The sequence below is a fragment of the Ipomoea nil genome, unplaced genomic scaffold (assembly GCF_001879475.1).
Source record: "Ipomoea nil cultivar Tokyo-kokei standard unplaced genomic scaffold, Asagao_1.1 scaffold1262, whole genome shotgun sequence".
Classification (NCBI taxonomy): Eukaryota; Viridiplantae; Streptophyta; class Magnoliopsida; order Solanales; family Convolvulaceae; genus Ipomoea; species Ipomoea nil.
In genome coordinates, this window is record NW_017617690.1 from 1,931,519 (window position 1) to 2,003,607 (window position 72,089).

Here is a 72,089-nt window from a genome sequence, read left to right on the forward strand (position 1 = left end):
CATATTATGGATGATTTTGATGTATTTTGAACATAGGCAACAATTTTTAACAAATTTTGACAGGAAATACAAAACTGGTTCGGTGTAAAAAAAATAGTTATCAGATCACATATTGTGACTGCATATCCCCTGATCTCCTGATGATGACATCAAAATCTTACACCAAAACAACATATGTAATTGTTCGATAGACTTAACTGAACATAAGAGAACTTCAATTGAAAGAAAGCAGTTTTACAATTCAATAGAGTTAACGATTCAATAAGATGTAAAGTTCACAAAAGACTTGAAACAAAGTGAAACGAAGATATTACATCTAGGCGAAAGAGTTGTATAAGAGCTGACAATGGCATAGAATTTTTACAAAAAATGACAAATACTTTATCGAGGATCGAGAATACTACTTATTGTAATCTCATTTTTAGAATTAGGATGAGAAGTACAAACAATGAAATTGGATTGGCTAGAAACAAATGCAGGTTCTTTGAGTTGTGAAATTGGTGTTGAATGGTCATTGCTCAACATTTGAACTACATCAGACATTATCGGTCTATCCGTTGGAATTGCTTGGACGCATAGAAGTCCAACCTCGATACACCTTATGACCTTGAGAGAGTCACATGATTCCTTTATCGCTAGATCAACAAATTCAAGTGGTTGTTTCTCTTTCCAGTTTTTCCATGCCTAATAAAATAAAAAATAAAATAAATCATAACATCTATTTCTTTGGATAAACATATAATTTATAAATCCAAAGTCATGAAGTTATTAAAAATGCCTACCCATCCTAGGAGAGTGAGAGAAAGTTGAGTCCGAAAAAAATTAGAATTCTTCTGGCCACTAACAATTTCCAATAACAGCACTCCAAAACTGAATACATCTGATTTCTCAGAAAATTGACCATGCAATACATATTCCGGCGGAATGTAACCACTAAGTAAAAAATGAAGATATATTAGCTCTAGAAATATTTGCATAACTAAACATGACATATATTATGTACCTGTAAAGTTATCAATTGACTAATTTGCTAATTTAGAGTGGATTCTAACTAAACTTACTATGTTCCAACCACATGATTTGTTTTCGCCTGAGTTTGGTCAATCTCAAAAATTCTTGCCATTCCGAAATCTGATATTTTAGGTTTCATTGCTTCATCAAGTAAAATATTACTTGCTTTTAAGTCCCGGTGAATGACTTTCAGTCTAGAGTACTTGTGAAGATAAAGAATTCCTTGCGCAACTCCTTCTATTATTTGAATACGTGTATTCCAATCTAAATTATCTTTCTCAATTGCATCTGAGAGAAACATAGAAACTTTGTTAATGAAATTTCAAGGATCCATGAAAATGAAACCTTGAAATTTAATCCATAGAAAAGATAACAAATGTACCAAATAAGAACTTGTCTAGACTTCTCTTGGGCAGGTACTCGTAGATTAATATTTTTTCTTCACCCTCAATGCAGCAACCCAATAGGCGCACAAGATTTGTATGCTGTAGTTTTGCAATTAGTTTCAGTTCATTCATGAACTCCTTCAAACCTTGAGATGATTGCTTGGATAGTCTCTTGATGGCTACCATCCCAAATTCTGATAAAAATCCCTGACGAAAAATAACAAGACTATAAACTCTGATCTTACTCCGATATAATGAAAAATCATTGTGTACATACAAGAATGTGAAACAATTATCATTAAATGGTGACCTTATATACAGGGCCAAAACCACCCTCTCCAAGTTTATTTGCTTCGTCGAAGTTGTTTGTAGCATCAATTATTCTCAGCAAACTAAGCTGTAGCAACTCTATATGATCTTCTCCTAGAAGGGGTGCAGTTGACACAGGAGCCCTTTTAGAAACCCAACCTGGAAATGAACATAATTAAGTTGTGAACCAAAATAACCATTTGATACTTGATAGCTAGGAGTTAGTTAACTGTATACATACCTTTCCTTCCACAGTATTTCCAGGTGAGGATATACACCAAAACAGTAAGAAGAAAGAATGAAGAGACTGAGGTAACTATTATTGCAACAAGACGACGATTGTTTCTGTGAGGTGAATCATAATTTCCACTGCTTCCATCTGCATTATATTAATTAACATTATATCATAAAAGTAATGAAATTAACACCATACCCCACCCCTGCATTTCATAGCAGTCCTCTGAAACGTAACTCAGAAGTAGAATGAAATGACAATAAGCACCGGCCCTATATTACTTACTTAGCTCAGACGCATAAACACGAACATAAAGATCTTGGCCGAAACCTCCAGATGTATTGTGATGTGCCAAATCAACTAAATCGCCAAACCAGGTTATACAATTTACTGCAGAGTAAGAAGTGATATTTGCATACCCAAAAGCGGTGCAGGAGCAGTTCCTAGAACACACCATTTCACAATCCTTAAATGTCATATATCCCAGTGAAGATGAATGGTCAGGCCATTTCATCATCGGCAGCCTCATGAATGTATCATCTTCTCCACATCCCAACGCTATGTTCCTCTCACACCCTCCATCATAGTTGCCCTTATCCCAATCTTTCAGTGATTTTGGTTTAAACCCTTTCAAGCAACTGCAAACTGAGAGCGAATCGTATCTGTCACAGCTTCCAAATGAACCACAGCTTGCATACAATTCACACTCATTGGCTGGCGCCTGAACCGCTATCGACCATTTCTCACTTGGATTTTGCCTTAATAGTAACTGAATATGCCCGTCTGGAGTCAAGATGACCCTTGCTTGAATTGAGGTGTCATCATATCCATAGCTGAAATATTCTTCATCATTTTCTTTACCATAAGAAAAATATCCATATCCTTCTGGGGGAGTGTAAGCACTACTGTAAGTAAACCCTTGTTGTAATAAGGGGATTCTATAATAAGGAAAATCTCCTTTCCAAATGAACATCTGCGGAGATCCTTTAGGATCCACTCCCCACGAGAATTTCCCTGGCCGGGGATCATCACTGCTACTCCAACATCTTATGACGTTCCGTTTTCCGGTTTTCTTGTTTACTTTTAGCCTCATCCCCGCCATTAACGTGTCGCTGTCGCCATCGAAGCTTTCCCAAACGGTGCTCTCACCCTGCTTCACAACAAGATCTCCCGTATCTTGCAGTTGGGCGGCCGTGGATCCGCTGCTGCCGCCTGAGATATTGGTTGACCATATAATAGTTCCTCCGCCGCCGTACAAAAGCTGCAAATTCCCATCATACCCGAGTGTGAAAACGGCTTCAGAATCTTGAGGCAGAGGAGATTCTCTGTTAGCGACCCAGATCACAGTGTTGTTGGTGGTGGTGTACCATATCCCGAGAAAGGAAGAAGAAGAGTTTCCGGGGCGGAAGAATCCTAACGCGAAGTTCCCGCCGGCGGAGACTAAGGTCCGGTTTCGAGTAACCCATTCGCCGGGTCTGAGACTGTCGGAGCTCAATCCAAGATTGCAGAAAAAACACAGAAAGGCGGCTAACAAAACATACGAAATGCAACAAACCCATCCCATTGAGCTTTCCTACGCAACAGCCGCAGCTAGCTGTAAATAGAAAAAAGAGATGATAGGCAAGATGATCCTAGACGCAAGTCTATTGACTATCTGAATTTTCAATGATTCAGGATTTCAGCAGAAGTTGATGTAGATGGTGTTTACTTTCTAGGTGTGTATATTCTGTGGTTCACTGGTTGCATGAATTGAATCATTGGCGCAAAAGGGGAAACGTAACTTCGTGGCAATTAGTAGAATATATCGAATTAAGTGGTCTACCTAAAATTCTATGGTGGTGTACTGTTTGGCATAACTGATTGGTTTAGCGGGGTAGCTGATAGTTGTTTGTGTCGCTGATTTGATCAATTGTTGTATTAGTTGACTATAAGAAAATTATTTTGTAAATTAATTGTTTACTATTAGCTTATTGCTTGTAAAATAATGACATTTAAAAGTATAAATGTATTGTGTTATTTTAAGTTTTAAGTATAGCAAGATGTATAAACTACTCTTATTGATAAACTAGCTTTTCACCTACATTGCACACTGGTTTAATGTCAAATATTTATATTTAAATAAGTAATTCAAAATTTATCAATATAATATTATATAAAAGAAGTTCATTATAGTTGGCATTAAAATTAATATTTAATTTACACTTTTTAAAAAATAAGTATCTAAATACTTATTGCAATTGATATGGTATTAAGTATTAGATACTACTTTTGGTTGAAATTACTTGAAGTTTTATTATTTCGCTTTTGGATAGGTTTGTCATCGTCTTCGTCTTCATATTTCTTGTCCTTTTTTTTTTTTTAGTGCATTCCGTTAATAAATTATAAGTCTATTACAAGTATAATATGCATATATGTTGAGATATTTGATGATATTAATCATCTATATTAATAGTCATGTGTCTCTTGGGTTTTTCATATGTCTCTTGGGTTTCCCATGTGTCTCTTTGTTTTCCATGTGTCTCTTTGTTTTCTCATTTGTATTTATTTTTCATCATCTTGTTAGCACTATATATACAAGTGATTGTATTGAAGTTGACACAAGACACACTATATTAGTTTTTCCTCTTCTTCTTGTTTATTTGTAATATTCTACATGGTATCAGTCGCCAAGGTTTATACCTGCGCATAAACTCATCAATGGCTGACGACGAGCAGCCGCAGGCATTAACAGGGCTGATTAGTGGTACAGAGATTTTTGATGATCAATTGAATGGTAAATTTGATCCACGGTTGTGGATAATTGACATAGGGGCTTCTCGTCACGTTACTGGTGATTCCACTCGAATGACTGATGCAAAAGATATATTTCATTGCCCTGTTGGTTTACCCAACGGAAAAACAGTGGTTGCAACTCGAGAAGGCTCGATTCGATTAACAAACAAAATTGTTCTTTATCATGTCCTTTATGTTCCGTCTTTAAGTTGCAATCTTATTTCTGTTTCTCAGTTAAATGATGCTATGCATAGCAATGTCCACTTTAACTCTTATATGTGTGCTATACAGGACCAATCAGGGGAACTGATTGGAACGGGTGTTAGATGGGATGTACTTTACTACTTCAAGGGAATCGATTCAGTGCAACATCCTACAGTAAATGGTGTGACAAGTTCAGTCAATCTTTGGCATCATCGAATGGGTCATCCATCTGAAAAAGTGGTAAAACTACTTCCGTCTGTTGGCACTGTTGTGGGAAGTTTTAATAAAGCTTGTGAGGTTTGTTTTCGTGCTAAGCAACCTAGAGATAAGTTTCCTTTGAGTAATAACAGAACATCTCGAATATTTGAGAAAATACATTGTGATTTGTGGGGTCCTTGGAAACATCAATCCTCTTGTGGTGCACGCTATTTCTTGACTATAATAGATGATTATTTGCGAGCAGTTTGGATTTATTTGATGATGGATAAAACTGAGGTTTTTTAAATGTTCTTGTGTTTTGTGGCTATGATTGATAGACAATTCTCTCAATCAATCAAAGTCGTTCAGAGTGACAACGGTACTGAATTCAATTGCTTGCGTGATTTTTTTTCTGATACTGGAATTCTATTTCAAACTTCCTGTGTGGGAACTCCTCAACAAAATGGTAGGGTTGAGCGGAAACATAAACATATTCTCAATGTAGCGAGAGCTTTGAGATTCCAAGCCAATTTGCCAATTTATTTTTGGGGAGAATGTGTTCTTGCGGCCACACATCTTATAAATTGGACACCAACACCGTTGCTTGGTAACAAAACTCCTTATGAAATTCTTTTTGGTAGTCCTCCATCTTACAACACAATTCGTGTTTTTGGGTGTCTTTGCTTTGCCCACAATCAAAAAGCAAAAGGAGATAAATTTGCTAGCAAGAGTCGAAAGTGCATCTTTGTGGGATATCCATTTGGGAAAAAGGGTTGGAAGCTGTTTGATCTTGACACCAAAGAATTTTTTGTTTCCCGCGATGTGAAATTTTTTGAGGATGTTTTTCCATTTCCCCTCACAGATACGACTACCAATCCTCATGAAAAATTTGTTCATGAAGATTTTTCTGTAATTGTTGAAGAAGCCGAGCCCAGCTCCACAAACAAGCCAAACCCTCAACTTGAGCCAAGCTCCACACCCGAGCCAACCTCTCAACCAGAGTCAAACTCCATACCCGAATTCAGCTCACAATCTAAACAACACACTAGTACTCTTGCTCCAAATAACCAGGATCCGAATGTTGAGATGGGTCGGGGTATGAGAAATAAAGTTCCTCCAGTGTGGTTGCGCGGCTATGTTATTAATTCTACTGTTGCTAAAAGTCCATCCTCCGTCACACCGTCTCCATAGTCACCCTCAGGTACTCCCTATCCTTTAGCACATTATATAAATTGTGACAATTGTTCTCTACCATACAGAACTTTTCTCGCAGCAATTCTTTCTGAAAAAGAACCAAAATCTTTTAAGGAGGCAATGACACATACCGGTTTAAAAGAATCTATGACAAATGAAATCCGGGCCCTCGGGAGTCATTGGGTGTATCGAATCAAATATAACTCAAATGGGTCGATTGAAAGACTCAAATCAAGATTAGTGGCTCTTGGTAATCATCAGAAAGAAGGCATCGATTACACAGAAACTTTTGTTCCTGTTGCCAAAATGACTACTGTTCGTGCACTTCTTGCCATTGCAGCATCTAAAAATTGAGAACTACATCAGATGGATGTGCACAATGCTTTTCTGCACGGTAATCTAAATGAAGAGGTGTATATGAAGCTTCCCCCGGGCTTTGAGGCATCCGATCCTAAATTAGTATGTCGATTGCGCAAGTCCTTGTATGGATTAAAGCAGGCACTGAGGTGCTGGTTTGCAAAACTTGTTACGGCCTTGAAAGGGTATGGTTTCTTACAATCCTATTCCGACTACTCCTTATTCACCTTTACTCGGAGTGGAATTCAGATAAATGTACTTGTTTATGTCGATGATTTCATCATTTCTGGGAATGATTCTGCTGCTCTTAAGACATTTAAGGCTTATCTCAGCGATTGTTTTCATATGAAAGATCTCGACACTCTAAAGTACTTTCTGGGTATTGAGGTTGCTCGTAGCGCTTCTGGACTATTTTTGTGTCAAAGGAAATATACTCTTGATATTATTTCTGAAGCAGGATTGTTGGGGGCCAAACTGGTTAGTGTTCCTATTGAGCAAAAGCACAAACTCGTCCTAGCTAGTGGCCCAATTTTCTCTAATCCTGCAGCTTATCGGCGTCTAGTTGCAAGACTTATCTACTTAGCCGTAACTCGACCAGCTCTCGCATACTCTGTTCATGTGTTGTCTCAATTCATGCAAGAACCACATGATGAGCACTGGGAGGCAGCTTTGAGAGTTGTCCGTTATTTGAAAGGTACACTAGGTCAAGGGATTCTCCTACGAGCAGATACTGATCTAACGCTACAGGGATGGTGTGATTCAGATTGGGCCGCATGTCTTATTACTCGGCGATCGCTTACGGGTTGGTTGGTTTTTCTTGGCCATTCTCCAATCTCGTGGAAAACAAAGAAACAAACTACTATTTCTCGTTCTTCTGCATAAGCAGAATACATATCCATGGTAGCCGTTACTTGTGAACTCAAATGGTTAAAGTGCTTGTTGTTAAGTCTGGGGGTTCATCATCCCAAAACCATAAAGTTATTTTGTGACAGTCAGTCAACCCTTCATATTGCAAAGAATCTAGTCTTTCATGAACGGACAAAACACATTGAAGTGGATTGTCATTTTGTTCGCGATGCAATTAAAGATAGTTTGATCTTCCCTTCCTAAATTCCTACCAATTCGCAATTAGCTGACATCTTCACAAAGGCTCTTGGGCAAAGGCAATTTTAATTTCTTCTTCGCAAGTTGGGCATTTCAGATCCGCATGCTCCAACTTGAGGGGGGTATCCGCATGCTCCAACTTGAGGGGGGTGTTGAGATATTTGATGATATTAATCATCTATATTATCTTGGGTTTCCCATGTGTCTCTTTGTTTTCTTATTTGTATTTATTTTTATTTTAAGACAAAATATATTAGTTTTTCCTCTTCTTCTTGTTTATTTGTATTATTCTACAATATATTATGTCTTGTAACTAATAAATTACGTACATGTAATTAATATATCATGAACCAAAGTCCAAATGTAAATCATGATAATTTAACTGAACATGAACCATAGAGGCTAGACCTGCCGCTGGTGAGACTCGATCCCTGATCATTCTTTCAACTTTTCACCTTTATGACCAGTTGAGCTGCCCATGCAGGTATCATTATACTGTCATCATACTATATAATAGTTGGCATTTTCATTTGTGATATAATTGTTGTGAAAATAGGACATCACTATAGCCACCCTAGTAAGAATTCCAAATTTGCTTTGAAAAAAATGAGATTAGAAGAAGACTTGTATGCTACGTGTTCAACAAATGCTCCAATTAAGACTAAATTGCCATGAGAATGAAATTCATTAGTAATTGGTACTTCAATGGCCATGAGAATCACATGGCATATTTGTTACATCTTGCTAATTCTTTGCATAACCCCCCAATCCTAAGACACCCATAGCATCTCCGCAAGGGTTGGCCTAGTCCAAATCCCCTTCTTTATCTATTGCTTGTTACTTCTATTGTTCATTACTTGTAATTGATTGCTCCTATGAACTTCTCAAACAAATTTGTTAGAACTAGCTTTTAAATAGTACAATCGACATGTTTCGTGCTTACTCAATTGCTTGCTCCTATGAACTTCGCAAACAAATTTGTTAATTAGAACTAGCTTTTAGACCGCTCCTTGAGAATAATATTCGGCACCTCTGAAAATTTAGTATATGCTCAATAACATGATTTGTCAACAATTTTGATTGGGATGAGACTCGAACCTTTTACTTTTCGTTTGGAAGGACTAGAGCGATGCTGTGAGACCGAAAAATATTTTTCTTCCAAAACTCCTATTTTATCAAATTTCAAAATAAAATTATTTTTATTCCTACAATATTTTCCAAATGGGTGTTAGAATAAAATAGAGTTATTTCCATTTTTGGTCCTAGACTTATAGGGGCGTGGACAGTTTTCATCCTCCATAATAAAAATTACCAATTAATAGCCACACATATTGGTCGTTGGACACTTTTGGTCCTCCGTCTTGAAATCCGTCAGTTGACTGTCTAATTGAAGGGTAAAGTTGTCTTTTTATGTTGTCTTCTTCCCATCCTAGACGGTCAACTTTTCGGCGGCGGTTGACTTGCCAGAAATTGGAAAAATGGCAGATTCATCTAGGATGCTTGCATGAGGCCAGATTGATACTCGATGCATCAAATTGACGATCTATTGAGTGATCAACTGCCAGACTGTATTCTCTTTCCAGAAATCGCGTTTGAGTTGCGAGAGCGAGCAGGCGCGAATCTCCGATCTGAAAACCGAGGTGCGTTCATTAATCAGAAGCGGTTGATTGAAGGTTTTCCAGTGAAATTGGCCATAATGCGTCTCCAATTGGGGGATGTTCAGAGAAATTTGCTCAGACTGGTTGCGATATTCCTCCGATTTGCGATCGTGAGGAGAGGGTCGAATCTAGAGTGGTAGTCAAGTTTACAGAGGTGGAGTAGAATTTGAACGCTGAAATCGAGAGGAAGTTGGCTGTAGTAGGGCGATTTGGGAGAAATCGACCTGCAGTATAATTCCGCTAACATAGCAGCAGTTCAAAATTCCCATTGGATGAAATGTCAAGAAACAAATTGAGCATATGCACTACAAAACTCCAAGGAAAAACATATCCACAGTGAAGGAAAAATGGTTTTAGCCAAAAGAAAAACACAGATCTATACTGCTAGGCACTACCACCAAAACCAACATAAGCACACTTGCACTCAGCTAAACTTGGCCTTCGAAAAGTCCATTTCTGAGTTCTCAGCCATGAATTTCTTCAAGATATCTTGTTTCTGCACTTCGTCACTTGTAGGGAGACCCATGGATTTCTGCCGCTGATCAAACATCATTTTTTCCACTGTTGACCTTGTCTCAGGGTCTAGATCTGATAGTCTGCTGCTTTCTGGTTCTACCTTCTGGGTATCAATTTCAGGCTCACCCTTCACCAAAAATTTCCACTATTCCATTTGATCACTCTTGGTTAGGAGCACGGAGATGGATTTTTGGTCCTCCAGGCTCCAAAAGCAATCATCAACCTTGACAAGCTTGTAGAGTTCAGCATCAATTAGGGCAGAGTTCCGTGCGAGTCTTTGCATTTTGGGGGAAATACAAATTGGATCCCTAAATGCAAACACAATCCTGATTCGATGCTCTTCCGAAGATGATTGCAAAAGAATTTTGGCGAGAAATCAAGCGATGGTGGCTGGAGCAAACATATGGTTCTCGCGGTGGTCTCCAGATTGGCAGAGCTTGTCGGGTGTCCAGGATTGAGTACAGCTTCGTCTAAGATTAGAAGAAGACAACATAAAAAGACAACTTTTCCCTTCAATTAGACGGTCAATTGACAGATTTCAAGACGGATGACCAAAAGTGTCCAACGACCAATAAGTGTGGCTATTAATTGGTAATTTTTATTATGGAGGATGAAAACTGTCCACGCCCATATAAGTCTAGGACCAAAAATGGAAATAACTCGAATAAAATATTTTAAACTCATTATTCCAAAATAATTTTATACAAAATATTCATATATTTATTTATGATTTTAAAAGCCCTATTTTAGGGATATATTTATGTGTCAAAATTTTGACCCAAAATTCAATCTGAGAGGAACCTGTGAATCTGGTAGGTAAATTTATATTCATTAGGTTATATTTTTATCGGAACTTAACCCAACTTTTGATACAAAATTATAGCCCGAGATTTTAACCCGTGAAATTCCCCTTCTACCCCTCCTAGTCGTTCATTTCAGCATCAAATCCCCTAGTGTTTCGTGCACCCTATAAATACAACACTAACTCAGCTTTGCCTCTTCTCCATCTTTCTCCTGAGCTTTCAAGAGACCAACCCAGCCTATAGATTTCATCTTGGCAGTAAGCTTCCTTCACTCTTTCTTCTTCCTTCTTTATTTTCCTTCTCCTAGCTCCTCTCATTGAGGATATGTGTGTATGTCTGTATTGTTTGGTTTGGAGCCTTAGAAAATGGTGGAAGAGAAGACCTACTTTGATGATAGAGATGGAATAATTCTTGAAGTTGAAAAGTTTGAGGTATAACCATGGTTGCAGTAGGTGTTAGGCGCTAGTCGGGCGCCCGGACAGCGCCTAGCGCTTAGGCGGTCTAGGCGGCGCCTAGGCGGAATCTAGGCGGCGCTAGGCGGGCGCCAAAAAAACAGTGGTAGACTTGCAGTTTGACAAATTTAATAAGGTTGTTTTCAACATTTAATCAAATAACACATCCAAATAAATGAATTAATGATAATTCATAAGTCATAACATCAAAACAATGATTTTCAAAAAAAAAAAAAACATGAAATACTCACACTTGACAATTAAAACATTAAAACAATATTAAAAATTAAAAATACTCAAACCAAATATGAAATACTCAAAAAAAACATTAAAACAATATTAATCACACTTGACGTGTTCGTGCCAAAAATATTAAACGTGATTGTTTGCAAACCATTTTCAAAGAAATAAAGCATGATTCATTTTTATCAAGTGTGATTCAAGTATGATTATTAAAATGTGTTGAGAATGATTACATGAGTGTAAGTTATTATTTGATGAGTCCATTGATGGTATGTTATGGCTTAAAGATGTCTTATGAAAGTCTATGATCATGATTTATAAATATTTCATACATTTCAAGTGTACGAGCATTCATTCAAATGTTTGGTCATTTCTACTTTAGTACTCAAATATTTCTAAATCTTTATTAAAATGTCGAAAAGTATCCATTGTTTTAAAAGCATACCCTTATATAAATTATTTCTCCCCTTTTCAAAAGTTTATAGCTATGGTATTGCATGAATACATGATTTACTATATATATATTCTATCAAATGCAACCTATATTTTCATCACCTATCCCTATCCCTATTTTCGAATACTATATCTATATCTTATTTTAAAAAATAAGCATTATGTATGGAAAGTGTTTTAGAATGACATGCTACCCCTATTTATTCACTTGTGAGGAAAAGTATATTTTTGGAGGTCCTGTTGGACCTCATGTTCCTTCGGAAGAAAAATGATGAATGTGGGTCCGGTCGAAAAATCATGGACAGTTAATGTATAAAAAAGCTTGGTCGAAAAATCTGGGCTACTAGGGCTTAAATACTACTCGCTGGGCTTGGAATCCCAGTAGGGGGTGTGCACACTAAAGGTACTGTCATGATTCCAAAGATATATATTTTGTGGGCGAGATGAGATTAGGTCGGTCGATATTTGCTGAGCCCGGATTAGGTTTATTCACGCATGGTGAAGTTCCTACCTCCCCACCATTATGATGATTCAGATGAGATTGATGATAGTTATGATCCATGAGATCATTGATACAAATGTGATTTATGAGAATGATTATGTTACCTCCAGTATTGTTATATTATTAAAGAAAATGATATTTTCTTGAGTGTGAGAGTATCTATATGAATCGATCGATATCTACTTATATTTTTAAAGGTTATCTTACCTTTATTATTCCTTTGCTTATGATTACCATTGAAATGCAATTATTATCTAACCCCTCAGTTTTACTCATGATGGAGATTTAAAGACAGTATTGCATCTATTTCTACTCTTATTGCTTTTCAAGCACTCTACCCTTATTTCATCCTCTTTAAATTGATCTTTGCATAAGTTGTGTTTTGTGAATATTTATTATTTGTCTAAGCATGAGTGTGAGTTGAGTTATATCTTTGTTATATATACTTAGATATGTAAATATGTGGCATTACCTATATCTATACTTGCGTGATCCTCTTTGATCCTATGTGTGTTGATATGTGCAAACATCAAAACTACTATTTTCCAAACCTATATCTATTTTACAGGGTTGAGTGAGTTATACTTAGCATTTTATGCTAATGAGTTACTTTTCCTTGTTTTCGTGATAACCCTTTTCAGGTTTGGTTTGATGCATGACGAGAGCACGATAGAGGCTTTATCTTGATAGTTTTCTTCTTTAGTCTGACCTTAGTTTAGTAATCTTTTGATGTTGGAAATATGTTATTATGATGTGACCCTTTTTTCTTATGTTTATAGACTTGGATAGATATCAATGAAGTTAACCCTTTTAGATTGCTTTGTGTAGTGAATGATTACGAAACTTTAGGTTAATCTTTTGTTGAGTTGTGGGTTGTTTAATGAATAGAAGTTTGGGCCTACCTAAACGTTATTGTTTAATATTCATTAAGTTGGGATCTTAGTAGTTTAGCCTGGTAGTCATTCAAGAATGGGTGGCTACGTCGGTAGCATTTCCCGTTTAGTATTTATTCCGCTGTGTAAGTTTGTAATCTATCTAGGCTCTAGTGTTAGAAAACGGGGGTGTTACAGATGCCAACAAATCACAATGTGCTTAGCAGCCACATGAAATATTTGACTATAACACCAGACATAAACCTATAACAAACAAGTATAATAGCTGACATGGGCATAAAAATTTGTGACAAATCCTTTATCGAGGATCGATAATACTTACTGTAATCTCATTTTTAGAATTATGATGAGAAGTATAAACGATGAAATTGGAACTGCCAGAAACAAATGCGGGTTCTTTAAGTTGTGGAATTGGAATTGGTGTTCCAGGGTCATTGCTCAACATTCGAACTACATCAGACATTGTTGGTCTATCTCTTGGAATTGCTTGGACGCATAGAAGTCCAACCTCGATACATCTTATCACCTTGAGAGAGTCACAAATTCCTTTATAGATATATCAATAAATTCAAGTGGTTTTCCATCTTTCCAGTTTTTCCATGCCTAATACAAACAAAAATAAAAGAAACCATATCATATATTTCTTGTCTATATCTATATATATATATATATATATATATATATATATATATCCAAATCATGAAGTTATTGAAAATTCATACCCATCCTAGGAGGGTGACAGAAAGTTGAGTCTCAAAAAAATTAGAATTCTTTTGGCCACTAACAATTTCCAATAGCAGCACTCCAAAACTGTATATATCTGACTTTTCAGAAAATTGACCATGCAATACATATTCCGGTGGAATATAACCACTAAGCAAAAAGGAAAATATATTAGTTATAGAAATATAAACAAATGATATGATCAAGTTATGAATTGAGTCAAATATTGAACTAGAGTGGTTCCAACTAAACTTACTATGTTCCAACCACATGATTTGTTTTCGCCTGAGTTTGGTCAATCCCAAAAATTCTTGCCATCCCAAAATCTGATATTTTGGGTTTCATTGCTTCATCAAGTAAAATATTGCTTGCTTTTAAGTCCCGGTGAATGACTTTCAATCTAGAGTACTTGTGAAGATAAAGAATTCCTTGAGCAACTCCCTCTATTATTTGAAAGCGTGTGTTCCAATCTAAATTTTCTTTTTCAAATGCATCTGAGAGAAATACAATGACTTCGTTAATGGAATTTTAAATTTGTGATTCAAGCTAAGGCTCCTAGCAAATAAAATCTCCAAATTTAACTAACATAAAAGATAACAAATGTACCAAATAAGAACTTGTCTAGACTTCTCTTGGGCATGTACTCATAGATCAATATTTTTTCTTCTTCCTCAATGCAGCAACCCAACAGGCGCACAAGATTTGTATGTTGTAGTTTTGCAATTAGCTTTAGCTCATTCATGAACTCCTTCAGACCTTGAGATGATTGCTTGGATAGTCTCTTGATGGCTACCATCCCAAATTCTGATAAAAATCCCTGAAGAATAATATCAACACTATAACCTTCTGTTCCAAACTAAACAAAAAAATCATGAAATGGTCACCTTATAAACAGGGCCAAAACCGCCCTCTCTAAGTTTGTTCACTTCATCGAAGTTGTTTGTAGCATCAATTATTCTTCGCAACCTGAGCTGTAACAACTCTATATCATCTTTTCCAAGAAGGGGTGCACTTGACACTGTAGGCCTTCTACAAACCCAACCTGGAAATGAACATAAGTTGAAGTGAACCAAAATGACCTTAAGCTCAATCACTTGATACTTGAGAGGAGTTAACTGCATACCTTTCCTTCCACAGTATTTCCAGGTGAGGATATATACCAAAACAGTCATAAGAAAGAATGCAGAGACTGAGACACCTATTATTGCAACAAGACGACGTTTGTTCTTGTGTGGTGAATGATCATTTCCCTGGCCTGCATTTCATAGTAGTCCTCTGATCTGAAACCCCGAAGTAGAAAGAAAAGACAAATTAAACACCCTAGCTACCTTATATTACTTACTTATTAACTCAGATTCATGAACACGAACATATAGATCTTGGCCAAACCCACCAGCTGCATAGTTATCTGCCAAATCGACCAAGTCGTCAAACCAGTTTATACAATTCACTGCAGAGTTAGAAGTGATATTTGCATACGCAAAAGCGGTGCACGAGCAGTTGTTAGAACACTCCATTTCACATTCCTGAAATGTCATATTTCCCAGAGAAGATGAATGGTCAGGCCATTTCATCCCGGGAAGCCTCATAAATGTATCAGCTTCTCCACACCCCAACGCTATGCTCCTCTCACACCCTCCATCATACTTCCCCTTATCCCAATCTCTCTGTGATCTTGGTTTAAACCCTTCCAAGCAACGGCAAACCGAGTGGTTACAGCTTCCAAATGAACCACAGTGTGCATAAAATTCACAGCCAGTGGCTGGCGCCTCCCACAGTTTCTGCCATTCATCACTTGCTTTTTGCCTCAACAGAAACTGAACACGACCTTCGGGTGTCAATACGAACCTTGATTGAATTGAGGTGTTAGTATATCCATAGCTGAAATATTCTTCGTCATTTTCTGTAGCAAATGAATAAGTTGCATACGCCGGTGCTGGAAGGTAAGTACTGTAAGTAAACCCTTCCTGATACAATTTGCTCCTATAATATGGTTTATCTTCTTTCCAAATCAAAAGCTGGGGAGATCCTTTAGGATCCATTCCCAAGGAGAATTTCCCTGGCCGGGGATCATCACTGCTACTCCAACATCTTATCACGTTCCGTTTTCCAGTTTTCTTGTTTACCTTTAGCCTCATCCCGGGCATTAACGTATCGCTGTCGCCATCGAAGCTTTCCCAAACGGTACTCTCACCCTGCTTCACAACAAGATCTCCCGTATCTTGCAGTTGGGCGGCCATGGATTCTCCGCCGCCGCCTGAGATATTCGTTGACCATATAATATTTCTTCTGCCGCCATCCAAAAGCTGCAAATTCCCATCATACCCGAGTGTGAAAACGGCTTCAGAATCTTGACGCAGCGGAGATTCTCTGTTAGCGACCCAGATCACAGTTTTGTTGATGGAATTGTACCAAATCCCGAGAAAGGAAGAAGAAGAGTTTCCGGGGCGGAAGAATCCTAACGCGAAGTTCCCGCCGGCGGAGACTAAGGTCCGGTTTCGAGTAAGCTGTTCGCCGGGTATGAGACTGTCGGCGCTCAATCCGAGATTGCAGAAAAAACCCAGAAAGGCTAAGAAAACATACGAAATGCAACAAATCCATCCCATACCAATACAATACCGCTAGCAGTTTAGCTTTTATAAGCAACAGCTAGCTATATATACATTGAATTATGGGGTTGATAGTATGGATAGTTTATGTGCTAATTGAGTTTCAGCAGAGCTTGATCTATATGATGTTTACTTTGAAATTTCTAATTGTTTATTCCAATATGGTTAACAGATTGCTTAAACTGAATCATGGGCGCAAAGGGAAAGGAATCTTCCCTTCCGAATTTCAGTTCGACCTATACCCGCAAGACTCAAGATTCTCTCCAGGAAGATGCCAAATGTCAATTTTTTTATTTGCACCCTACGCGTAGAGGGACGGCAAATTAATGTAATGGAAAATACTACATTCACTTATATTTCTTACTCGCAATTTTTAATCCCTCTCACAAATTGGCTCTGTTTGGCAAACCTAACTGAAAAGCTATAAGCTAAGAGCTGATAGCTGAAAAGGAGCTGAAAGCTGAAAAGCTATAAGTTCGGAGCTGAAAATTGAAGAGCTGTTAAGCTAGCTGTTATGATTGAAAGTGTTTGGTAAAATTAACTTTTTGATAAGCTGATAAATGTAAAAAGACTAAAAAGTACATCTTCATAAAATTTAAATTAGTTTGTTTACATATTAAAATTTAACATTTTGTCTTCCAAAAAAAGTAAACACTTTTTAAAATAAAACTATTAGCATGATCATGATCTAGCATCCCATAATGAAGTAGCAATATTGTTGCGAATCTCCTTCATCTCCATAGAGGTGTGACTTAAATTTTCGTTGATGGAGATATTACTACTTGAATCTTGAAGTTCATCAGGCAGTATGTAATCTGGATGCTGCTCAAGTACATTAAATATCATGTCATCTTGTGAATTCTCAGAATATAATTATGTAGTGCAAATGTGGCCATAATAACATCAATTTGGGTCTCCTCACTAAACTGCGACATTTTAGCAAGTATCTTCCCTCTCTTATTTTGGGAACATTACCAAACAGAGCTTATAGCTTATTAGTAGCTTAAAATAAGCTATAAGCTCCTAGCTTAGCGTTGCCAAACAGAGCCATTCTTGATGTAGACATATTACTTGGACCCACATGATAAAAATAGCGGATCTTTATTTGTCATGTCATGAAGTAAAAGTGAGGGAGTAAAATTTGGGATTACATGTAGTAGAACTCTAATGTTATGTACATTTTAATAATGTATTTTTAGTAGAGTTCTACTACATAGACTCCCAAAATTCTACACCCTTATTTGTACTTCTTGAGGTGGCAAACTAAGATTGATTATTTTCATCATGTGGGACCACAGAAAAATGTCTACGTCAAGAGCATGTGAGAGGGAGTACAAGTTGGGAGTTAAAGGTGAGAGTATACCAAGTATTTTTCTTTTCAGTATATTAAAAATTTACTTTTTATTCATGGTTTATAGAAATGTGTGGACGATGCATGGTCAAAGTAATAATGATTGTTGGTAAATTATTGTGTGGACCATGGTTCACATAGTGCTGTGTGGACTATAACAAAAAAGTACATTATTCGTGTATTCGATGTACATTACACAAAATAATGAACTTTCAGTACTCAAATAATGTATTTTTTCTGAATATAATGTACATTTTAATATACTAAAAGTACATTATTTGCATATTAAATGTATATTATTTGATAATATAGTTCACATAGTTGTGTGGACCATGATCCACACAATAATGATTGATTTAAATTTACTTCATAAAAATATAGTTACACCTCCACAGCCCCCTTAACAATAGATTGATTTAAAATGTTTTTAAAGTAGACTTGTGGATATTGTTAAGTAATACTATGGATTTTTATGAAATGTCATGCACTAGACTTAAGGTTTGTCAAAAAGTAGAGTTGTGATTTTTTCAATTAGACATTTTTGAGTTTTGCAGTAGACTTATGAATAGGTAGCAGTGTTTGATCCATTATGATATGAATAGATTAAGGATTATTTATGCTATCAATGAATGTATGATCAGTGTATATGATTTTTTTTTTTAAAGATGTAGAACCTTTGTATTGTTCTATTATCAAGAAGAAAAAAAATGAGAATTTTTGAGTGGTTAATAATATAATTTAAAGAGCAAATACCAATTTTAGTCCCACGAGTATTAGCAAAATGACGGTTTTAGTCCACATGTTTAATTCCTACCAATTTTAATCAACGACTATTGTTTTTGTACCAATTTTAATCCACGACTATTATTTTAGTACCAAAATTCATCACGTTGGTGACTCATCTATTTAAAACATCCCGAAATCTAAAAATTTTAAGGGCGTTTTTATCTTTTTCAACTTAATATTCCAATTTGAGCATAAATAAATGAATTTAAGCCCAAAGATTGATCCCAATTCGTAGTTCTCCTCCTCATCCTACATTAATTTGAGAAGGAAAACTGCGAATTGGGATAGATATTAGGGCTTAAATCCCTTTATTCATGCTCAAATATGAATCCTAATTTGAAAAGCACGAAACTACCCTTAATAATTTCATTTCCGGCATGTCTTAAACGAAGGGGTGACCGACGTGATGAATTTTGGCTCTAAAACAATAATTGTGGATGAAAATTGGTACTAAAACAATAGTCGTGGATGAAAATTGGTAGGAATTAAACATGTGGACCAAAACTGTCATTTTGCTAATACTCGTGGGACCAAAATTGGTATTTGCTCTAATTTAAATCATTTTAAACATATTTATTGACGTAGGACGGACAAAAAATGATCATCCACAATAATGTTAGGACCAATGAGGTTGTTTTGAAAAATATTACTAAAAGTGGAATGACACACATAAATATAAAATCAAAAAATAAAAATAAATTAACACTTAGAATTAAATAGACCGAAATGTCCTTTTATTTAACGTCATTTTAACGGTTTTGTGGATGGAGGACTAAAAATGATTAAACTATAATAATACTACCAAAAGCGATGTTTTTAAAAATAATAACTAAAAGTAGACTAACACAGTAACACCTATAAATCTATGAAAAAAATGGAATTAACTATTTTATTACTAAGACTATGTAGTCTAATGGTACCCGGGTTGGACTTTCATATTAGTTGTGTTTCAGTAGGTTGAGAAAGTATGTGAACAGATACTACATTGTAATAGAGTCAATAGCATTAAAAAAAAACTATTTTATTTTTTTTTATGGTAATTAACTATTTTATTTATTATTCTAATCTCTACATTTTTTACTCCATTTTTTTTAATGAAAATACTAATCAAGGAAGTATACATAACTATAATATATTAATATTTAATTTTAAGAATATATTTTTTTATATTCTATTTCTTATTTCAAATAGATTGTTGTTTTGGTTGCATCCTAGAAAACTGTTTTGATATGTTTAGTTCATTTTTTAAAAATGAATTGAATTGTATAATTAAGCATTTTAATTATTTTGTTTAGATATAACAACATTTATCATAACAATTTTCAGTATACTGAACAAATAACTAATAAAATAATATAATATCAAAATAACTAATCAAGGTATTGCAACTACAAGTAAGAAAAACCAAAATAACCAAGTGATCATCCCATCCTACGTCTTACAATCCAAAATAAGATATCAAAATAACAAACTAGCAATCTAACATGATGAAGGTCTTACAATCCAAGATAAAGTCATAAAATCCAACATAACCAACTTCAAAGTCATACACAATATTCTAACTCAAAGAAGAAATAAAGCTCTCAATCCATTTCCGATCCTCTTCAAGCTTGTACTCTTCACCTTAAAAATTCTAGCTTGAACTTCATTTGTCATTAGAAATTCAAATGTTTTACACAAGTCATCCTTATGATAGTCAGCACCTATTGTCATCAATAGTTGATACAATTCACTTTCATCAATGTCACTGGTACTCAATGACTTAATGGTTGTTGCAATGTTACGAAGTTGTTGTGTCATTTCATCCATTTCAAGTCAAGTGAATTTTTCTTTTGCCCGAATTTTTTATACGAAGTAGCAGTTGATGCAGATGTTTTTCGCTTAGTTTCTTCATCATTTGGGTCATGCAAGTTTTGAAAAGATATGTAATCCACTCTTTGGTACCTTCTAAATCAATATCTGCAAAAGATTTTGCAAACCTACCATGACACAATCTCTCCCAACAACAATATACATCTCATAATAATACTCAATTTTTCTGTTCAATAAAGTTTCAAACTTGATAGTTGCTGAATTAAAAAAAAATACATTAAAATTATGCAATAGTGAAAAAATAAAATTTAACACTAGTAATAGCATAAATGGAACCGAGATAGAGGTCTCATCGCTGAGAAGCGGGATAGATGTGGCACTCGACCGAGCAAGATCGTACAGGTAGGGCCGCGATAACTCAACAAGACAAAACCTCAAACAGACCGGCCGTGAGTTTTTTTTTTGTTTTTTTTTTTTTTAGATGACTAGCAAGAGGTCTCATTGCTGAGAAGCGGGATAGATGTGACACTCGACTGGGAAAGACCGTGCAGGTAGGGCCAAGATAATTTCAACCGGACAAAACCTCACACGGACATGCCAAGGTTTTTTTTTTTTTTTTTTTTTTTTTTTTTTTTTTTTTTGACCAGCAAGCGGTCTGATCGTTGAGAAGCGGGATAGATATGTTCATCGCTGTGAAGTGGGATAGATGCAATACTGGATTGGACAAGATCGTGCAGGTAGAGCTGGGATAACTCAACCGGACAAAACCTCAAACGGACCGACTGAGAGTTTTTTATTTTTTTAATTTTTTTTTTGTGCCATCAACCGGGCTAAACTGTAACACCCTTTTTTTCTAAACATTAGAGCCTAGATTTAAGCAGTCTAAAAAGACAAAAGCAAAGGAAATAAAGATAACCTAGGATATGTATATAAATCCCAAATCATAATACTAAAGAGAGTGTCACTGCCACAGTTACCCACCCTCGAGTAACTGCACAGGCTAAGTCTACAACCAAAAGAGAGTCTCAGCTCAAAACATCAATAACAAGGGGTATACAAACCCCGGTGTCTACGCACCAACCAAAACATGTAGTCTAGCTACATCAGTATCTACTTCAAATCACCAAAAGATAAGGAGGAATGACTAAGGCTAGCATCTACTAAACCCTAGAGCTACACACTACTACTATCAATGCGCGCTCTCATCAAGCATCAAGTCCACCTGAAAGGGGTTATAAAAACACATAGGAAAATAAACTCGTTAGCATAAAAATGCTAAGTATAATGCCACTCAACCCTGTAACATAACTATAGATATAGATTTTTGGAAAACGGTTCATATTCAAGTACAACGGGTATACACATAGGCAATAAGGCAAACCAACGATAAACCCTAAGTAAGGATACTATATATATAAGCAGGTATACTCATCAACATATGCAGTATCAACATACTTCCAAGATAGATAATACGCAAGAGATTCAAGTATCAAGTAAGAACATGTTATCATACTAGTACTCTCAAAAAATATAACATACTTTACTTCTCATATATGATGAATGTCTAAAACTAATGCTTTTTCCTTGCACATTTTAGTATTTTTACTTGTTAATCATTATATTATTGAGCCAATTTGGTAACTTATGGAATGATTGTTTGTGCTTAGGTGACTTGACAAGAAAATGATGTTTTGAGCCAAACATTGAGTTATTTGAACAAGATTTCAAGTCATCATAGCATGAGGATATTTTTGTGAGGAAAAATGAAGAAAAGAAGATTGAACAACACTCTTTCATGTTTCAAATATTTGTGCCTTAGTGGTCTTGATGATATAGGCAATTCAATGCAAAGGCAAAGCAAAAGATAGTAAGGTGGCATTTCTCTCCCAGATTGGCGCTGTCTCCGTATTTTGACTATATCTCGGTCTAGGAGTGTCCAAATCAAGTGATTTTTATATCATTGGAAAGCTAACTTCAAGGGATACAACTTTGATGAAGACAATAAATGCTAATTCAAAGGTTTTGGGAGTGAAAAATAGCCTAGAAGTCAGAGCAGGTGCACAGATTTCGTCCGTGGCAACCAGGCAGTATACACTGCCTGGTGGCCACGGGTGTGGCCACTGGGCAGTATACACTGCATTTCTGACCACGGGTGAAGCCACACCTGTGGCCAGCCTCTGCAACCCAAACCAGACCCATTTTTGCCCTTTAAAAGAGGATTTTTTCACCCCAAAAACACACTTTTCATTCCCCTTTCATTTCTCTAGTTAGGGTTAGTTTAGAATAGCTTAGATTAGTGTAGATTTGTGTTTCCTTTCCATTTCCAAGCTCAAGAACATTGCAAATCTTGGATTTCAAGACTTCAATAGAGAAGTTTTCTTATTCATCTCTTCTCTTTACTTTTCATCTATGCTTTCAATTTCTCTTTTAATATTGTGTATCTATTGTTATATTATGAGTAGCTAAGTGTTTTGGGACTAGGATTTGGTTTGATTTATTGCTATTGATGCCTATTTGAGTTGTATTACATAAAGGGGATTATTTGGGTGATCTAGGGTTGTTGTGTGAAATGGGTTTGTTGAGAAATTTGTGTATGATTGTTGGATCTCAATTATATGCTTGATTTGAAGTGTGTTTGTTGCTACGAGAGTAGAGCTTGTACACTAGCCACACATTCACACACTTAATACCCAATACGAGAGTATTTTGGGTGTTAAGGGGAATCTTTGCCTTGTGTTCTTGTTTGGGCATCCTTGGGTTGAATTGTCACGAGAGTGGAGTTCAATATGAAGTTGCAAGTCCAAATAGCTACGAGAGTGGTAGACACTTTTGTGCATCTCACTTACCCTATGCCTTGATTTAATTCCCTAATCCTTAGTACAATATTTGGCATCTTAGCTTGAATCAATCAAATCCCGGTCCTTTGTTTTACTTGTTCTATTTGTTATTAGCTTGTTCGTATCAAACCATCTCCTTATCGATAGGTCTAGCTTCTAAAAGAATTGTTCTAGCTTGTGCTTAACTCCACTTTGCATCAATTCCTAACATTACAAGAGTCATCTCCAGTGGAACGATATCTAAACTCTATACTGTGATTTGATACTTGATGGATGCGTGAAAATCGTCCTCATCAATATACTCATCACAAGGCATATACTAAGCAACACTGGAAATCCATTCAATAGATCCAATAGTATATATAACTATATAAATATATATATATATATATATATATATATATATATATATATATATATATACTCATACTCTCATTAATAATAATAATAATACTTTTCTGCGGAGGACCTCTATCATATCTCATGATTCTCTTTTCTCTTCTTTCTTTCAAATCTGGGTCTGTGAGGCACGTACTCCGCCGCAGCGAAGTCCTAGCGAACGGTGCTTCCCACACAACCGCCACATCCGTACCTACGGAACCTCAAACTCGTGGGGAGGTAGAAACTTCACGAATCATGAACAGACCTATCCGGGCTAGCAAACATGGGTCGCCCTAATACTCATCTTGCCCACAGAATCGATACTCGTAGTTCTAAATCTCTGTGGAATCAGGTATCGTACTTTCAGTGTGCACACCCCCTTAATGGGATTCGAAGCCCAGCGGGTAGTATCGAACGTAGCAACTCGGGATTTTTCTACCAAGTTACTTCTAAAAGCGGTCATCTCTGACCGTACCATCCGAAAGGACATAGTCCAACCAGGAGCCTCCAAAATAATGGTTTTCCTCACTTCATATAGATAGCATATATATATCTCATATAACTTCTCTTTTCATGATGACAATCTAGATGATATGCAAGCCTTTCAAAATAATATAAATATAGGTTTTTTGAAATACATATACGGATTTTGCAAATAACCTAAGTCAATAATATAGACCATCTAAAGTATGCAAAAGCTTTTAATGTGAAAACATATGTTTTATGTACCAAAGTTTATGAAATAGCCAATCATGCAAATGAAACCATATATTCATGCTAATCTCAATACTCATGAACTAGATGATGCAACTAGAGCATTTAATCAACTCATCTCATAACTCAAGTCCAAAACATGGTACTGAACTTTCATGCTCAACGACACTTAATAAACACTTAGGAAAAATCATTAATCATGCTTGGTTTAAAAAAGTGTATTTTATTCACAAATCACATAGGCACATTTCATACTAACGTGTCGTTACGAGCCCGAGTCTCCGAGCCTCACGGGCCCACGATTCTCGGTCCGAAACAACAAAGTGGGTCGAGCCTCAAGGGCCTAGCCCTCTCAAGAATGACTTGGCCGGGCTAGTTGGCGGAGCCTGAGGAGCCCCGCCAAGTCACGGCCCTGAGTGGCGGATCCCCTCGTGGTCCGCCACTCGGGTCCGCAGGGTGACGGGGCTTACTGAGGGATCCCTCTGGGGTCCGTTGGTAAGCTCCACACGGCCGAAAAAAATAAAGAGGCAGTGAGCTCGGGAAATTTGCATTAGATGAACAAAATCCCACTTCTAGTTTCCAAAACACCTCCAACACTTCCCCAAACAATTATGAACAACAAGATATCAACACAAGCTTATAATAAACACATAAAACTGCATTCTTCAACATTTCTAAGCATCAAAACACCAACAACACATCTATATCATCAATAACAACACAATATCAAAATAATAGGTTTTGGGAGGCCATGGTTTATACCTTGAGCTTGCTAAACCCTAGTAGGAATCCCTCATCTTCTTCAACCAAGGTTTCCACCTTGACCTCCTATTTTCTCAACAAGAACAGTACACATAGAAAATACATCACACATACATACAGAAACATATACTATATTCTAAAAGGGATGTGCTAAAAGGAAATGGAAGAGGAGAATACTTGAAGAAAAGATGATGGAAAATGAAATGAAGGATAAAAAATAGATATTTGCTTACAAAGTTTCTTCTTCTTCTTCTTCTTAGAAATCTCCTAAAGCTTGGAGAGATAAGAGACAAATAGGAGGGATTGAGTTCAAGGCAATGGAATAGTGAAGGTTATATAGGTAGGGCTCAAAACCCTAGACAAGGGAGCTGAATTTTTCGGCCAATGGGGGGTTGGTTAAAAGGGTCATTTCGCGATTAAAAATCTTGGGCTATAATTTTGATTCAAAAGTTGGGTCAAGTTAGGATAAAAATAGATTTCTAAATTACTAGGAACAAAATGGGTTCATTCACAAGAATATTCTTAGGCCAAAACATTTGAATCAGTCTCACAGGTTCCACTCAGATTGACTTTTTGGGTCAAAACTTGGTACATATATATACTCAATAGATAGGAGTTTTTAAAATATATTAATATTTGGTGTTGAACTATTTGAAATAGAGGATTTAAAAATATTTAATTTATACACTCATTTGAAAGATTATCGTAGGAGTAAAAATAATTTATTTGGGATTCTTATAAAATAAAATTTGAGAAAATATATTTTGGGTTGTCACATAAACCATTACAGGTAGGACAGGGAATGCTCGAGAGGTCAAAGCCTTCACAAGTAGATTTGAGAGTAGTCACTCGTTTAAAATCAATTTCAATGTCGACGGACGAACATGATCAAACTGTCGGCCGCACAAATTTTCTACAAGTAGTCGATCGGCTGACTACTTGTAACACCTCGTATTACGGCCTTCAATCCCGGATTAATTATTTAATTAATTTCGTTAATAATAATTAAAAAGGATTTAATTTGGTTAGGATTCCCTTTAATTAATTAATGTGGTCCATCATGGATTGTGGACCCTTGCCTAAACTAGAGTCTTAAGCCTATTAGGAATAAAGAGAGTAAACCCTTTACTAGTCAGATTCAAATTAGGAATCCTAGGCCTATATAGGCCTTTACTACTCAGATTCTAATTAGGGATCCTAGGGCTATAGACCTATTAGGAATATAATGTAGGTCTTTACTATTCAGACTCTGATTAGGATTCCTAACTCTATAAAGCAATTAGAACCCTTACCACCCATAGTTATATTACACAAAATTATTCCCAGGAGATTCCCCTACCATCAAGCCTAGGGAGATCAAATAGATGGAAATCTTAGAGAAGAACCTTAATAGCCAAGGGAGGATTAATTAAGGCTAAGAAGTAACTCATGTCTCAACAAAATCTATTTTCCTTGCTATAAACTTCTTCTTTGGCTCCTTAGATATGCAATTCTATGCTTGTGTCTTGATAAGGCTTTTGTGATGGTTATGAGATGATCTTGATGTTGATGAGATGATCTTGATGTTTATGTGATCTCTATAATCTTGATGTTTATGAGGTGATCTTGATATTTATGTGTTGATATTGAAAATCTTGATGTTCTTGATTTTAATATAAACTAGAACCCTAGGATTAAATCGTAGACTTCGTATCGTGATATTCCTGGTATATTTGGGCGGGATTTTGCATGTTTGGGTATTGAGTATTGATTATGTTTAGAAGTCGTGTTAGGATGTATTTAATGTGATTCTTGATTTTAATCCATTCCTTGATTACGTGGTGTCGTCGTTGGTGTTTAAATGTGTCTGGACATGGTTTCGGGTTCCAAGAAAGATCCCGGGACCGAATTATTACATAAGAGTCAGTGGGGGCAGGGGTACCCGCCACCTACCCGCTGCCCCAATAGGCCGCCCGGCAGCGGGCAGGCGACTGCCCGCCGGGCACCCGCTGCCTTGTGTTGCGCCGCCGGCAAGCAGCTGGCGGGTGGTGACCCGCTGGAAATTCCAATGTGGAATATGGTGGTTTTCCCCGTTTGATGTTTCCCCGTGTTCCGTGGTGTCCCATTGTACCCCGTTTGTCGTGCCTGAGTCTAGTTTGATGTTTCTGGTACCGTTCGTAGGATAAAAGAGTCTTGTGTATTGCATGCTAGTCGAATTGGTATCCCGTTGGCCTAGGTGAAAGATGTATGAACCCCTTAGGCATATCTCTAGTAATGTGGTGGACCACGCATAAGTTATATATATATGTTTTCCCCCTCCCTATGTGTTAATGTGGGTTGCATGTGCTTGGCTATGTGTTATGTGTGCATGATACCCCAATTGGTTGCGATCAATTGGCTATATAGGCAGTTGGATGGGTTGAGAACCATCGGCTGTTAACCAGGCCGGTTGCGATCGGTCAGGTATATATATATATATATATATATATATATATATATATATATATATAGGGCTGCGGTCCATAATCTGGTTGTGATCAGATATACACATACTATTCAGGCTGCAGTCCACCGTTTGGTTGCGATCAAATGTTACTATATGAGCTGCGGTTCATCGATTGGTTGCGATCAATCCCCTTGTGCTACGGTACAAGGCAGGGTGCTTCGGGGCCGTGTCAGAGCTATATGCGTTGACCCTCATGTATGGGCATGCGATTGGTCCTGCAGCACCACCAAAGTGTGTTTACGTGTTGAGATAATGATTGAATACTGATATAGTCGATGTGAAATAATCTGGTGACCTTAGGGTATATGCTAGTATCTTGATATGCGTGATTATATCTGCTGAATGTGCCTACCCTTACTTGCTGAGTCTATTTTCGGCTTCAAAATGGTTTTCCTTATATATATATATATATATATATATATATATATATATATATATATATATATATATATATATATATATATATATATACCTATATTGTATTTTAATGCGTTAGAGTGGGTTACCAGCATTATTCGCTGAACAGATATATTTCGCTTTCAGGCACAGATGAGTAGCTCCGGAGCGCGCTAGTTGGACCCGAGGCTTAGCTAGTTTAGTTCCTTATCGGCCTGCGTGCCATGATGATGTCCTTGACATTGATTTGAGGATTTATGATGTTTAGATAGTTTAGCCTGTGCATCTGAGTTCTCCAGCTCATATGTGGCATAGCACCCCAACAATTATGTTTAGTTATGCTCTGTTTTGGGATTTAATGATAGTGTTACACTACTCTTCTGGTGTTATTTCCCTCTGCTCCATTGTTCTTCGAGACTTCAATCGTGAGTGGCTTCGGCTGTCCTGGGGGCCAGCCGAGACTTGACACTTTTTCGAATTCATTCAAAAACACTTTCTCGTTGAGTGACGTCAGGTTGTTGGTGGCCTCTACATCCTTCCTGATTCCGTCTTCGTGATCGGTCTACCACTCTTATTTTCTCCAGGTACTCGATCGTTCTGCCGACCTACTCGGTCAATCTGCCGCTTTTATTTCCCCCAAGATGTGATTTTGGGGTTGTGGGGGTTGCTGTTGGACATGATGTGTTGCTAGTTGCTACTGCTCCTCAATTGGGATTTGAGGAGTGGATGCTACAAAGTAGTACCCGGGGGTCCCTAACCATGGTTAATATGTCTGGGCAAATCCTTGCGGTGGAAACTACACATCTTATTGTGGAACCCCTTGTTATATTGCATTGTTGTCCCCACTGACCTGCATGGTGTTGAGGATAACATGGTATATGCCATAGATACTTGGATGTTTGGACTAGGTATGCCTCTCCGAGGTGCCGAGACAGTTAGATGGACTATAGTATGACCAACTGGTTGGTCAGCATGTCTGGTAGGTCGCATCGTTCGCCCTGCGTGGTTGGAGGTGAGCTCGATCATCAGGCCTCTTGATCGGTCTAACTACCGACATATATCATCTTCGGGGAGCGTTTCAGTCACATTGTCGGGGTGATGTCCCTCCTGGCGGGTTGAGCCTTCCCTCTACACGTATTTACCCATCAATTAGAATTATGTTAATAAAATACTACCGAGTTAAGCTCCATAAGCCACTGAATCGCACGTAATCATTTTCAAGTGTTCATCCCAACCAACACCATTCAAATCTCTCAGTTTGCCTATCATCATCCACGTGTTCTTCATTGTTTTCAAATGATTCTCTACATGTTTGGATTCACATGCAACATTGAGTTGTTCAGAAATAGTAGAAGTAATACGGTTGAACGAGGAAGATATAAAATTGTTAGTTGGATTGTTGGGATTTTTAGCCTCTTTAGCTAATATTATCTGTAGAAATACGCTCTCAATTGGTTTTGTCTATCTAAATTGCTTAGGTGTGCCAATTCCCTTGTCTTTAGCCATGTTGCTATAATAAAATACAAATAATATTGCAATTAAAGTATATACCATATTTAATAATAAAACCAATTATCAACCATCAAAGTCAAAGCAATATTTAACAACTAATAACATCCAACAAAGTACAAGAAACTAGATACTAAAGTCATTCCACATTTGTTCTGCAAGCAATCTCATCCCTCTTTGCATTTCACTGCCTAGCCTCTTATCTTTCTTTACTTTGGGTATGAGATAAGGTCAACAAGCTACCATCATCATCATCATCATCAACATCAACTAATGCTTGATTATTTTCATCATTACGATCGGCGCCCATAATATGGTTATGAATTATGCAACAAGCTAAAACTATATCCACGTGTGTCTGAAAATCCCAAAATGGTTTTGCATCTAATACACAGAATTGTTTCTTCAAAATTCAGAACACTCTCTCAATAATTGTTCATAAGGACGAATGATGAAGATTAAAAAGTTTTTCATATTCTCAGGACGATGAACACTAAATGCCTTCAAATGATATCTAACACCAGGGTATGGAGTAAGTATTCCATTTCGGATGTCATATCCAGTATCACCAAGGTAATATTTTCCACAACTTGATTACTTATATAGTAATTACTATACAATATATTGTAACACAATGAAAAAAGTGATAATTGTATTATTTATACCTTTTGGAATTTTAAACCTATTTTTGATGGACAAGGAGGGGGGTATCCCGAAAAAAGAGAGAGCTAACTGCTACTTCTTCTAGGCCAGCTCGCTCGGAGATGGTCATGATCAACAAGATCTTCCAAGATGGGAGGGCACCGCTCAAGTTTGCGCCAGTGCACATTTAGATTTGCACCCATATTGGCAAGGGCATCGACACAAACATTCTGCTCACGATAGATATTCCGGATGGAGGCTTTCCAGTTTTTGTTCATCCAATTTTAAATCTATTTGGGCGTGTGAGTGCATCATTCAAGACTCGAGAATAGTGTGCACTACTTTCACACCCAGCAAGCACATGATAAAATCTCAAATCAAAAGTGACGGCAGCAAACACATTTTGTGTTGTTCTACATTTCCGTCCATGAAATCTTCCGTGCATATCAAGTGGCACAAATGCACACATATGGATTCCATCTATTATTGCTCTTAGACAATCTTTAAAATATGGATAAAATCATGGATTGCTAATGACTTTGTAAGGAGTTAATTCACTATCAGGTAATACTATGACATTCTTATACAAAGTTAAAATGGCTCACAAAAATACTTCTAAAGTAACGATAAGCTATCTCAATTGACCTATAATACCTTGACCTAATAACTCGAAATCATACATTGTGACATATTATATGTAAGAACATTATTACTTGTTCCTTAACACTTACGGCTCAAGTTGTGTGCAATAAGTTATTAGAAGTAAGAAGGTCACACAATTTATAAAATGAAATAAGTCGCATTCTAATAATGCTAATACATTTTTTATCACCCTTACACAAGATACTATTTATGTAACTATCACTACTACAGAAAATAGCTTTAACCTCGGCTAAATGACCCCATTTAACCTCGGCTATCCTACGACGTCGACTAAATCGACGTTGTAAGAAAATAAACGACGTCGTACGTATTTTAAAATTAAAAAATAATGATACGACGTCGGCTAATTGGCTATTAGCCGACGTCGTATCATTATTTTAAATAATATATATATATATATATATATATATATATATATATATATATATATATATATATATATATACGACGTCGGCTAAGCCCAATAGTCGACGTCGTATGTATTTCATTTTTTTTTTAAAATGATACGACGTCGGCTAATTGGCTATTAGCCGACGTCGTATCACTATTTTAAATAATATATATACATACGACGTTGGCTACGCCAAATAGCCGACGTCGTATGTATTTAATTTTTTTTTTTAAATGATACGACGTCGGCTAATAGCCAATTAGCTGACGTTGTATCATTATTTTAAATAATAAATATCTATACGACGTCGGCTATGCCCAATAGCTGACGTCGTATCCATTTTTTTTTATACAAAAAATGTTTTATGCTTTCTAGCCAACCTGCTGTGCAATCAGAACCTGTGCAGCTAGTTACATTCAGCATCAACATCAACTAATTCAAACTATATACTAAACATTAAACTAATTAAGCACAATGCAACAAAACTACATACTAAAACTAAAATTAATATAAATAACACAATGCAACAAAACTACTAATTAACATCAAACCAATAAACACAAAGTAGTTTTAAACATAAACTAGTATCAAATTAACAACGTTTTATTAACCCATTCATCAATAAGAAACTTAGACCATTTGTCTCTAACGTCATCAATCTCTTGTTTGTTGTAGGGCAATCGTCCTTGTCTTTCCAAAATCTACAAAGTTAAAAAAAAATAAAAATAATAAATAAGTAAATATTTTAAACAACATTTGAAAAAGAAATATGTATTATTAGATTACTTGCCTTATCCATTCCTTTGCTTAGGTTGTTGGAAACAATTTCCCACATGAATTTCATCACATAAAAACCACATTCGGTGCTTCCTTTTTGTATAGCACACTACATTTGAATTACAATAAAATTATTTTAAAATAGAAATAAAAAACAATAAGTTTGCATGTTTTACAAAGTGAAAGAAGTACTTACCAAACATGTAGTCCATTTCGGTGAACGAGATTGTTTCTTTCCACTCATCATGCTTGTTGCAGCCATACGCCTATTCATATAAGACATAAAATATATGTAAATATTTGGCATCACTTGTTTAATAATAACTATTAATTCATTATATAAATTTACATACGTTTTCATTATATGTTTAATGTCTTCACGCGGCCCATGACCAAGTGAATCAAACCAAAAAATTTCATTTAATCTAGGACAAATCGCCATTAGCATCCAATGCTCACTACAAATAAGTAATTTATTAGTTATACGTAAATAAGTAAATATAATATAATATAAAAATATATTATATATAAGCACTTTAATTTAAAACGTAATTAAAACTTACTTGAGAACATATGGGGCTAAATACACATTTTTCTTCTCATACTGCATGGTGGCATTTATATATGATTTCATTTCTTCTATATTATTCATTTTTGGTTGAATCCAATATGGATCTAGGAAACCATAAGTGTCTTATGATGCCAAATCAAAACTGATGTAAATACCCCTATTCACAAATACAACCAATTATACATAAATAATCAACTATGTAAATATAAAACTATTATGCATAAATAATCATAAAGAACTTATTATTACCTTATAAAGAACTGAACTAAAGAAACATCGATGGTGTCCATACTTAAGAAACGCATTATCTCCGCACTTTCAAGGTGCAAGTCATACTCAATCTTGCCCATAATACCACGAGCCACATGGATCACAAGATTCTGTTCGAAACGGCGAGCTATTGTAAAAGCCTTTTTGCACTCAGCAGTCAAAGAATCTAGAACAATACTATTGTCCATGGTATTGTCTTTTAACTGTGAATTATAATACAAGTAAGAATTATTATTTTAAAAAGTAAATTATTTAATATTTTAAAATAGAAATATTATTAGTATACATACCGCATTAGCTTCAGTACATAACTCTACCAGCTTCTTTGGCCAAACGATAAAGTGTTGAATTGCATCACTTACAAGCTTAACCTCACCGGTGGGGAATGGTACATGTGCAGTTGGATCACCAACTTCAGTTACACTCACTTTCACATTGTTTACATCCAGTACAACCCCATGAACTTGTCCACCACTGTAAGCTGTCCCATATGCCACTGGACGTCTAATTGGATCTTTTAAAAACAATTGACATCGTGCCCCTAACTACAATAATTTTTAATTAAAAATCATATAAAATTTTATTGATAAATAATAATAAGATAACTATAAACGAATACTTACAGCCGATAAATTACTAAACGGGTCTAGGGAACTAGCTTTGTCACTGGGAGGTGGTGGCACAGCATCCATTGACTTTAAATTTTTCCATAGACCATGGCATTGTTATCCATTGACTTTAAATTTTTCACGTTGCTAAACACTGAAAATTCGAAAAATAATTTTTAGAAATCATTTTCCGAATTTCCGAACACACCCTTAGATTTTTTTATTTTTATTGATGAGAATAATATTCGTTGATTAGTTTAGGAAGCAGTTACAATAGAATACTAAGTAGATAAGTTTAACGTAAACTACTCCTACTCAATAAGCTAGTCATACTAGTATACTACTGACTTATTCTAATACAATATGAATAACAATTATAATAATAATAATAATAATAATAATAACATGGCTAACACTCCCCCTCAAGCTCAAGGAGGGTGCTCAACAACATTGAGCTTGTCTCGTAGAGCAGCAAAACGAGGGCCAGGAAGCGGTTTGGTGAATATATCAGCTAGCTGGTCCTTGGTTGAAATGAAATTGACTGTTATATCTCCGGATGCAACCTTGTCTCGAACAAAGTGGTAGTCAATCTCCACATGTTTAGTCCTGGCGTGAAAAACAGGGTTGGCACAAAGATAGGTAGCGCCCAGATTATCACACCATAGAGTAGACGGTTCTCCGCTATGTAGACCTAGCTCACGCAGCAGGGATACAACCCACGTGACCTCAGCAGAGACGTCAGCGAGAGCCTTGTACTCAGCCTCAGTGGAGGAGCGAGCAACAGTGCGCTACTTCCTGGATAACCAAGAGATCAGATTAGCCCCAATGAAAACAGCATATCCGCTAGTACTCTTTCTGTCTACCGGACAACCGGCCCAATCGGAATCTGAAAAGGCATGAATAGTAGTCGAGGGAGAAGGCGTCAGTCGTAGACCGTGGTTAAGCGTTCCTTTAATGTACCGAAGGACCCGCTTCACGAAACCCCAATGATCAGTAGTGGGGGAATGCATGAATTGACATAACCGATTCACAGCAAAAGATAAATCAGGCCGCGTAATGGTTAAGTACTGGAGTGCCCCTACTATGCAGCGATATTGAGTTGGATTGTCACACGGTTCCTGAGATGGGGAAACATCGTGGGTTACTGCAGCAGGTGTAGCAAGGGACTTGCAGTCGGACATTCCCGCACGGGCTAGTATGTCATTCATGTAACGTCGTTGTGACAGCATCATCCCAGAGTCAAGGTGAACCGTTTCTATACCGAGGAAGAACCCAGGCGTGCCAAGGTCCCGGATTTTGAAAGTGTCTGACAGTCGGTGTAGAAGTGTGTCGATGAGGGTTGCATCATTGCCCATCATAATTATGTCGTCAACATACACGAGCAGGTAGACTCGTACTTTGCCGGATGTGTAATGAAAAAGAGAGACATCCGTTTTCGACGGTGAAAAACCTGCAGAAAGCAAATAGTCATGCAGCCTTTTGAACCAAGCTCGGGGAGCTTGTTTCAGGCCGTACAAGGAGCGCTGAAGATGGCACACATAATCTGGATGTGTGGGATCTTCATACCCTGGTGGCTGCTTCATATAGACAGTCTCAGCTAGATGCCCATTAAGGAAGGCGTTGTGAACGTCTAGCTGGCGAAGTGTCCAATGGTGAGAAACAGCAAGAGAAAATAACAGACGGACAGTAGTCGGCTTGACCACCGGACTAAAGGTGTCGAAGAAGTCCTCGCCTGCTTCCTGATTAAAGCCTTTGGCCACAAGCCGGGCTTTATAACGCTCAATCGAGCCATCAGCAGTACGCTTGGTCCGAAATACCCACTTGCACCCGATCACATTCGTGTGGGGTTTGGGAGGTACAAGTGCCCAAGTGTTGTTGTGTAAGAGTGCGTTGAACTCTTGATCCATGGCTTCACGCCATTGCGGGTGACTAACAGCCTGAGAGTAGCATGTCGGGTCAGTAGTTGCACTTAACGCGTGAAACTCTTCACCCGTTCCTCGTGTCATACGGCGAAGGCGCATTGTATGATCCCGAACCCGAGTCTGGGTTCTGCGGACTCTAACTGCACGAGTCCTGACAGGCCTTTCAATAGCCAATGGGGGTGGCGCCTCTTGTGCCAAGGGAACCGGACTAGCCGATGGCCCTGGCACGGCTTCATGGGACACCAACGTAGGAGACACAGTCTGAGTTAAAATTGGACTGGTCGCCCACGGTAGTGCCGGTGATGATACGGAGTTATCAGCCTGTTTCTCCAATTCTGCAAAAGGAAAAACATGTTCATCAAAGCGCACATGGCGACAGATATAGACCTTTCCAGAAGTTAAATCAACGCATCTGTACCCCTAAAGGACAACGGGTAACCTAAGAATATGCAGGGTGTAGACCGATACTCCATCTTGTGCCGATTGTAAGGCCTAAGATGAGGGTAGCAGCGACACCCAAACACACGAAGGAATGTGTATGGCGGAGACACTTTGTGTATAAGGCTGTAAGGACTTTGAAACTGTAGGGCTGACGACGGTAGGTAATTTATTAGGCAGGTGGCTGTTTCAAAAGCATAGTCCCAATATTGTAGTGGGACTGAACCTTCGGCCAGTAGGGCCAATCCGGTTTCAACTATATGTCGATTTTTGCGTTCGACCCGCCCGTTTTGTTCGTGCGTATATGCACATGATTGTCTGTGGTTTATACCAAGATTAGCAAAAATGGAATGTAATTTTCTGTACTCCCCACCTAGATCCGATTGAATGGATTTGATAGAACGCGAAAATTGACGTTCTACCAGGACACGGAACACCTCAAACATTTTGTATATATCTGATTTTACCCGTAAGGGATAAAACCAGGTGTAACGGGAAAAATCGTCAACGAATAATACAAAATACCTATATCCACTACTGGAAATTACATGGGAAGGTCCCCAAATATCAGTATATATCAAATCTAACACACTTTGACTACTGAAAGGAACCCTATCTAAAGGAAATCTGGCTGATTTTCCCATACGACAGGTTTTTAGGACACGACTTTATTCGATGCAACCGGACAGGTGTTTAGGACACGACTCTGAACGCTTGAATGAGGATGGCCAAGCCTTCGATGCCACACATCAGAAGTGGTACGGGAAGTGAGGTAGGCAAAATGGGACTGTGACACCGGAAGTTTATATAGACCACCCGAGGTGGGCCCTTTAAGCAGTGTTGCCCGAGTTATGGAATCCTTCACAAAAAAACAGCAGTTATTGTGAAATTCAAAATAGCAGTTATTTTCATTAGTAAACCGATGTACTGACAGTAAAGGAACAGATAAATCGGGGACAAATAAAACATTAGACAATTTTAGTGACTTAGATTCAGATGGTACAGACGCTTGACCAACTCGGGAAATAATCAAACCTGCACCATTTCCTACGCGCAGAACATCACCACCCGTGTTTTCGTCTGATTGGGACATCAGACTTGCGTCTGGTGTAGCGTGAGCCGACACGCCGGTGTCGGGGAACCACCCGGCCGTTGACCCCGAGGCAGATTCGTCGCCGGCCACCGCGACATGAGCCTGTGCTGCTGACTGTCCGGTGTAGCGCTGGTAACATGGCACGGCGGTATGTCCCTGGGCGCGACAAATTTGGCAGCGAGGAGTGCCATTTCGTCCTTGGCCACCTCGTCCGCGATTGCGCCCGCTGGACTGTCCACTGCCATTCCGACCGCCGTCCTCATTGCGGCCTCGTCCGGCGTAGTGCGCCGTTGGTGGTGCGGCAAAACCAGCCTCGGCACCCACCGAAAAATCCTCCGCGTGTATGAATTCCTGCGCCTGTAAGTAATCGGAGAGTTGTGAGATTGTTACCGGTGTACCTGCGGCCGTAAGAGACGATGCCATGGCTCCGTATTCTGGACGTAACCCGCGGAAGACGAACAAGTTTTGTTCATCAAGTGAAATAGGCCGCCCGACAAGCGCTATATTTTCCGCCAACAATTGCGCTCTGCCGAGATACTCTGCGGCTGAACTATTCCCTTGGCGTAAGGAGTGAAACTGGCCGAGAAGGCTCAGACAACGGGCTCGGGTGGATGAACTCAGCGCCGTGGTGATGGACTCCCACACTTCTCGGGATGTGGAACGACCAACCGCCAAGTGCATCACCTCATCCGAGAGGGATGAGATGAGTAAAGACAGGATTGCCTGGTCTTGTCTGATCCATGCCTTGTAGTCAGGATTCGGGATCGACGTCGGGGTGGCGGAGGCAGTGGCGGAATCGCCGGATTCCGGCGTAACAGTGATGACCGGTGGTGGGCACGGGATCTCGCCATCAACGAACCCCAGCAACTCCTGGCCACGGAGGAATGGCACCAACTGAGTCCTCCAAAAGAGAAAGTTGCGCATTGTCAACTTGATGGACACAAAGTGGTGTGCCCCGGACAGTGGATTGGAGGCGGTCGCCGGTGATGCAGCACCGACGGCGGTGACAGTCCTCTCGGATGATGCACTGGCCATGGCAGTAAGGGATGGTGGTTTACGGTGGTGGGGAAAAGATTTGGAGAGAGAGTCTAACCTGGTTGGCTGATACCAGATGAGAATAATATTCGTTGATTAGTTTAGGAAGCAGTTACAATAGAATACTAAGTAGATAAGTTTAACGTAAACTACTCCTACTCAATAGGCTAGTCATACTAGTATACTACTGACTTTTCTAATACAATATGAATAACAATTATAATAATAATAATATGGCTAACATTATTTTTAATTATTGAACTGGTCATTAACTCATATTTTTACATATTATAAAAAAATGCGGAGTATCTATAAATTTTTATTTAAAAGGGGTTGTCCACTACATGTCGTAGCAACAATTTAGTATCTACTCAACGACATGATATCGGGATTGGGGATGAAACAACTTGATATTGGAGATGAGACTTGAACCTCTGACCTTCCGTTTTGAAGGGCTAGAGCAATGTCATCAAATCACAATGTATTTGGCAGTTACGTGAAACATTTGACTATAAAACCAGGCAAAAACATATAACAAACAAGTATAATAGCTGACAAGGGCGTACAACATTTACACAAAGTGACAAATCGTTTATCGAGGATTGAGAATACTCATTGTAATCTCATTTTTAGAATTATGATGAGAAGTACAAACAATGGAATTGAAATTTCTAGAAACAAATGCAGGTTCTTTGAGTTGTGGAATTGGTGTTACAGGGTCATTGCTCAACATTCGAACTACATCAGACATTATTGGTCTATCTGTTGGAATTGCTTGGACGCATAGAAGTCCCACCTCGATACATCTTATGACCTTGAGAGAATCACAAGAATCCTTTATAGCTATATCAATAAATTCAAGTGGTTTTCCATCTTTCCAATTTTCCCATGCCTAATACAAACAGAAATAAACGAAACCATATCATATATTTCTTCATGTCTAGATATAATATATATCCAAATCATGAAGTTATCGAAAATGCCTACCCATCCTAGGAGGGTGACAGAAAGTTCGGTCTCAAAAAAATTAGAATTCTTCTGGCCACTAATAATTTCCAATAGCAGCACTCCAAAACTGTATATATCGGATTTCTCAGAAAATTGACCATGCAATACATATTCCGGTGGAATATAACCACTAAGCAAAAAAGGAAAATATATTAGTTATATAAATATTAAGGTGTGATATGATCAAAGTTATGAATTGACTCAAATATTGAACAAGAGTGGTTCCAACTAGACTTACTACGTTCCAACCACATGATTTGTTTTCGCTTGAGTTTGGTCAATTCCAAAAATTCTTGCCATCCCAAAATCTGATATTTTGGGTTTCATTGCTTCATCAAGTAAAATATTGCTTGCTTTTAAGTCCCGGTGAATGACTTTCAATCTAGAGTACTTGTGAAGATAAAGAATTCCTTGAGCAACTCCCTCTATTATTTGAAAGCGTGTGTTCCAATCTAAATTTTCTTTCTGAAATGCATCTGAAAGAAATATAGTGATGATTTCATTAATGGAATTTTAAATTTGTGATTCAAGGCTCCTAGCAAATGAAATCTCCAAATTTAAGTAACATAAAAGATAACAAATATACCAAATAAGAATTTGTCTAGACTTCTCTTGGACAGGTACTCATAGATTAATATCTTTTCTTCATTCTCAATGCAGCAACCCAATAGGCGCACAAGATTTGTATGCTGAAGTTTTGCAATTAGCTTCAGTTCATTCATGAACTCCTGCTGACCTTGAGATGATTGCTTGGATAGTCTCTTAATGGCTACCATTCCAAATTCCGATAAAAATCCCTGAATTGAAGAAAAATAACAACACTATAACGCAACCTTCTATTCCCATCTAAAGAAAAATCATAAAATGGTCACCTTATAAACAGGACCAAAACCGCCCTCTCCAAGTTTGTTCGTTTCATCGAAGTTATTTGTAGCATCAATTATTCTTCGCAAACTGAGATGTAACAACTCCATATCATCTTTTCCAAGAAGCGGTACAGTTGATACTGTAGCCCTTCTACAAACCCAACCTGAAAATGAACATAAATTGAAGTGAACCAAAATGAGCTTAAGCTCATCAATCACTTGATACTTGAGAGTTAACTGTATACCTTTCCATCCACTGTATTTCCAGGTGAGGATATACACCAAAACAGAGATAAGAAAGAATGCAGAGACTGAAGCTACTATTGCGACAAGGCGACGTTTGTTTTTCTGAGATGAATCATCATTTCCACTACTTCCATCTGCATTAACATCATAGAATGAAGTAAAGAAATAAGCACCCCTGCATTTCTTAGCAGCCCTCTGAAACTCCAAAGACAAATTACTTACTTATTAGCTCAGATGAATGAACACGAACATAAAGATCTTGCCCGAAACCTCCAGATGAATAGTTATGTCCCAAATCGACTAAGTCGCCAAACCAGTTAATACAATTCACTGCAGAGTTAGAAGTGATATTTGCATACGCAAAAGCAGTGCACAAGCAGTTCTTAGAACACTCCATTTCACATTCCTGAAATGTCATATTTCCCAGTGAAGATGAATGGTCAGGCCATTTCATCATCGGTAGCCTCATGAATGTATCAGCTTCTCCACACCCCAACGCTACGCTCCTCTCACACCCTCCATCATACTTCCCCTTATCCCAATCTCTCTGTGATCTTGGTTTAAACCCTTCCAAGCAACTGCAAACCGAGTGGGAATCGAATATCTCACAGCTTCCAAACGAACCACAGCGTGCATATAATTCACAGTCAGTGGCTGGCACCTCCCACAGTTTCGGCCATTCATCATCGTCACTTGTTTTTTGCCTCAACAGAAACTGAATACGACCTTCCGGATTCAAGGCGAACCTTGCTTGAATTGAGGGGTTAGCATATCCATAGCTGAAATACACTTCATCATTCTCTGTAGCATAAGAATAATATGCATACCCCCCTGAGGGAAAGTAAGCACTGTAAGTAAATCCTAGCTGTAGCGTGATGCTCCTATAATAAGGTTTATCTTCTTTCCAAATAAAAAACTGGGAAGATCCTTTAGGATCCATTCCCCAGGTGAATTTCCCTGGCTGGGGATCATCACTGCCTATCCAAGATCTGAGTAAGTTTCGTTTCCCAGTTTTCTTGTTTACCTTTAGCTTCATCCCCGGCATTAATGTATCGCTGTCGCCATCAAAGCTTTCCCAAACAATGCTCTCACCCTGCTTCACAACAAGATCTCCCGTATCTTGCAGTTGGGCGGCCGTGGATCCTCCGCCGCCGCCGCCTGAGATATTGGTTGACCATATAATATTTCTTCCGCCGCCGTCCAAAAGCTGCAAATTCCCATCATACCCCAGTGTGAAAACGGCTTCAGAATCTTGACGCAGCGGAGATTCTCTGTTAGCGGCCCAGATCAAAGTACTGTTGATGGAATTGTACCATATCCCGAGAAACAAAGAAGAAGAGTTCCCGGGGCGGAAGAATCCTAACGCGAAGTTCCCGCCGGCGGAGATTAAGGTCCGGTTTCGAGTAAGCGATTCGCCGGGTCTGAGACTGTCGGCGCTCAATCCAAGATTGCAGAAAAAACACAGAAAGGAGGCTAAGAAAACATACGAAATGCAACAAACCCATCCCATATTACAAATTTACAATACAATAACGCTAGCAGTTTAGCTTTTCTAAGCAACATTTGAATTATGGGGTTGACCATAAAAAAGGTATGGAATTGATTTTATAGTGTGGATACAAGTATTTAATAATTTATGTGCTTATTGAATTTCAATTCAGCAGACCTTGTTCTAGATGGTGTTTATTTTGGAATTTCTAATTGTTTATTCCAATATGGTTCACAGAGTCCATAAATTGAATCATGTGCCCAAAGGGGAAGGAATTCAAGGAAACTTCGTCGCAATTTTTCCTTCGGAATTTCAGTTCGACCATTTCCGCAAGACTCAAGAGTCAAGAGTCTCTCCAGGAAGATGCTAATTTCAATTTTTTGATTTGCACCTTACGGGAGTTGAAGATGTTTGTCAATTGTCCTTGAGGGTTATTGGGGTCTTTTGGTAATTTAAATTTCCTCTCTTTTTTTACTTCCATCATTAAAAAAAAAAAAAAGCGTTTATCAGCGAATATGAACTTATGAAACAGACTATTATGTTAGGCCCAAAAATCCTAATATTGGTTAAACAAAACAGCAATATAATGAGCCCAACGTACCAGTGGGCACAAATTCAATCATTATTGCATCGATCATGGTTCACACAATTGTTTGGAACATAAATGAAAAATACATTTTTAATATACTAAGAGTATATTATTTATGTACATAAGACACAATTTTTGAAAATACATTTTTAATGTAGTAAGGGTACATTATTTTATATAATATACCTCCAGTACAAAAATAATGTGCCTACAATATAATAAAAATGTACTTAATATTCATGGTCACACAATTGTGTGGACCGTGGTCCATACAATAATTTGCAACACAAATCATATCAAGGACCATAATTCATGATGTACATTGTGGACTGTGGTTTAGATTATGTACAAAAATTTTGATGTAGTAAATACATGGCAAATTATCATGTGCAACCGTGTGCACAATACATGGTGCACACTGTTCTATGTTCATAATTACTTAACTATATGTTCATAATTATAAAGCTACATATTCATAATTTTTGAACTTCATATTCATAATTATTGAACTCTATATTCACAATTACATAATTCTATGTTCATAATTTTTGATGTTCATATTCCTAATTGTTAAACTATATGTTCATAATTTGATAACTATACAATTTAGAAATTATGAATCTACAGTACAGAAATTATGAATCTACAGTACATATATTATGAATCTGCAGTATAGAAATTATGAATCTACTGTATATAAATTATGAATCTATTGTATTTAAATTATGAATCTACGGTTTAGAAATTATGAATCTACAGTATAGATTTTATGAATCTACAGTATAGAAATTATGAATATATAGTATAAAAATTATGAATCTATAGTATAGAAATTATGAATCTAATTCCGTATGCACCTTGCATGGTGCACACGGTTGCACAGCATAACGATCCTAAATACATCGAGATATGAGAAGGGAAATTGGGTCGTCAGATTAACGTTCGATCACTGGGGAAGCGAATATGGTGGAGGAATGTTGGGAAATCATTCTATAAAGAAATGATTGTCCACAATATTACTTGGCCATAAATTGTTAGGAAGGTTGTTAATAAATTCCCACCTTTTCTCTTATGATTGTGGCTATCATCCTTTTTAATATTTGTGGTTTCCTAATAATTAGTTTAATTGTGGCTAATATCTAGAGGTTAGTTGGAATCATCTAGTCTAGTATATAAAGCCCATTACATTTCAATGAAGACACTAGAAACCTTCTTCCTCCCTTTGTCTGCTTCCCTAAATCTGAGCAATAGTCACGTTCGGCTGCGTTTAAGCTGGTGCAAGCTTAGCGTGGTTATTCTGTGTTGCCTGTCGAAAATGTATCGATTTATCTCGACTGCACCGTCACCAGGAAAATAACGCTTTTAAGGTAGTGTTATATAACACGGCACAGACTCTCTTACAGTCATACCCCCCTATTTGTCCTTGTTTCATAAAAGGTTACCAGTCCCCACGTTGACGTTGTTTAAATTCCCCAACAGTTAAAAGCGTTATTTTAGCAACAGTCAACTACTCGAATCATGGAGCAGATTATAATAATTTTTCGGCGACATGATGGTGTAGGAACAATAGAGATTAGCGGTGGAAGGCAGCAACTTCATACAGAACAATATTGGTGAAGCACACTGCTTCGGCTTATGTGTAACCTTTAAGCAAGGGAGTACAACAGAAATAATTATTGGGTTCATATCGGAGCTTTAATTTGACTATACTCCTATGAGGTTTGTCTCCTCATATTTTAATATGACACATGCATATTTATATGATAATAGACTATCATATGCAAATGATTATTTTAAGCACAAGTAGTCATATATTATTGGGCATTGACCATATTCCCTTAAAACTATCATAATGGCATAATTTAAAAGATAGTTTGTCTATATCTTTGCATCTAATTGATTATTATGTTTTGAGAGCATTTGAAACGTGAAATATATATTGTGGCAAGCTTTTAGAAATCACCATTTCATATTTTATATGGTGAGTGCTTTGAATATTATAGAGAAAATTAACAACGGTGTACACAAGGAAAAGTAAATTGTTATTATTCACATGGATGAACTTTATGATTTTGTTGTGTTAGAAGTGTTGATTTAACATTACTGCTAAGTGATTAAATTATTAATCTGATTTAAAGCTTATAAATTGTGTACTTATACACATGTCGAATGTATTTGATGAGATACATATATATTGTGGATATGTTACAAACATTGCACTATTTGATGAGATACATATATGCTTTTCAGTCACTTAATCTTAAATATCTGAATTGTGTACCAAGACTAAATTCCAAGGCTTTACTCACATTGTGGTGGTAGCATGGAAAAGTCATCCTTCTTGAATACTCTATCTAGGAAGATGGTTTTTAAGTAAACTTCGGTTTCACCACTTGACTTGGGAGTTTTTAAGAAGTAGGTTGTTGATCATACAGGCTAGTTAGAGCGCCACTTGATCTTCACCTGAAATGAGGTTGACATTCATATATTGTTAAACAATCAAAGCCTTGCAATAGAAATTGTTGAAGTACTGCAATAGTAATATTGATATGCATCATATGAATGCTTTATATGAGTTTTTAATTTCCTCAAGTGGAGGAAAAGTTGTGCAGGTGGAATAACTTTGAGTTTTAAAGTTATACTTGTTCAATTCACCTTGTTGAGATACATTCTCTAATAAATGTCAATTTAAACATATTCTTTGTGTTTTGAGATTAATTTCCTTTAAGAATATGATGTGAAGTTTGTAATTATGTTGTTCAACTTGAAGTAGCATGCAAACAACATTATCTCTATGGCTTACTAACAATGAGCATTTATATATATTACTTAAATTCTTGGTTGAGTCATCTTGAAAGACATACAATTTCTGTTTAAAGGGTAATTATGATGAGTTGAGATAACCAAGTTTGTTGAAATATATTCAGCTATTGAGTATGTATTAGTTAAAGTGCGGAGCAACCATAATGTTTCACAAAGCAAAAATGCAAAACTCAGTCTACAAAGGAGCCACGGTTGGGCACCAGAGATCAATCTGGGTAAGAGATCGAATACTCTTGAGAAAAGTATTTATATGTGTTGCATTGTGGGGGTAATTAACTCTTTATATATGTCTTTCTTAAAAGTATTTCTGTGGTACCTACAATAATGGTAAAAGAGAATATTTTATGTTAAACATGAAAATCTTAAGGGAATTAGTTGTGAGTAAATAAAGTACTCGTCGTAAGTTTGATCGAGATGATCAACTTACTTTAATAGAAAGGACTAATTATGAGGCTAGTGATTGAATTATTGGAATGACTTAAAGCCTAAGAGGTGATGAATTCGTGGTGGGTCCCACTTTTATGGCTAAACGAAACCATGAAAAGAATCACAAAGTAGTACACTAATTGGTCATTCCTACAATGTGTGTACTTGTGAGATTGAGCTACGGCTCTTAATGAATTCATAACCCTATGAGAAGGGTGATTTTGTTGAGACAGACCTAATGAATTCACCGCATAATGCTTGAGTACAAGAATGCTCTTAATGATTTATATACTCAATTGGGGGGAGTCTATTTTGAGGTAAACCTAACGAGATCCTTGACTTGAGTGAAAAAGAGTTAACCGCCTCAGTCAATATACTCACAATCCAAATGATACTCACTAGAGTACACTAAGACGAGTGTTTCGGTACCTGAGAGGTACCATAGACTGGGACTAGACTATGTAGGGTTCCCAATAGTGATATGATGAGGACGTTTTTCACGCATCCATCAAGTATCAAATCACAGTATAGAGTTTAGATATCGTTCCACTGGAGATGGCTCTTGTAATGTTAGGAATTGATGCAAAGTGGAGTTAAGCACAAGCTAAAACTATTCTTTTAGAAGCTAGACCTATCCTTAATGAGTTGGTTTGATAAGATTAGGCTAATAACAAATAAGACAAGTAAAACAAAGGACCGGGATTTGGTTGATTCAAGCTAAGATGCCAAATATTGTACTAAGGATTAGGGAATTAAATCAAGGCATAGGGTAAGTGAGATGCACAAAAGTGTCCAAATACCACTCTCGTAGCTATTTAGACTTGCAACCTCACATTGAACTCCACTCTCGTGACAATTCAACCAAAGGATGCCCAAACAAGAACACAAGGCAAAGATTCACCTTAACACCCAAAATACTCTCGTATTGGTATTAAGTGTGTGAATGTGTGGCTAGTGTACAAGCTCTACTCTCGTAGCAACAAACACACTCCAAATCAAGCATATAATTGGGATCCAACAATCATACACAAATTTCTCAACAAACTCATTTCACACAACAACCCTAGATCACCCAAATAATCCCCTTTATGCAATACAACTCAAATAGGCATCAATAGCAAGAAATCAAACCAAATCCTAGTCCCAAAACACTTAGCTACTCATAATATAACAATAGATACACAATATTAAAAGAGAAATTGAAAGCATAGATGAAAAGTAAAGAGGAGATGAATAAGAAAACTTCTCTATTGAAGCCTTGAAATCCAAGACTTGTAATGTTCTTGAGCTTGGAAATGGAAAGGAAACACAAATCTACAGTAATCTAAGCTATTCTAAACTAACCCTAACTAGAGAAATGAAAGGGAAATGAAAGATGTAATGAAAGATATGTTTTGGGGTAGAAAAATCCCCTTAAAAGGGTAAAAAATGGGCTGCAAAAAGTTGCAGAGGGCTAGCCACGGGAGTGGACATGGGTGTGGCTTCACCCGTGGCCAGAAATGCAGGGCACACTGCCCAGTGGCCACGGGTGTGGCCACGGCCGTGGCCAGACCCGTGGCCACAGGCAGTGTGCACTTCCTGTGCACTAAGGTCGTCTTCTAGGCCAGTTTTCACCCTCAAAACCTTATAATTAGCGTTTGTGGTCTTCATCAAAGTTGTAGCTCTTAAAGTTAGCTTTCCAATGACATAAAAAACACTTACTTTGGACACTCCTACGCAGAGATATGGCCAAAATACGGAGACTGCACCAATCTGGGCGAGAAATGCCACCTTACTATCTTTTGCTTTGCATTTGCATTGAATTGCCTATATCATCAAGACCACTAAGGCACAAATATTTGGCACATGAAAGAGTGTTGTTCAATCTTCTTTTCTTCATTTTGCCTCACAAAAATATCCTCATGCTATGATGACTTGAAATCTTGATCAAATAACTCAATGTTTGGCTCAAAACATCATTTTCTTGTCAAGTCACCTAAGCAAAAACAATCATTCCATAAGTTACCAAATTGGCTCCATAATATAATGATTAACCAGTAAAAATACCAAAATGTGCAAGGAAAAAGTATTAGTTTTAGACATTCATCAACTCCCCCACACTTAGACTTTTGTTTGTCCTCAAGCAAAAGCAAGAACTAAATCACCAATATAGCACCGAAGTTGATCATACTCCCACTTTGCACAACTTAACAAACCACAATCCAACTCGACACAGCACAACTTGTTTCAAGAATCATCTTAGCATTCCACACAAGTTCCATTCTCAAGCCAATAACCAAGCACCAAAATTATTATAGAGTGTGAGGATCAAGTGTGCACAAATACTAAGTTGAGATTATACAAAACTTGGCTTTTTGAATGAGATTCCATAGGCTTGCCCTTCATACTCCCACTAGTTCAACTCTAAGATTGCATGCTAAGATCAAGTAGGACTTTTATTAGGCTTGTAATGAGGCTAAGGGTGAATGGTTGACAAAGAAGGGGTAAGGAAATCAAACAAAAGAGAGAACTTTGCACTTATTCACAATTGAAATTGGAAGAGATATGACATCAAAGAACTAAGGAGCAACTTACAACTAAACACAAAACAACACTCTAAAGTAGTGGAGGTTGAGAACAATTTTCAAAGCAAACTATCAAACTTTTATTGAACTTCTTCTTTTTCATTTCTTCAACTCTTTTCAACATTTTCGTGATTTTTTTTTAAATTTTCTTATCATTTCTCTCTCTCTCTCTCTCTCTCTCTCTCTCTTTTTTTTTTTTTTTTTTTTTTTCAAATCAACAAAGAAACTTTTTCAATAAATCTAGACCATCACACTTAGATAACATTATAGAGAGTGTTGCTAACAAAACAAGCTCCAAAAAGAAAAAGAATCACTTCCAACAAAAAGAACAAGTGCACTATTCTCTCAAGGGTGGAGGGAAATATTTTGGCTAAGGTTTAAGGGTTAACACAAGAACAAACACAAAGGGGATTAGGTGCTTAGCACTTATTGAACAAATAGAAAAGGCTCAACGGGGACAACTAGGGATAAACATATGTGTACAAGGGTGGGCTTAAAGGCTTAGGCTAAACAAAAATGACCTAAATCATTTCAAAACATACAAACCTTATATTTCACTTAGAGAGTAATGAGGCAAGTTCTAGCAAAACAACCATTACCGGAATCTCACATAAGCCTTCACTAGCAATGCACAACACACAAGATCAAGAATTTATTCAATTATTAGGTGGTTAACAAAGTCATTGGCAAGGGAATAGATCAATCATGTGTTACACCTTGACTCATCAATCACAAGTTGCATTGTAACAAGTTCCACCAAGCAAACCACAAACCAACAAAGGGGAGTAATCACAAATTCAAGTATATAAAGGCAATTTATTCAACGCAAAACACAATGAGTCATCCAAGCAAGGTTTCAAAAAGTTCAATTTTTTTTTAGAAAAAACCCAAATTATCCCCTCCCCCACACTTAAAGGCTACATCGTCCTCGATGTGAAAGAAAATAAAGCACGAGGGGAGAAAATGGTGGCACAATAAGCACAAGGAGCACAATCTCTACTATCTACATTAAGTAAAGCACTAAACACATTTAAAGAAAGTAGCGAAGGTAGATGAGACTCCCCTAATGAATCTTCTTGTGCCAAAGAATCATCATGAAGCCTTCTTGGAATTGAGCATACTCCTTAGTGTCACTTCTAGAGTCAAGGGAATATACACATGAAAGCACAAGTGAAAGCATAATAAATCAAAATTCAAAATATAAAGAAAAAATAAGATAAAATGCAATAAAGTGAAAGATAACATGGGGTGCCTCCCATGAAGCGCTAAGTTTAACGTCGCTAGCTCGACTCAACCTCTCAAGTGTTCAACCATCAATGGATTGAAGGAGAAAAATTCCCATCTTTCTATCAACCTTTTCTTCTAGGTATTTCTTCAAGTGGTGGCCATCAATAAATTCCATTAAGCTCATCTTCACCACTTGAAAGTTTAAGACACTAAGCTCATCCAAATCAAACTCCAAGAATATCCCTTCCTCAAATCCATTTTTTATCCATAAATCAAATGAGGTCTTCTTCCTAAAGATTGGGTCTTGATAATACTCAAGAGCTTGATCATTTCCTTGGTCTCCACTTCTTTTCTCTTCTTGACTTTCCTTTTCATTTGCAAATAAGGAGAGTCTTGGATCTTTCTCATGCACCAATAAGAAGTGGGAATCCTTTGATTCAAATATAAGCCAGTGCGGGCCTCCACTTTCAAGAACATCAACTCCTCCCGGTTCCCACACTCTTCTAAAGTTTTCACTAATGAGAGTATCATCCATTGGAGAGCATTCATCAAATTCACCTTGTATGTTATCAACTTCACTCTCATTTACTTCTTCTTCAAATGGGGTGCTTTGCAAAAATTCCTTGCCACCATCATCTTGAATCTCAATTTGAGTCTCAATCTTGTCTTCTTTCCCATTCAAATGGTTGGATTCAAGACACTCCTCAAGCACTTCATTTTCAAGATTTTCCCTTACATTCTTATCTCCATCAATCTCATCCCCTTCATTAGATAAGGGAAACTCTTGTTGAACCTCTTCATTGGACAATGAATCTTGAATCGGCTCTTGAGTTGCCCAACTTTGTACTTGAGCCATCATGTTTTCCGATTGAGTTTGTAACTCATCCACTCGTGAAGACGTTTGCATTATCAAACTCATCAACTTGGACATCATCTCGGGCTCTTGATCAAGGGATTGATATCCTTGTTGAGGCTCTTGGTAAGAGGGCTCTTGAAATTGTCACAAATATTGGTAGTTAGGAGCCAATGTATAGCAATTTTTAGCATTATGTGCTCCTCCACAAATGGTGCACCATAAAGGTTGTGGCATAGTAAATGGTGGTGTGCCTCCTTGAAAAGCTTCTTGACTCATGTAGGCAAGATTGAGATATGGTTCTTGTTGTTCCATTCTTCCATAAGTTTGGCTCATATTCCAATTCATTTCGTATCCATGAGGAGGAATTTAAAATGGTGGTTAGGATCCTTGATACTCATACCCATACATATTGAAAGTTCTTCTTTGGGTGGATAGAGTACCAACAACTCCTTGATCTAGAATAAAAGCACCAAGCTAGGTATCTTCATTCGAAAATCCCAAACAAGATTGAGCAATTAGCACTTGAGCACATAAAGCAAATAAAAACAAAGGAAAAAAAAAAGTCTAGTCTCCTAGAATAGTCATTCGCCAATGTTAACTACCACAAAACAATCAAAACCAAGCCATCCCCGGCAACAACGCCAAATTTGATGAGGACGTTTTTCACGCATCCATCAAGTATCAAATCACAGTATAGAGTTTAGATATCGTTCCACTGGAGATGGCTCTTGTAATGTTAGGAATTGATGCAAAGTGGAGTTAAGCACAAGCTAAAACTATTCTTTTAGAAGCTAGACCTATCCTTAATGAGTTGGTTTGATAAGATTAGGCTAATAACAAATAAGACAAGTAAAACAAAGGACCGGGATTTGGTTGATTCAAGCTAAGATGTCAAATATTGTACTAAAGATTAGGGAATTAAATCAAGGCATAGGGTAAGTGAGATGCACAAAAGTGTCCAAATACCACTCTCGTAGCTATTTAGACTTGCAACCTCACATTAAACTCCACTCTCGTGACAATTCAACCCAAGGATGCCCAAACAAGAACACAAGGCAAAGATTCACCTTAACACCCAAAATACTCTCGTATTGGGTATTAAGTGTGTGAATCTGTGGCTAGTGTACAAGCTCTACTCTCGTAGCAACAAACACACTCCAAATCAAGCATATAATTGGGATCCAACAATCATACACAAATTTCTCAACAAACTCATTTCACACAACAACCCTAGATCACCCAAATAATCCCCTTTATGCAATACAACTCAAATAGGCATCAATAGCAAGAAATCAAACCAAATCCTAGTCCCAAAACACTTAGCTACTCATAATATAACAATAGATACACAATATTAAAAGAGAAATTGAAAGCATAGATGAAAAGTAAAGTGGAGATGAATAAGAAAACTTCTCTATTGAAGCCTTGAAATCCAAGATTTGTAATGTTCTTGAGCTTGGAAATGGAAAGGAAACACAAATCTACAGTAATCTAAGCTATTCTAAACTAACCCTAACTAGAGAAATGAAAGGGAAATGAAAGATGTAATGAAAGATATGTTTTGGGGTGGAAAAATCCCCTTAAAAGGGTAAAAAACGGGCTGCAAAAAGTTACAGAGGGCTGGCCACGGGTGTGGCCACGGGCGTGGCTTCACTCGTGGCCAGAAATGCAGGGCACACTGCCCAGTGGCACGGGTGTGGCCACGGCCATGGCCATGGCCAGACCCGTGGCCACAGGCAGTGTGCACTTCCTGTGCACTAAGGTCGTCTTCTAGGCCAGTTTTCACCCTCAAAATCTTAGAATTAGCGTTTGTGGTCTTCATCAAAGTTGTAGCTCTTCAAGTTAGCTTTCCAATGACATAAAAAACACTTAATGTGGACACTCCTACGCAGAGATATGGCCAAAATACGGAGACTGCGCCAATCTGGGCGAGAAATGCTACCTTACTATCTTTTGCTTTGAATTTGCATTGAATTGCCTATACCATCAAGACTACTAAGACACAAATATTTGGCACATGAAAGAGTGTTGTTCAATCTTCTTTTCTTCATTTTGCCTCACAAAAATATCCTCATGCTATGATGACTTGAAATCTTGATCAAATAACTCAATGTTTGGCTCAAAACATCATTTTCTTGTCAAGTCACCTAAGCAAAAACAATCATTCCATAAGTGGTAATATAATGATTAACCAGTAAAAATACCAAAATGTGCAAGGAAAAAACATTAGTTTTAGACATTCATAATGATAGAATGGTTTTGTGATGCAAACTAGGTGAATGACATTGAGGATTTCAGTTCAACAAGTGGATACCTGTTCCTCATGTGTGGGGCAGCTGTATCGTGGAAATCAACGAAACAGTCATGCATTGCTAGGTCGACTATGGAAGCAGAGTTCATAGTGCTTTATCTAGCCAGCCAAGAGGCTGAGTGGCTTAGAAATTTATTGGTAGACATGCCATTGTGGGGGTGTCCAACACCTACCGTGCCCATACACTGTGATCCACAAACCGCCATTTGTGTGGCAAATGGTTAAAGATTGATCACAATAGAGTTTGTGAGGTTTGAGAAATGCTCTGACGAAAGGTCTAAACTAAACCATCCTTGAAAGGGTCAAGGGAGATGGGGTTAAGACCAGTGAGGTAAGACGTTCATGACGGATACCACTTCTGTGGTCAAACGAAATCATTGGTCTGTAATAAGATAGACTTGACAGAGTTAAAAGTCTATATTGAAATAGACTTGACAGACATAAAAAGTCTACAATACGATTAGACTTGTCAGAGTTAAGAGTCCATATTGAGATAGACTCTAACAGGGTAGAAGTCTATGTTGAAATAGACATAACGCACTTGAATACTAAGGGTATTCATAATAAGTCAAAGAGTTTGACTTTAATAGAACCTGCAACTTATAGTTGATGTGCGCATTGAGTTCAAAATTTATCTAACCGATGAGTTCAAGATTTATATCACTCTCGGGAAGAAAATTACTCAGTATCACTACGTGTTAGTTCAAGTTCTCAAACACTGACATTAAGATCAACTCGTTTGTATTGCTCAGACATTATTTTTTTTCTAGCCTTCTTTAAGAATGTATGGGGGATGTTGGGAAATCATTCTATAAAGAAAGGATTGTCCACAATATTACTTGGCCATAAATTTTTAGGGAGGATGTTAATAAACTCCCACCTTTTTCTCTTATGATTGTGGCTATCATCCTTTTTAATATTTGTGATTTCCTAATAATTAGTTTAATTGTGGCTAATATCTAGAGGTTAGTTGGAACCATCTAGTATATAAACTCCATTACATTTCAATGAAGACACCAGAAACCTTCTTCCTCTCCTTTGTTTGCTTCCCTAAATCTGAGCAATAGTTAGGTTCGGCCGCGTTTAAGCTGGTGCAAGCTTAGCGTGGTTATTTTGTGTTGCCAGTTGAAAGCGTACCGGTTTATCTCAACTGCACCTTTACCGGGAAAATAACGCTTTTAAGGTAGTGTTATATAACATGGCACAAACTCTCTTACAGTTATACACCCCTATTTATCCTTGTTTCACAAAAGGTTACCAGCCTCCACGTTGACGTTGCTTAAATTCCCCAACAGCCCAAACTCAAGTGGAGACTGGTGCTCACCATCAGGACCCTCCTGAAACTGACCCGTGATGGACCAATCAGTTGAGGGAAGAGATCTCACGAGCGACATGCTAGTTGATGGCAACTTTACGCCATCTTCTCCAGTTGCCAGTGTCTTGTAGTGCTCTTCTGTGGTTGCCATTTTTCGTTCGTTTTTATGAAGATTTTAAGTTGGAACTGTCAGGGGGGCTCCTCAAGAAGTTTTAGACGTGATCTCCTCTAAATTTCCAAAGACAAAAAACCTGATCTAGTGGGACTCATGGAACCTCGGATCGCAGGTAATTCTACTCAGGGAAGACGCTAGTAACAAGGACAACTTCCACACCCACAGATGTGCGAGTATGAGGGAGTGGGTCTTTAAGGAAGGACTTATCGATCTAGGCTTTACGGGGGCTAGGTTCACTTAGACAAGAGGGAGAGATACCACTACCTTTACCGGTGCTAGATTGGATCGAGCCCTCTACAATACGGACTGACTGTCACAATTCCCTGGAACTGTGGTGTCACATATGGCGAGAATTTCCTCGGATCATTCCCCACTTATCTTTGAAACTGTTAATGAAAATATGAGAGGTAATGGATTCTCCTTCCAGTTCCATGTTGCCTGGACAAGACACCCAGACTTCTGGAGATTTGTGAAAGACAATTGGGATGAGAATAAGGCCATGAATGATAACCTGATTACCATGAAGGAAAAATTCATTGTCTGGAGCAAAAAGGAGTTTAGCAGCATTGAGAAAAGAAAGAGACGGTTGACCGCTAGAATTGAAGGAATTAAAAGAAGTATGAATGGTCATCCTAATAACGGACTCATCAAGCTCGAAAGAAAGCTCCGCAGGGAATTTAAAGAAACCTTGCATCAAGAAGAGTTGAAGTAGTTTCAAAAATCTAGAGAAAAATGAATATAATCAAGATTCAAGAGATAGAAATACCAGGTTCTAACACGTAGCAACCATGGTTCGACGGACTAGAAATAAAATTTGTGGGCTTAAAGATAATAACGATGCTTGGGTCTGGGGCAGGGACCAAATCGAGGCTATGATTCAGGATTACTATAAGAATCTTTTTGCTTTGGATGAGTAGTGTGACCCTTCGAAGGCCATCATAGGAGCCTTCCCAAGAATAGAAGACGGACAACGGGAAACCATGAATAGGATGGTCCTGAAGGATGAGGTGAAGGAAGCTCCATGTCGATGTCGCTGATCAAAGTGCCTGGCCGGGATGGTATCCATGCTATGTTCTTTCAAAAGGCATGGGACGTAGTGGGAGAAAAGGCAAACTATGATGTGCATCCGTGTGCACCATACATATGCAAAAATGACGTCGTTTTGACTAAAAACGCACGTCCAACTTAAAAAAAAAATCAGTTTCGATTCCCGTCAACAACATTATGTTGTGCATAATTTCTTGAATGTATAGTTATGAAATTATGGATGTATAGTTATGCAATTCTGAATTTATAGTTATGAAATTATGGATGTGTAGTTATGCAATTCTGAATGTATAGTTATGAAGTTATGCAATTCTGAATTTATAGTTATGAAGTTATGAATGTGTAGTTATGCAATTATGGATGTATAGTAATGAAGTTATGGATGTGTAGTTATGCAATTCTGGATGTATAGTTATGCAATTCTGGATGTATAGTTATGAAATTATGGATGTGTAGTTATGCAATTCTGAATTTTGTTTTTTAAGTCGACGTCAAAATGACATCGTTTTTGCATCCATGTACACCATGCATGGTGCACACGGATGCACAACATAACGACTCGGAGAAAGCGCTTACAAGCTTGTGAATGATTTCCTTAGCTATGATATTTTACCGGATGGCCTGAATGATACTAATCTTGTTCTCATCCCCAAAGTCCAAAACCCTGGCCTGAATGATACTAATCTTGTTCTCATCCCCAAAGTCCAAAACCCTGAGAGGGCCACACGCAAATGCGCCCCATAAGTCTATTACCAAATATATTTAGATTGTGTGTGAATTTGTGGGTCCATGCTATTGATGCACAATCGTTATGCTTTGGACCCGTGTCCAGCATGCATTATGGACACGATAACGGTTCCGTTAGTGGCACCGTTATCTTTCACCATTTAAAAAAAAAAAACAAAATCAGATCGCTTCGTTATAGGAGTATATGTTCATAACTTTATCACTATATGTTCATAATTGTAAGTTCATAATGTCAGAGCTCTGTGTTCATAATTTCATAACTGTATATTCATACTTCTATAACTGTACATTCATAATTCCATAACTGTACATTCATAATTTCATAAATGTACATTCATAATTCAATAACTGTAAATTCATAATTTTCGAAGCTCTATGTTCACAATTTTAGAGCTTTATGTTCATAATTTTATCACTATATGTTCATAATGTAAGTTCATAATGTCAGAGCTTTGTGTTCATAATTCCATAACTGCACATTCATAATTCTATAACTGTACATTCATAATTCTCTAACTGTACATTCATAATTCCATAACTGTACATTCATAATTTTCGAAGCTCTATGTTCATAATTTTATCACTATATGTTCATAATTGTAAATTCATAATGTCAGAGCTATGTGTTCATAATTCCATAACTTACATTCATAATTCCATAACTGTACATTCATAATTCCATAACTGTACATTTATAATGTCACAAATGAATAACGGCGTTAAGGGCGAGACAAAATCAATTTTTTTTAACTGAATGCCGTGTTTCCCCCTGAAAACGACGTCGTTTTGGACTTGTGTCCACAATGCATTATGGACACAAGTCCACAGCATAATTTGCGATTGATGCATGCTTTACTATTCTACGCCATTGTCCCAAAAAAAAAAAAAAAAATCTCTTAACACACAAATCTATTAAAATGAAATCAAATTTTATATATAAAAATGTTTCAAATGGATCACTAACTTATACTTTTTGTGTAACTAAGCCACTAAACTTTTTTTTTTGAATGCGCCACTGAACTTAAAATATGTGTAATTAATTAAATGATTAAACAAGCAGAATATGTATAATTGAAACATTTTTTAAGCGAAAATGACCAAATGCATCCATATATGAACTATATACGAGAAGTCATTCAATTAGAGTCATAAATTTGTAATTTTCGCACATTCAAGCCTAATAATCGATTAATTAACTAACCGTAATAGTCGATAACATCGTACATGACAAATGATGTGTCATTTTAAAAATAAAATAATAATATTAAATTAAAAAAAAAAAAAAACAAAAAACAAAACAGAGATAGTACACTAGCATATTCTTCTTCAATTCCCTCCTTCGTTTCTACTCTAGAGACGAAGAAGGGAAGAAGAAAATGGCAGGCCATGGCCATTGGCGCCATCTCTATTCGCCCCCCCCCCCCCCCCCCCCCCCCCCCCTCCCCCCGTCTCCAAATCTGGAGATGAAAAGGGTCTTTCATCTTGTTTCTTTGGTGACTAATTAGCGGTGCTAATACAATGTCATATTAATTAGAAATGAAAGATACACTTATCTTATAACTTAATAATTAAAATTATAATTTTTATTATTAAAATGTAAAACCAATTCTTGTGATTTAAAAAAATATATTGTTTTTCTCATTAATTTATCTTATAATGTTTAGCTCCTGATATGCAATAAAAGTGTGTATATATATTCATTGCCTACATAAATAAACGCTAATTATGACTACATGAATAAGTCAACAATAATTCAAATAAATAGAAAAAGTCAAAGCAGTCAAATAAATAGTAATGCCACTATAAGATGTGGATATTATATGAAGTATATTTAAGAGAAAATGTCGGAGATCAACCAAGGAGATGATCGGAGAAAGCAGAGAGGGATTGAGACGAGAGAGAAGTGATAACTGTTTCCATTAAGTTGGTTAGCCGAATACAAGAAGAGCAAATATACAAGGGAAAAAGGGCGGCAAAAGCCGTTGGAACTGCCAAGATGATCCAATGACTAGAAGGCCCTCAACTAACTCTCATTCTCCCCTTTTACACCATGCTCTAATACCCCCCCCCCCCCCCCCCCCCCCCCCCCGTAAGCTGGAGTGTGCACATTTTGCACGCCCAGCTTAGATACATAGTTCTGGAACATCTGAGAGCCAAGAGGCTTAGTGAAACCATCGGCCACTTGATTGGCGGAGGATACGGGCAGGAGCTTAATGAGGCCTTGGTTAAGTTTTTCCCGAACGATGTGGCAGTCGATGTCAATATGTTTGGTGCGTTCGTGAAAGACGTGATTCTCCGCTATGGCTATAGCGGATTTGCTGTCGCAGAATAAGGTGGCTGGTTTGTTCAACTGTATTTACAAGTCTTGTAAGAGATAGACAAGCCATTGTACCTCACAGACAGTGGCTGCCAAGGCTCTGTATTCGGCTTCGGAGGAGCTCCTAGATACTGTCATCTGCTTCTTGGATTTCCACGACACAAGTGCGTCACCTAGAAATATACAATATCCGGTGATGGATTTTCGAGTGTCACCGCATGCTGCCCAGTCGGAGTCTGAGAAGACTCTGAGCTGAAGTTGAGAGTCCGATGTGTATATTAAGCCCTGGCCAGGTGACAGTTTAATGTAACGTAGAACACGATGAGCGGCTATTAAGTGTTTGTCCGTAGGACAATCAACAAATTGACTGAGCTGTTGAACGGAGTAAGCTATGTCTGGGCGTGTGGCAGTAAGGTATAGCATTCTCCCTACTAATCTTCTGAATATGGTCGGATCTGCCAGGGGTGTGCCATCATCACGAGCTAGTTTTAAGCCTTGAACCATGGGGGTCGGTACTGGCTTACTTTCCAGGAAACCAGCCTCTTCTAATATGTCCAGGGCGAACTTCCGTTGACACAGATTCATGCCTCCTTGTACTTTGCTAGCTTCAATCCCAAGGAAGTAGCCTAGGGGGCCAAGATCTTTAATTTTAAACTCATTGTTTAAGAATTGCTTAACAGATTTGATGGCAGATATGCTCGGACTGGCAGCTATTATATCGTCCACATAGACCAACAAAGCAATGAAATTTGTACCCGTACCCCTGGTAAACAAAGATGGTTCAGATTTGGACTGATGGAATCCATTCTGAATTAGAGCAGCAGTGAGCTTGGAGTTCCATTGGCGACTGGCCTGTTTTAATCCGTATAGAGATCGTCGAAGTTTACACACTTGGTTCGGCTTGTTGCTGTGGAAACCAGGAGGTAAGGACATGTATACTTCTTCGTTCAAGTCACCGTGAAGAAAAGCATTATTGATGTCCATTTGATGAATTTCCCATGCCTTAGATACTGCAACAGCTAAGAAGAGCCGAATGGTAGTCAGTCTCGCCACCGGAGAGAATGTGTCAAGGTAGTCGATGCCAAGCTGTTGTGTATAGCCCTTAGCCACGAGCTGTGCCTTATGTCTTTCAATCGTGCCATCGGCTTTTAATTTTACCTTGAAAATCCACTTGCAACCAATGGGAATTTTTCCCGGTGGTAAATCAGTTAGCTCCCACGTTTGGTTATCCTGTAATGCTGCAATTTCAACATCCATGGCCTTATTCCAACATTCATGTTGTATGGCCTGTTGATAGGTTCTCGGCTCCTTGATTGTGGATACTGCCATGGAGAAAGCTTTATGTGAGGGACTGAGGTTGGCATAGGATATAACCTTCGACAGAGAATGGGGAGATGTCTTGTAGCTCATGATGGCATCACAGTAGTAGTCCTGAAGTTTAGAGGGGGCATTGCGAGATCTGCTAGATCTCCTGGGCTGCGCATTTTGGATGGTTACGGCAGTGTCCTCACTGCATTCTTCATCAGAAGTGGCATGAAAAGAAGCTTCATTGCTTGGCATAGAGTGTTCAGGGAAATTCTGTATGGAAGCAGAATCTGCATGTGCTTCATGAGGATTTGGTTCATCTTGCACCATAGGCAATCCAACACTGTTGTGGGTGTCATTCATCGAATCAACATGACTATGGAGGGTGCCTAGATCAGCAGCTTCTTCACGGCTAGTGACAGGAATGTTGGGCAGAGAAGGAGCATCCGTTTGAGAGAGATGTTTGTCAACATGGGCTACTTTGCCAGCAAAGGGAAAATAATCTTCGTAGAAGATCACATCCCTAGATATAAAGGTGGAATTGTCTTGTAGATCATAGAGCAGGTATCCCTTGATGTGGGCTGGAATACCAATGAGCACACATTGTCTACTGCGAGGTGCCAGCTTGTGTCTGCCCTGTGATAGAGTGGCGGCATAACTCAAATATCCGAAGACTTTCACATTGTCCAAGTTGGGCTCCTTTCCGTGCAACCTTTCATATGGACTAAGCCAAGCAGTGACAGGGGATGGCAACCTGTTTATGATGAAAGCAGCATGTAAAACACATAAACCCCAAAATTTGAGGGGTAAGTTAGCCTGGAATCTGAGAGCACGAGCTACGTTTAGAATATGTTGATGTTTGCGCTCAACTACTGCGTTTTGTTGGGGTGTGTTGACACACGATGTTTGGTGAACCATCCCATTTTCATCAAAGAAATCATTCATGTTGAATTCCCTTCCATTATCACTTCTCATAATTTTGACCACAGCTCCATGTTGAGTTTGGACTTGTTTGTGAAAGATTTTTATCACTGCCCTTGTCTCAGATTTGTTCTTCATGAGGTGAACCCAGATGTATCTAGAGAAATCGTCAACAATCGTTAGAAAATATCTTTCTCCTCCTAGAGATTCAATCATGAAGGGACCCCAAATGTCAACATGGATTAGATCAAAGCATTTATTTGACACAGTGTTGCTTGAAGAAAAAATTGCACGTTTCTGTTTAGCATAGTGGCAGACATTACAAGGCAATTGTTTAGGGGAAGAAACAGATACATTCTTTATGTGGTGGATCTTATTAATGGGAAAGTGTCCCAAACGCTTGTGCCAAAGTTCTGCACTGTCAACTTTCATCACAGAATTGCTATAGGAGTTGCTCTTGGGAGGTTGACATAGCAGGTACAAACCATCTTCTTCCCTAGCAAAACCACTGGTCATCCCAGCTTTCTGGAGAAGGCACTGGCCAGAATTAAACAACAAAATATGAGATGATTCTTGTAGCAATCTACTGACTGAGACAATGTTGAATCTAAAGTCCGGAATATGCAACACATTCTTTAGCCACAGGTCTTCTGCCAGTTTGATATCACCTTTGTGTTGAACGGCCACTCTCTCTCCATTGGGTAGATTCACAGTAGCCCCCTTAACTTCACAACAATTGTTAAAAAAATCTCGAGAGCACACTATATGATCAATTGCTCCCGAGTCCAAAATCCAAGTAGAATCACAGAGATTAAAGGAATTTATATGAGAAGTGAAATAGAACTTGCCTTCTGCTGGAGCTCCATGTTCTGTGCGATTGGGAATAAGAGAGACAGCAGCAGCAGTAGTGGGAGTCTGGTGTTGATCAACTTGGATCTGTAATAGAGATATAAGTTTCTGAAGCTGTTCAGAAGTGGTAGCATTGTCCGAACTAGCAGAGGCTGCCATTGCCGGCTGTTTCCCTTTGGATTTGAACCCCGGAATCCATCCTGGTGGATAGCCGTGCTTCTTATAGCACTTCTCCACAGTGTGACCAGTCATCCCACAATAGGTGCATTTAGCATTTCGATTTCCACTGCCTGAGTTCATGTTTCTCTTTCCGTTATAGTAGTTTACTGCTGCTACACTGTTTTCATCATTGGAGCTGAGTTCATTGTGAACCGCATTGGCAAGGTTGAACTGTAGGCTTGAGCTAGTGATGCTTAATTGTCTCTCGAACTTTTCTGCCATAACAAACACCTTGTACATTTCTGGCAAGGGGTCAAGCACAAGGATGTTAGATTTGAGCGGATTATATTCATCACCTAAGCCTTGCAGGAATCGGATGATCTCATCTATTTCTCAATCTTTTCTGACGAGATCGATTAGGTTGCAGGAGCACAGGGAGTTGCATTTGCAGACCGGAAGGGGTCGTAGCGCATACATCTCTTCCCAAAACGTTCTACATTTGGTATAGTATTCATTCACCGATAGACTTCCCTGCTTCAGATTGTAAATCTCATTATGCAAAGTCGATATACGGTGCGCATCACGCTGAGAGAATCGCTTTCTGAAATCGTTCCAAACATCTTTCGCTGATTCCATGTACATCACGCTTTGTGCAATGGATGGATGCACAGTTTTGAGTATCCAGGACTTCACCATCAGATTGCATCTTCTCCACGCTTGATAATTGTTTTGAGTTCTATCCGGTGCCGGTACGCTTCCATCGATGAGAAACCATTTGTTTTTCACCTCTAATGCAACTTGCATCGAGATGCTCCATGAAGCGTAGTTCGAATTGCCATTGAGAGGAGGACTGACCAGGATGGTGTTCGGATTCTCGTTGGAATTGAGATACAAAGGATTCTCAACATCCTCAGTCTGATTCCGTTGCGGAGCTATGATCGGTGGTTGATTAATTCGTGGTTGCAGCGGCTGGCTGGCTTCTCCAACGCCGGTAACTGCTCCGGCGTAGGATCTCCTTCAATTCCTAGCTCTGATACCATGTCGGAGATCAACCAAGGAGATGATCGGAGAAAGCAGGGAGGGATTGAGACGAGAGAGAAGTGATAACTGTTTCCATTAAGTTGGTTAGCCGAATACAAGAAGAGCAAATATACAAGGAAAAAAGGGCGGCAAAAGCCGTTGGAACTGCCAAGATGATCCAATGACTAGAAGGCCCTCAACTAACTCTCATTCTCCCCTTTTACACCATGCTCTAATAGAAAATGTAGTATCAATTCTGCTTTTATCGGGTTTTAATACAATAAAAGAAAAATGTTACTCTCTCGACTAAAATATTTACGTAATATTTATTATCAAACTTGATATTGCTTAAAAAATATTGTTTTTATTTTAATAGACTACATGTGATACATAATAATCAAATCTACTATATATATATATATACTAATAAGAGCCCAAGAGAGTTAGGCCTATAATGGGTAGAACAAATGGCGGTCATATTTTTTAATCAAATGAATGGCTCAGATTGATTTTTTTAATCAAATGAATGGCTCAAATTGATCAGATTTTAATTTTTCTTTGAGATTTACTAATTTATCCTTAATTTTATGATTTTCCGTTAACTTTTCAGTTAAATATTATCTTTTCCGTTAATTTCTGTTAGTTCACCGTTAACTTACTCATTGATTTCAATAAAAAAGGTCTTAGGTTCGAACCTCATCTCAATCAAAGTTGGCATAATTAGTACTCTATTTTAATCTTATTAAATTAAATAATAATTTAATAGCTACAACAAAAAAATAATACATATGCATTTCTTTAATTTAGAATTATGTGTCTACAATGTTTTTATTCAAAAAAAAAAATTATTCATTATCAATATATTAAATAAGAGAAATAATTTCATTAGTTATATTTTCTTTATTTTTCTTCAATATAAAAATTCTTTACATTCAAATGCATCAATTGATTGTATTCCCTACATTGTCTTTATTCAAAAAAAAATTATTCATTATCAATAAATTAATTAAAAATAATAATTTCATTAGTTATATTGTCTTTATTTTTTCTCCAATGTAAAAAAAAATATTATTTACATTCAAATTCATCAATTGATTATATTCACTACATTGTCTAATTTTTTTTTTGTGCAGTATTTTTTTATTAAATATCAAAGTTATAATACAAAAATAATGCTATATATTTATTTACCAAGTATTTTATTAATACTATGAAAAAATTTAAAAACAATAATTAAGCCAATCATATTAACTACTTTGAGAGATTTGTTAACAAAGAGAGTATTCAAATCACACAACAAATTGAAATGGAAAACTACCTCGCAATGTCCTTGTTTAACAATCAGCAGTTAGCGGACTATATTAGCGGATTTGACCAGAAAATTATATCAACCGTTGGTAAAAATATATTTGAAAAGAATAATTGTTTAGATTAGCATGTCACATGACCTAATAATAATAATAATAATAATAATAATAATAATAATAATAATAATAATAATAATAACAATAATAATAATAATAATAATAATAATAATAAACATTGGGCATTATCCCAATCGCGCAATGCGCGTAAAAAAAACTAGTATATATATATATATATATATATATATATATATATATATATATATATATATATATATATATATATATATATATATATATATATATATATATATATATATAGGGATGCACTCAGGTGCGAATAAGTGCCCAGGAAGGAATATGCGAATGAATCAGCGCGCGACACGTGTCCAGATCTAATAGCTTAAAAAAACGCGGTAGCATTTCCGTAAATAATTGAACATCGTAGTGCAAGTAAAATCACTTACAAGTGCACCTACTTTCACCTATAAGTGCATGTAATTTTGCCTTGTTAGCATTCACTTCCCGCAAACATTCATGCACCTGGCTGTGCTTATAACTATAGGTGCAACTACTTATAACTATAGGTGCACCTACTTTCACCTATAAGTGCATGTAATTTTGCCTTGTTAACATTCATTGATCTGAGTTCAGCGGGTAGTAATACCCCTGAAAACCACCCGCAAACATTCATGCACCTAGGTGCAACTACTTATAACTATGTGTGCAACTACTTAGAACTATAGGTGCAACTACTTATAACTATAGGTGCACTTAGTATTGATGCTCAGTGTAAATTTTTACTTGCACCTATAATACATTTTACATACACTTGTAATACATTTTATTTGCACTTCGATGTTCAATTATTTACAAAAATGCCACCGCATTTTTTAAAAAAAAATCAGTGTTTCTCATCCGATCCATTAGATCTGGACACGTGGACGGACAGGATTTATTCCTATTTCGCTCCTGGGCGAAGCATTCGCACCTGAGTGCGATTCTATATATATATATATATATATATATATATATATATTGGTTCCTGTGAGATCAGGTCTTCCCGTGCGGTCAGTGCGGCATACACCATTAGGTATGCATAAATGCACCATACAGTGTTCAAAAATACACCAGAATGAAATGCCAAAAAATACACCACAAAAAAAAAAAAAAAAATACACCACACATAATGGTGTATTTACGAACACTGTGTGGTGCATTTATGCATATCTAATGGTGTATGCCGCACTGACCGCACAGGAAGACCTGACCTCACAGGAACCTGACCTTGTATATATATATGTATATATATATATATATATATATATATATATATAATTAGGGTTCAAATGCGGTTGGTGCGCCCAGGTGAGGTTATGCAGTTAAATCTGAACCGTTGCTCTTGCTTAAATCAACGTCTAGGATTACAAAAATTAAAAAAAAAAAAACGCGATGACAATTTGATAATTTTTACATCTAGGTCAAATTGGGTCCGTTTGGAAAGCAGAAAAATGACTTCTGGAAAATGAGTCATTTTCCAGAAAACATTTTCCTTTCTAGTGTTTGGTTGCAATTTGGAAAACTTGGTGTGTTTAGTTTATTTTATGAAAAAATTAGTAGAATTGTATGTTTAAACATTTTGGAGGAAAATGACTTTCCCGAAATTTTGGCAGAAGTCATTTTCCGCCAAAATGGCTTCATTTTCCCCAGTCAACGGAAAATGTTTTCCGTTGACTGAATTTTCCTGTTGCATCCAAACACTGAAAACTCGGAAAACATTTTCCAGAAGTCATTTTCTAGGTTTCCAAATGGACCCTTAAGGTGTGTGGTTTCCTTCTTAAGGTGCGTGGTTCTTTGTGCTTAAGGTGCGTGAGGTTTGTTCTTAAGGTGCGTGAGTCGTGTGCTTAATGTGAGTATTTTGTTGAAACTTAAGGTGCGTCATTTTCCTTCTTAAGGTGCGTGAGTTTTGTGCTTATGGTGCGTGGGTTTTGTGCTTAATGTGAAGAGTTGTTGAAACTTAAGGTGCATGATTTTCCTTCTTAAGGTGCGAAATTTGTATGCTTAAGGTGCGTCAGTTGTGTAAAACTTAAGTGAGCCATTTTTAAACCTTAGGTGCGTGGCCGGTTTGTGTTCTTACGGTGCTTTGTTGTGTGTTTAAGATGCGTGATTTGTGTGTTTAAGGTGCGTGGTTTGTGTTCTTAAGGTGCTTTATTTGTATGCTAAGGTGTGTGGTTTGTATATATGTGTAGTTGTGTACTTAAGGTGCGCCATTTAAAAAATGTCACATCGACGTTTTTTTAAAAAATTACATATGATTCGTTGATCAGGACACGTGGACGATTGTGAGTGGTTCTTATTTCTCTCCTGTGTGACAGTTCACACCTGAACGCGCCCCAATATATATTAAAATAATAACACGTTATATAGTAACTATTATATAGTGAATTATGTAGGGGATTGTAGCATGATGATTCCAGCTTTACTCACAAAAAATTAAATAAATAAAAGAAAAAGTTGTCCAGAAAGGGGTGTTTGTTTGAGAGGGTAAAACATGATTCTCGTACTAGCACTACTACAAAACACACCTATCACGGCGGTTATTTTTATAAATACACGACGGTTCTTGAAGTGCCGTGTAAGTGACCGCCTTTGTAAATAAAGACTTTCTACGGTAATTTTTTGAACCGCAGTGTATCCTTCATATATACGGCGGTTGTTAACCGCCGTCTAATCTTACAATATATGCCGTGTAATCTCAACAATTATATGTATAGACTGCGATTTTCTTGAGGAATCGCTGTCTATACTTATAATTTGGACCTTGAAAAATATGTATAGACGACGGTTTCTCAAGAAAACCGCCGTCTATACATATATTTTGGACTTTAATATATATATATATATATATATATATATATATATATATATATATATATATATATATATATATATATATAGTGAAAGCTTCCCATGCGGTTATGCGGTGGATTAATGTGCGTGAGATTTGTATTCAATGTGCGTGAGTGTTGTGCTTAATGTGCCTGAGATTTGTACTTAATGTGCGTGAATGTATGCCGTGTAATCTCAACAATTATATGTATAAACGGCGATTTTCTTGAGGAACCGTCGTTTATACATATAATTTGGACCTTAAAAAATATGTATAGACGGCAGTTCAAAGAAAGAACCGCTGTCTATACATATATTTTTTTTTTGAATTTCCACTTTGTAAATCTCTAATATCAAATACAATAAAAAGTTGCACAATTGCATCAAATGCATACAATAATTCCAATATTACAATATATGTTGTCTATTATGTGTCGTAGTATAACAACATATATTAGAAGGCGGTTATTTAAAAAATCGCATTCTATTAAGTGACGTAGTATATCATTTCTGTAGTAGTGTAGTTCATTTCTTGTCAACACCTTTTTAGCTAAGTTCGCCGCACATGGTTCTTTTTGTAAAATTTACTTCTCGTGTGTGATTTGTATACTAGTATGGAGTATAGGGTGGTGGACCGCCTTTCATTTAATTGTCCTCATCGATTTTATAGGTGTTTTCATTTTTTATTTTTTTTCGAGAACCTCTTTTTTTAGTTTGTTATCCGAAAATTACGAGCCTTCAATACACAGGAATGAATGTTAGATGCTGGGTTCCACTATATATAGCATGCGTACAGACATTGAGATGTGGTGTTTGGTACTTGGCAAATGGCAATAATGAATTCAACACCGAAAGTGGAGTGGGATTTTGACATGTTGCTATAATCTTTCTTCATTACCATAATGCAATTAGGGATGTAAATCGGATTAGCATCTTCGGTTTTGGGTTAGCTTTTTTTTTTTTGAAAGGTGGCCAATAAGGCATATATTAAAGGTACTCAGAAATAGAGTCTGGAGGGACATCGTCCGAATACATAATCGTAGAAGAATTAAATGCAGTAGCCGCTAGACTATGTGCTAAATAGTTCTCTGATCTAGGAATAAAATTAACTGAACAATAATCAAAAGAAATAATGCATGCTCTACAAGCATCAATGGCATAGCCAACGTAAGTCCGAACAGTGATAGCTTGATTTGTCAAATACTGTTGCAGGGTCAAACAATCCGTGAGTATGTGTACTGAGCGCTCTCCACGATTCCATAACCAAGACAAGGCTTCCTTACATGCTATTGCTTCAGCCATAAGCGGGGACAGACAATCTGACAAGGGTGCACTGAATGCCGATACATATCCCCCTTCCTCGTCGAACAAAACCGCGCCTACCGTAGCCCTTCCTGTAGCTGGCATGAATCCAGCATCGACATAGCATCTCCGTCTCCGCTCGGCAGGCTCGTTCCGTGCGCCCTCTTGGGCGATCCCCATAGCAGTCACGGCATTTGCCGTGTTGTAGTGCTGCTGCTGCCGTGTCACGGCAGTGGCAGTAGCACTGCTTTGTGCGGCAGCCCCTTGGTCCGTTTGTGGGTGGGTGTGGTGGACTCTTTGCCATGCCAGTGCGGTTGCTTCGGCCAAGGCTAACACTTTTCGTGGTCGCGGTAGACACGCATCCCATACCTCTCCGTTCCTGGCTCTCCAAATATGATATAATATTGCAGCTGCGTGAACAATTTGGTTAGTGTCTAAAATATTTAATAGCTCACTAAACCAAGTATGAAAAATATTTGTTGCTATCATGGGGATTGGAAGGTGAGATTGAGCCCAAATGGAACTTGCATAACCACATGTTACTAAAGCATGCATTGTGTCTTCATCCATTATTCCACACATAGCACATGTTGGTTGGATTTCCACCCTCTTTATAATCAAATTCGTTGTAGTAGGGAGGATACCACTCAAAGCCTTCCACAAGAATGTCTTCCATTTGGGGGGAACTTTTAATTTCCATAGGCGTAACCAATTATGCGTGCCTGTATTATCATTGAGATCTCCCACAACTGCTTTGTAGCCACTCTTAACAGTATAATTACCTCCCTGATCACCATGCCAATACCACATATCCTCATAGTCCGATGATACTGGAATCCTTTTTATCCTAGCCACATCCGTAGGAATAAAAATATCTGCCAAAATATCCGGATCCCAGGTTTGTGTCTCATGATCAATTAATCCCAACACTGCTGCATTATTTAAATATGGGGGCTTATCAATATGAACCATTGGGTCGTGTTCATCTTGTAACCATGGGTGGTCCCAGATGAGAGTTGTCTTTCCATTTCCAATTCTGCACCTCGTTCCGCTACAAATCATGCTCTGAGCTGCCATTATACTACGCCAACAGAAACTGGGGTTATTTCCTACCTTGGCATCATAAAAGGCCCCTTTTGGGTAATATCTCGCTCTGTAAACTCGTGAGACCAGAGAGTCAGGTTTTGTTAACAAGCGCCATGCCTGTTTGCCCAGCATTGCTATATTAAATGCGTGCAGTTCTTTAAAACCTAGGCCACCATACTTTTTTGGTATACACAATTTGTCCCATGCCTTCCAATGGATTCCTCGTTCATTCCCAGATCCCCACCAATACCGGTTCATTGTTCGCTCAATAGCTGTGCAAATCCCCATAGGTAATAAAAAGACACTCATTGAAAAGGTGGGCATTGCCTGAGCCACACTTTTCAACAAGACTTCCTTACCAGCTTGCGATAACAATTTCTTATTCCAAGATAGGATTCTTTGCCTTATCTTATCCTCAATATATGAAAAGGCTGCTTTTTTATTTCTCCCTACAAATGAGGGTAGTCCCAAATATTTTCCAAAGTTTGGTGCCTGAGTAACCCCCAGTATCTGCGCCACTTCCTCCCTACTATCATCCTGTGTGTTCTTGCTATAACATATGCTGGACTTATGATAATTTACCACTTGGCCAGATAAATTTTCATACCGTGTCAAACACTGCTTTATCGCACTTGCTTCCTGCACATTTGCTTTAAAAAATAGTAGGCTGTCATCAGCAAAGAATAGATGTGAAATAGAAGGTGCACCCCTTGCAACTCTGCACCCATGAATTGCTCCCTGAATCTGTGCCTGTTGTAGCAATAAAGATAGTCCCTCTGCACAGATAATAAATAGATACGGGGATAATGGGTCTCCCTGCCTGAGTCCGCGAGATGGGATGATTGGCAAACCTCGGGCTCCATTCAGTTTGATATTATATGACACAATAGTCACACATAACATGATTAATTCCACCCATATATTACTAAAGCCCAAAGCTGTTAACATGTTTCGTAGTGTTGGGAAAATCCCACTTCCTCCAATAATATTTGATGAAGAAACCACCCAAGAAGTTAGACAAATTCACGGCTAAAATTCATCACACTTGAGTCAAAGGATGAAGAAACAAGATGAAGATAATTTCTTCCTCTGCTGCCGCCGAACTGCTGCCCTCCTCCCTCTCACGTTTTTTATTTTGTTTTGTCTTCAATTCACCAACAACCCAAATCACATATATATTACATTATATATATAATGGGGAATGAACCAAAAAAAAAGGAGAAGTTTCCTTTTCACAATTTTGGTAAGCAAATTGTCGCACCATTCCATAATTCATCCATATATTCCTAATTAAATATTATTATATTATATAAATATAATAATAATAATAATTAGGGTTCAATATGAGAGGAAGTCCAACAAAATATAGTGGATACAAATTGGCTTGGTCCAAACATGAGCTATTTACCACATAGGAGGGAAGCCCACCAACAAATCTCCCCCTCCCGACTATGTGGAAGATATCGCCATCCCGGCGATAGAGCAACAATCCTCAAACTTCCCTCTCGGCAATGCTTTAGTCATCATGTCAGACCCATTATCATCGGTATGAATCTTTTCAAGTTCAAGCATCTTGCACTCTAAGATATCTCTAATCCAATGATATCTCGTGTCAATATGTTTTGACCTGTAATGGAACGTTGAGTTCTTTGCAAGATGAACTGCACTTTGACTATCACAATAGAGCACATACTTGTCTTGAACAAACCCGAGCTCCTGAATAAACTTCTTCATCCATAGCATTTCTTTACTGGCCTCAACAGATGCTATGAACTCAGCTTCAGTGGTAGACAAAGCAATACACTTTTGCAATCTTGATTGCCATGAAACTGCTCCCCCTGCATAGGTAATTAGATAACCTGAAGTAGATTTCCTGGTGTCAATGTCCCCGGCCATATCTGAATCAGTGTATCCGGCAAGAATAGGTTTATCTGTACCAAAACACAAACTCAGATTTGAAGTACCCCGAAGATATCTAAGAACCCACTTCACAGCATCCCAATGTTCTCTCCCTGGATTTGAGAGAAATCTGCTAACAACACCCACTGCATGAGCAATATCTGGTCTAGTACATACCATGGCATACATCAAACTACCAACAGCTGAAGAATAGGGAACTCTTTGCATTTCTTCATCCTCTTTCTCACTAGAGGCACATTGCTTCTTACTTAACTTGAAATGCATACCAAGAGGTGTATTCACTGGCTTAGCTTTATCCATACTAAATCTCTCAAGTACTTTCTCTATATACTTCTCTTGAGATAACCACAACTTCTTGTTCTGCCTGTCACGAATGATCTTCATCCCAAGAATTTGCTTTGCTGGTCCCATGTCCTTCATAGAAAAGGACTTACTCAACTCTTGTTTCAACTGTTGAATTCTTGAAACATTGCGACCAACAATCAACATATCATCAACATAAAGCAACAATATAACAAAGTCATCATCAGAGAATCTGATTACAAAAGCACAGTGGTCTGAAGAAGTCTTCTTGTACCCATGCTTACTCATAACGGAAGTAAACTTTTTATACCACTGCCTCGGAGCTTGCTTCAATCCATACAAACTCTTCTTTAACCTGCAAACATAATCCTCTTTCCCTTTGACTTTGAATCCCTCAGGTTGCTCCATATATATCTCCTCATCCAAATCACCATGGAGAAAAGCTGTCTTTACATCCATCTGCTCAATTTCTAAATCCAAACGAGCTGCTAGACCCAACACAACTCTAATGGATGAAAATTTCACAACAGGAGAGAAAATTTCATCAAAATCAATACCTTTCTTCTGGCTAAAACCTTTCACCACCAGTCGAGCTTTGAATCGTGGAACTGAAGTGCCCTCTTCATGTTTCAATCTGTAGACCCACCTGTTCTTCAAAGCTTTCCTGTTCTTTGGTGCCCTTACCAACTCAAAGGTATCATTTGCATATAGGGAATTCATCTCATCCTGCATAGCCTCAAGCCATTGTCTCTTTTGCTCACTCTCCATAGCTTCTTCATAGAACTCAGGTTCTCCCCCATCAGTTAATAACACATACTGACTGGAAGGGTAACGAGTAGATGGTCTCCGTTCCCTGTTAGACCTTCTAGGAGGATCAACTGGAACCTGCGAAGGAACTTC

General features: G+C 37.6%; 3 protein-coding genes, 1 long non-coding RNA gene and 1 pseudogene across 4 annotated transcripts; 1 reads left to right on the forward strand and 4 right to left on the reverse strand.

The window, feature by feature from the left end:
* Window positions 1-232: 232 nt before the first annotated feature.
* Window positions 233-3,769, reverse strand: LOC109184527 (G-type lectin S-receptor-like serine/threonine-protein kinase At4g27290). The gene is made up of 7 exons (XM_019334539.1): window positions 2,227-3,769; window positions 1,948-2,085; window positions 1,708-1,865; window positions 1,394-1,604; window positions 1,062-1,299; window positions 783-933; window positions 233-684 (listed from the first exon to the last, which is right to left on the reverse strand). Exons 1-7 carry the CDS (start codon window positions 3,503-3,505, stop codon window positions 382-384), a joined length of 2,478 nt encoding a protein of 825 aa, XP_019190084.1. The 5' UTR covers window positions 3,506-3,769; the 3' UTR covers window positions 233-381.
* A 9,813-nt stretch (window positions 3,770-13,582) lies between these two features.
* On the reverse strand, window positions 13,583-41,718 carry LOC109184526 (annotated as a pseudogene).
* LOC109184531 lies at window positions 15,610-25,821 on the forward strand. Its single transcript, XR_002054806.1, has 3 exons — window positions 15,610-15,725; window positions 25,580-25,590; window positions 25,811-25,821. It is a non-coding gene; the product is annotated as an uncharacterized LOC109184531 (long non-coding RNA).
* On the reverse strand, window positions 15,720-16,648 carry LOC109184529 (G-type lectin S-receptor-like serine/threonine-protein kinase At2g19130). The gene is made up of 2 exons (XM_019334542.1): window positions 16,138-16,648; window positions 15,720-15,947 (listed from the first exon to the last, which is right to left on the reverse strand). Exons 1-2 carry the CDS (start codon window positions 16,617-16,619, stop codon window positions 15,851-15,853), a joined length of 579 nt encoding a protein of 192 aa, XP_019190087.1. The 5' UTR covers window positions 16,620-16,648; the 3' UTR covers window positions 15,720-15,850.
* A 25,847-nt stretch (window positions 41,719-67,565) lies between the features above and the next one.
* On the reverse strand, window positions 67,566-69,914 carry LOC109184468. The gene is made up of 2 exons (XM_019334470.1): window positions 68,663-69,914; window positions 67,566-68,314 (listed from the first exon to the last, which is right to left on the reverse strand). Exons 1-2 carry the CDS (start codon window positions 69,912-69,914, stop codon window positions 67,566-67,568), a joined length of 2,001 nt encoding a protein of 666 aa, XP_019190015.1.
* Between the last annotated feature and the right edge of the window lie 2,175 nt (window positions 69,915-72,089).

Excerpts from the sequence above, each read along its gene's own strand:
- LOC109184529 (XM_019334542.1), bottom strand. The coding sequence starts at position 16,619 with ATGGGATGGATTTGTTGCATTTCGTATGTTTTCTTAGCCTTTCTGGGT. Across the intron at positions 15,948-16,137 it reads CCCGGGATGAGGCTAAAGGT|CCGGCGTATGCAACTTATTC; the intron begins AAACAAGAAAAC and ends TACCTTCCAGCA.
- LOC109184468 (XM_019334470.1), bottom strand. The coding sequence starts at position 69,914 with ATGTTAACAGCTTTGGGCTTTAGTAATATATGGGTGGAATTAATCATG. Across the intron at positions 68,315-68,662 it reads TTGGCATGGTGATCAGGGAG|ACACTAACCAAATTGTTCAC; the intron begins GTAATTATACTG and ends TAAATATTTTAG.
- LOC109184527 (XM_019334539.1), bottom strand. The coding sequence starts at position 3,505 with ATGGGATGGGTTTGTTGCATTTCGTATGTTTTGTTAGCCGCCTTTCTG. Across the intron at positions 1,300-1,393 it reads TCTAGACAAGTTCTTATTTG|ATGCAATTGAGAAAGATAAT; the intron begins GTACATTTGTTA and ends TGTTTCTCTCAG. Across the intron at positions 685-782 it reads CTCTCACTCTCCTAGGATGG|GCATGGAAAAACTGGAAAGA; the intron begins GTAGGCATTTTT and ends TTATTTTATTAG.